The sequence below is a fragment of the Fundulus heteroclitus genome, chromosome 23, assembly GCF_011125445.2.
Source record: "Fundulus heteroclitus isolate FHET01 chromosome 23, MU-UCD_Fhet_4.1, whole genome shotgun sequence".
In the NCBI taxonomy this organism is placed as follows: Eukaryota; Metazoa; Chordata; class Actinopteri; order Cyprinodontiformes; family Fundulidae; genus Fundulus; species Fundulus heteroclitus.
In genome coordinates this window covers 36683662-36755750 of record NC_046383.1, presented here as the reverse complement: position 1 = coordinate 36755750, position 72089 = coordinate 36683662, and the positions used below count along the sequence as shown (strand labels likewise).

Here is a 72089-nt window from a genome sequence, read left to right as displayed (position 1 = left end):
AGGTGTTGTTTGTACCTGTAACGGGGCTCAGAGTCTGGGAACTCGACTTCGGCCCGGGCTTTGTGAGGCTGAAGCCGTTGTGCGGCTTAGCGGCAGGCAGACGATCCGTACAGGGCTTTCCAGGGGCGTAATCCAGGGGGATCCGGGTCCAAATCACAGAGAGGCGGTTATCCAGCGGCAGTACAGATAGCAAGATCCGACAAGGGAGGTCCAGGTCCGATAACAAGCGGGGATCAGGTCTCCAGGCAGACTGGCAGAATCAGTACAGGGGACAGGCAGGCTCGGTAACTAAGGCAGAGTCGGGTCAGGCAACTGACAGGCAGAATAAGGAACGCTGGAATGCTCATACGGGTGGCTTGAGACAATCTGGCACTGGCATCTGATCTGCACAGGGATTATAAGGAGGTGAAAACAGGTGGAACCGATGAGGACTAATTGCGGGCAGGGTGGAAATGAGCAGGTGTGCTGATAGGAGGACAAGATCAGTGCCAGTGCCGAGATCATCACAATATCTTTCTCTGCAGATGTAGCAGCAGGCACTGAGGATGTAATCTTGTACTATTTTTTTCCTCTACTCTATTTGTGTCACCTTCTCTCCCTTTTAGTATTTTGTTTCATCTTTTTCTCGTCCTTTCTTTCCCTTTTACTTTTCCGTTTCTCTGTCCATTGAACTTGAAGTAATCCCAAAATAATATCTAATAAAGAGTTTTGTATATATATACAGTATATATCAAGTGGAGCACGATAGCGAAAGCAGTAATGTTCCACTTGTGAAAAATAAATCTGTTGGGCTCTCTTTGGCATTAAGACTAAGATTAATCGGGTCATTTTAGCATTCATCATAACATTTGCAACCCTGGAGAGATTTGTCAGAAGCCAACACTGATATTTTGTATGATCGCTGTTTTCTGCCCTGTGCCTCAGATCCTGTTTACTATTCCCCTGCGCTCAGTTACTCTGCCTTCATTGACCTCAGCAGTTCCTTATTTTCCACCTTATTGGTCTGTGTGCCATTGGATTTCTCCACTGTTACCCCTGCATTCAGCTGTCCATTTGTCATTGGTTAGTCACTGGATCTTTCCATTGCCATGCCTGTTGCTCCCATGTTACTTTACCTGTTGTTCTGGTCCACTCATGGCTAGCTGTAAGCTTACCCTTTTGTTGTTATTGTTATCCTTCACATCTGTGCTACAGTTTTCTGCCTGCACTTGGGTCCAACTGCTAACCACACATGACAATTAGTATGCAACTATATAGCTGTGTGAAACAGCCCCCGTTCATTAATGCAATGGCCAATCATCTTAATGATCCAGGTTTAGGCAGCCATCACCACCGCTGTTTGGAACAAATGGTTAAAGGAGAATCCGTCTTTTTTTGCGTTCTTATATTTATCATTTAAGTCTAACATGAATAATAATTTGGATATCATGCTTTTCTCTAGGGCACAAATTCAGGAATATTTACAAAGGGGGTAGTACATCTAAAAAAATATGCAATAATGAAGTAAATCTAAATAAAATACAAAATCTCTAACATGACCCCCCCCCCCCCACAAAAAAAAAAAACATCTAAAAATTTTTCCCCCTCATTGATAGATGTTCCTGAAAGGAATTCATACCCCTATACCTTGGCCTTGATTAGTATGCAAATTAAACAATCCTTATCTCTTCTAGTCGCTTGTTTGCAGCTGCTCACCTCTCACTTTCTTCGAACACTGCTTTGACATTTTGCCTTAAAATCAATAGTAAACCTCTTATAATGAGTTTCTACACTTAGAATCAATTTATCTGCTATTTCTAGCTCTGTATGTAGGTCCCAAAGGCCTTGATCAAATATGGCATAAATATATGTCCTGTATTATTGAGATAAACGCAGATGTCACAAAGAACATCTGTTCAAACGTGATAAGCTTAAGTTTGTGGCCTTACAGAAAACATAAAAGAGAGACAAAAGTATATAAATAATGTGTGACTTAAAGGAACTATACCTGAATATATTTTTGTCTGGTTAAGAAAAATGCTTTTTGCACAATTTATTATGAATTCAATTACATTATTCCAGGCTTTTTTTAGTAGCGCAAGCAGCAAACTGGAGACCACCCAGGATGACTTTTTCTGCCAATAGCACAACAAGGTGCGGAGCCGTTGCTAAGCAGCAGCAACTCCTCCAGTGCGTGCATGACAGGGTATGTAAACAGAACAGCATGGCATGCATGTAAGTGTTGACCATTCGTATAGGAAAATATAATTTACCTAAGACATAGCCATTTATGTCAACGAAAAAGAAGAAAAATCTTTTGAAGAAGCCTTCTTTCTCCAGAGGACTGTTCACGAGGTTGAGGCACGTGTTTAGTGTCTTGCATGTCAAAGGTTTCTCATGGGGGAAAAACAGTTGGGTCAGGCTTACAACTCAAATTAAATTGTTTTCACTAAATTTCTGCAGGATTGTGTATAGTTCCTTCGACAAAGCTCAGCATCAGAGCCAAGACACATGACAATGACTTACAGCTCTTTGGCTTTCCCGCATCCCATTATTAGCTTATGCACATAATACTGTGTTTAACAGTGAACATCCCACATATACAGAATATATGAAAGGGATAAACATCAGACCTATTGACAACAGGGTGACTTTAATAGGTTCTATTCTCTTGCCATGTCATTTGGGTGCCCAGGGTGACACAGGATGGATTGGGTTTAGACAGCTAAACTTATGTCCAGTCGTAGAGTCAAGTCCAGTTCTTACTAGAAATTACTACAGGAGTGTGAAGAGCCTCTTGATATAATCTGAAAGTTTGCATTCAAATTAAAAATTACGAATATGTGGACGGAAGTAAACACTGCTGGTGTTTTTGTTGACTAGATAACAAAACATATAGGACACTTTAACACATGTTATATCACAAAGACTGAAGTAATACTAACCAGTTGTTGCCTCTGTAAATATTTTGTTTACACTGCATGTTATTTTGTTTGCTTTCCTGATTCTCAGACCATAGCGCAGATCTCCATCCTTCGTTGTGGCCTGGCTCCTATCTGAATTTTCATTGTAATGGAGTGCTGCAAGGGTTAGCCTACTCAAGAAAACACAGAAAAAGGCAATGCTGAATAAATGTAATAGCTAACCTCTGAAAATGCAGGTTATAGCATGGATCCATCATTACTAAAGTGTCTAAGAATACCAAATTGAATGCTATGTGTAACACATATAATGGCAAAAAGTTCTGTGTAACCTTGTGCGCATGCCCAAGTTGGAAAATGCTGTGTGCTTGGGAGCAAAATGGAGGATAATGCTGTGGAATGCTTCAAGGGAAGATGTCTGGAAATCCACAGATAGCTTTTTGATGTCATTTAACAGCCTTGTAGACAGAAAAATGTCCTCCAGCTTGGTTGCTTGCTTGGAGTCTGTAACATGTCAACAAAAGTATGGTTTACACAAACATAATTTTATGAACTTGAACAAGTTTTAATACAGATGTAGTTACGTGGTGTTAGCCACTCCTTCTGTATTTGCTCAACAAGTGGTGGGTGAGGGCAGGCAGGGAATCTGGCATTGTTGAGATCAGTGTGCTGGTTCTGCACATGGAATGCAACACTTTCCCACTTTGCTGAAATTTCATCTCCGTCGCCACTAGATGTCGATGCAGCACACCAATACAGGTGGTTCACAATAGACTTCCTCCACTTCCCAACTGCCTCAAAGTCCTTGCCTTTACCAAGTGCTTCCACCTTTTTACCAATTCCTGTTAAAACACATGATTTATCATTACACAAGCTGGTGCATTTCATACAACTACACATTATAAAAATATACATAATATGTCTAAAAACTTCATGAATTAATAATATTTGTGTGTGTGTGTGTGTGTGTGTGTGTGTGTGTGTGTGTGTGTGTGTGTGTGTGTGTGTGTGTGTGTGTGTGTGTGTGTGTATAAACTCTTCCCACCTTTTGCTATGTGCCATATGTCAAATCTGTGGCTAGTTTGCGGCAGGTTTTCACGCACCCATTTCACTATCTGCATATGGCGGTCAGTGATAAGCAAGAAAGTGGCCGTGTTTATTGTGACTACATTCATGCAGGACAGTATACGCAGTGACTGTGTCGGTAGTTTTCCAGTGAAGAAAATGGCAGCAGATAACAGCAGATTTAAAACTGGCAGGTTCCCAAGGAATGCTTGGCTCCTCCAGAGCTCTATAGAATGACAGTCACTGCATTTCAGGCTAACCACCAGCGCTGTGCCAACAACTTTATGCCAACTCTCAGGAATAATATACTTGCACTCCGTATGGTGGTCAGCCCTGTCTCTCACATTCTTGGCAATGACATACACAAGACTGGTTACAAAAAAATCACAAAAATGTGTTAACATTGGCAGATGCAATACTTTTGGAAATTCGTTTTCACTTTGCACACAGCACAGATCGCTGAAATGTGTATATTACTGTATAAGCCACATGAGTTGTATTGCATTAAAATTTGGTACCTTCATACTATTAATGCAACATTACAATATTTCAAGCTAATTATGATAATGTTGTATGCTTTGGAACAAAAGTTCTATCCAACAATATACCCACCTTTGTTTCTCTTTGGCATACGACACAGAACTGCCCTTGGCATGCAATGTACAAATGAGGATACGGAAGAGGGTGTTGTTTCTAGGGTTGGTTTGCTTCCGCAATGTGGACAATGTGGACAGTGGTTGGTGACAGCCATGGTGCAAGGCTCAGCCATGGCAGCCACTGTGCTGGGCTCTCCTGTTCTGTTATCCTGGACGGTACTCGGATCTCTGATGCAGACCTCTATGGGACTGGCACATTCAGATGGACTGCCACCACTCTGCAGTTTCCTCATTTTCAAGGCCTTCACATCCTGGAAACACATAGCATGCAGTTTGCACAATGTACAAAAATATTAATTAAATGTTTACTTATTCTACCGGTGTGTGTGTGTGTGTCCACGTGTGTAGCGTGTATGCATACATGTATATGTGTCTGCGTATTGCACAGAAGTGGGGAACTATTTATATAGGTTTATACACGCATGCACATGTTTATAGGCATGTATGGGACTGGAGCATATATATATATATATATATATATATATATATATATATATATATATATATATATATATATATATTTATATATTTATATACACACATATATATATATATTTATATATACACATATATAAATAAAAGTAAACATGCTATAGGCACAAGTATGCACTCACCCTTTGAAAGGTCAATTTTGTTGTTGCCAAGCGTCTTTTAGCAGTTCTGGATTTGGGGGTTTCACGCTCGGAGGGTAGGCCTACAGGCTGTCCACATGGTCCAATATTATGATCCGTGGGAGTCGCACAGGGTGATGGTCTGTTAGACGATTTGGCTGGCTTGATTGTTGGTATTGCGCCAGGCTTCAACTCCAACTTCCTTTTGAAGTCCGTGCTCCATTGTAAGTACCCCTCAAAATCCTCGCTCGTGAAGTGCGAATTGCATAACACACTTTTGTCACTGCCGGCAATCCAGTCCTTTCGCGTTTCTTTTAAGAATTTGTACCATTTCTTTCGTACCTTTCGATCCATCGGCCAAGTATGTAGCGCTACTTTCTGGCCTGCACTAGGCCCATAACCGAAACTACAGCCACCAACTACGCACCTAGAAGGCATTTTATTGTGGACTTAGTTCGGCAATTTTTTTTAAAAGCACTTGCTCAACAAGACGTGGATCAGCAGATTCGGTGTGTGAAAGAAGATACCCGAAAAAAAACCCATATATATCCCTGTTCGCCTTACCATTTTCACAACGTAAACGCCTGTGTGCTTCTATGCAAGTTCGCTTTGCGAACACGTCGGAAATGGCCGATTGTAAACGGAGGCAGCACCCAAATTCGGAATACCATAATTGGTGAAAAAAATGCGCGATATTTCATATTTAAACTTAATTTGAACACTTTTGATACATGAATATTAAAATTTGACCTTGTTCTGGAAGTTATTCAACGGTTTATAGAATTTTTTTTCAGTCCAAGAGTTAAACTTTAAAGCAACGTGACTGGTCTCTCATTGGTTACTTAAATATTCTCCTTAGGACACAGCTCCCCCCGTGGCGAATCAGTGCTTTTTTTCCCCTTCATCCAAATTAATTTATGATAACTCACTCAGAGTCATCCCTGGCAGCATAGAGGTACAGCTGCTATGACAAAAGTAGAGTAAATTATTTTTCCAGGAAATGTAGGTAAGAAATGCCCAAGTCCCTTTGTGAATAACTGTGCATTCGTAGACCATCATACCTTCTCTTTCGCTCCTACAGGATATCTTGTGAAAAAATCTCCCAGTTGGTCTTATTTAATTTCTTCTTATGTCTTTCTCTTCTTCTCATAAACAGATACATAATATATAAACACTAGAAGTGTGATGCGCAGCCTGTAAGCGGAAACTAGCAGGGAACTTGCACGCACATTTGCGTTATTTGAGTATGTCACAATGATTGGCATGTGAGACAACCAATAGATAAGGTGATCCCCCCAGAACTTGAGGGACAGAGGAGGTGTGAGCGGGACCAATCCCTGCCATTTGGCAGGGATTGGTCAGTGTTGTTACAGGCCTGCAGCTCTCACAGAGGTCTATTTTTTTGACTACTCTCAGGATGGAAGGACCATTTCACCCAGTATAACAAAAAGTGTTTTTGAATAGGATTACCAATTATACTTTTAACATACAGAGGCAAATTATAGTGTCAGAGAAAAAAATGCAAATGCATTCATAGGTTTATGAAAAAAAATGAAATTAACCCTAGATAAATTTAAGGATGGACCTCTATGTGCTTAAAAACAACAGCGTTCCAACTACAGGTTCCTTAAGTGCGAGCCACCATGATTGACTAAGACTCGTGGATGGTGTCAAAACACTTTCAGAAAAAAATAACAAAAGTCCAGTTTCCTCCTTTTTAAGCCTGTTTGCTTTTGCCATAATGGATAAATGAGAATTTATACAGTTAGGGTTTTTTTTTTTTTTCAAGATGTGCATCTGTGGGTGACAGCTACGTTTCCGTATGATTGACAAAAACTATACTAACTATAACTAAAATGCCTTCACTCAGTTTCTCAAGGTACAACAAAATGAGACCAAGACTAAGGCATCATTCTGAGAGTGAGCCTGAGACTGGGAAAAAAATCAGTCTCAAGGCCAAGACCATTTTCAAGCCCTCCAGCCCTGCTAATGTGTATAAAAGAACGTTCCCTGCATAACTGAGTCAGATAGAAAAATATTAAACAATTTCAGAAAATAAACTTTAGACGGGTGTTACAGTCATCATGTAGACATTACAGAATACATCCATATGGGCACACTTGATACGGTGTGGAATGTCTGGTGCAGAGTGAGGGATTTGCTTAAAAAGTCCACATACACTGTGATTAAAATGATAGGCTACAACCTTTCTGAGAGCTGTGCAGATACAAATGTCTACAAACCTCAATGAACTGATGCAACACAGGAACAAAGAGTGGGCCAGAATGCCTCAGGAATGATGTGAGACTTATCTAACAACCTGGTGTTAGAAAACTACCGCCATCATTGACCACATCTACACAAATGCTGCTCTCCAGTGCTCTAAGGCAATCTCTGTGCCTGTAGGTTTTAGTGACCATAATATAATAGCTATTAGTAGAAAAACAAAAATTCCAAAACCTAAAGCTAAAATCATTTTAACACGGTCCTATAAGCGATTTAATGAAGATTTATTTGTAAGTGAAATCACTAATGCAAACTGGAATATGGTTTGTAGTGAGCATAACCCTGAAGCGGCACTGGATCTATTTATGTCAATGTTTATGGATGCTGTAAACAAATATGCTCCCTTAAAAAAGTTTGTTGTAAAAAATAGGTCTGTCCCTTGGCTTGACCTTAGTCTTAGGTCGCTAATGGCAGAGAGAGATTCAGCTAAAAAACTCTTTGTACTTTCTGGATGTATTGATGACAGAGAAATACTGTTCTCTACGTAATCAAGTCACAAAATTGAATAAGGTAAAAAAAAAAACTTTAAACGAAGGTTATATGAGGTGAGGCACGATAGTAGAGGAATATGGAATGTTTTAAATGAAATCATGGGTCGGAACACAACCGTGTGCACACCCTTTGTTGAATCAAATGGATTTGTTCTCACAAAGCCAGGTGATATTGCTAATCATTTTAATGACTATTATATTGAGAACGTATCTCAATTAAGGAAGACTATGAACACTTCACACAACATTAGATCATATGAATGTATTAAGAACATTATAATGAAAGGTAAAAGTTGTGAATTTGTATTTAAACAAGTTGATGTCCATAGGGTGGAACATTTGCTCCGTTCTCTTCCTGACAGTAAACTAGCTGGATTAGATAACCTGGATAGTAAATTGCTGAGAATGACTGCTGGTGTCATAGCAGCTCCTGTCTGTCATATTTTTAATAGTTGCTTGGATGTGAGCCTATGTCCAAGGATCTGGAAGGAGGCTAAAGTTATTCCTTTACCTAAGGGTACTAAATCTGCTTTTAATGAGGGGAACTCTAGACCAATAAGTATTTTACCTGTTTTAAGTAAATTTATGGAAAGATTGGTACATGCACAAGTTCAAGATTATTTTGTAACAAACAAACTTTTTACAGACTCTCAACATGCATATAGAGCTGGCCATCATCTTTGGAATAATCTACCTCACTACATCTGCTGCTCTCATAGTAATTTTTATATTTTTTTTAATCTGAGACTCCATTTGATGCCCTGAAGTGTTTTTGTTTTATTGGCTGTTTTATTTTTACGTGTTCTTTTGTACATTCTATAGTAATTTTTAAGAAATGACATTTTTGGAAATGTTTATATTAGTGACTGTGTTTTTTACTGTATGTTTTTAATGTGGAACCAAGAAGACTAGCTGTTTGCCATGGCAACAGCTAATGGGGATCCTTAATAAAAATTACAATTACAAATCATGTGGTGCCAGGAAAAGGATACATCTAGACAACAATAAAACCAAGACAGTCAAACATTTAGGACTATTTGAATCAATCCATATATGGCATTACTTATGATTTTCATACTCTAGCTTTTTAAGGTGTCAAGAACAGGGACAGATGGACCCAGCATTCAGCCAGACAAGCAGAGGTTAGGCAAAAGATAATTTATTAAACTGAAAACAAACAGGCGGGAACAAAAAAGGGCATAAAGCCAAAAACGGGAGGTCTGTGTCCAAAAACCAAAAACAGTCCAGAGCTGACAAATGGCAAACTAAATAATCAAACAGGACAGGCTAACTCCAAAATCCAAAGACAGGCTAGGTCAGGTAAAACAGGCAGGCAGTCAGAACAGGGCAGGAAAAAACAGGTACAGGGATCAAGCTGGCTCAGATAACTAGAGGCAAGTGGGTCGACATCAACAGGCAATCAGAAAAGATCGCTGGATAAGACTCACCAAAGGGCTCCAATTGATCTGGCAGATTGCAGGGCCAGAAGAACTGATAACATAAAACAAAGTACAAAATCAAACCACAATAAAACCCAAACTATTCTATAAACCAAAACTAATACAGAACCAAAACCTACGGCTAAACACAACCATAACAAAACCCAAATCATGACATAAGGTGGTTACTCTGCAACAACTTAAATTAATTCCCATCTCACTCTGCATATTTAATATGCAAGTGCTAGAAAATTGCAGAGTGCAAATGAATTAGGAAAATTGCATATGTTTTTAATATTGAAAAAGTGTAAACAGTTGTGGATATTAATACTGGCCTGCTCCTGCTTATCTCTGAAGGCCCGTCTTACCCCGGTTTAAGATTTGGCAGTAAAGGAGAAACAATGATCAGAGGCAAACATTTAAAATATGCATATTTAATTCATTTGAAATTCCAAGAGACAAAAACTTACATGCTAGTTTGTTGCCCACGTTCTTCTCCCAGGCATTGCAGTTTTTTGTCTAATCTAAGGTTCGCAAAGACATCCTTTTATCACACTAACTAACCCCTCCTGGTTATTATAGGGTGGTGTGGGCCCAGACCGTGAGGCTCCAATCGTGATCTACTCTCAAAACAAAGAGGCTGTTCTTCATTCAGTAAAGCTTGATTTAGTACTAAAACCTGTCCTATCAGGGGTCAAGCCAAATGACCTCAACAGCCATAAACCAGCTCTCAACACATCCTGCAAGCTGCGTGCCACTCCTTGTCCCGAAAGGGGAGACCCAGCCCAGAGGTCAGGAGCACCTTATTACTTCTCCATACCAACACCTGATTAATATAACAACTAGGATATTTTCCTCAACACAGTATGCAGGGCATACATTTTTTAAAGTTATTGATATGCGGTAGAGTGGGCTGACATTTACTCAGTATCCTCACAATCACAGCTCTTATTCTGCCTTTTACCAGTGTTGTAGTACTCGAGTCCGAGACTCGAACTCGAGTCCGAGTCATTAGCTAAATTTAGAGACTCGTGACTTGACTTGGACTTGAGCACTGATGACTCGAACTTGGACTCGGACTCCTACATTCAGATCATTCTGACTCGGAAATTGAGAAAAAGACTCGACTTTTTTTATATATCATTAGGCTATAATTTTAATATGTCATTAGAATATTATTTGGTGTATGATTTTAATATCTAAATGTCGTACCTGGAAAAACGGGCCGAGTTGATAGAAAGGTAAGTCGTTGTTCTTCTCCTGCTCGGCGTTCATGGCGTCATCGGCCGTTTTTTTTTTTTCTGTTTGTAGTCACCGTCCAGGAATCGGTATAAATTTTCCGGCCCGCCGAACAATTTAGTCCGGTCCGGTTGCCAAATGCATTATCATTATCCAACGGCTGTATCTCCTCACTGCATCGACCGATCTGTACCAGATTTATTGTGAGTCATGAGGGAACGCTGCCAAACGCGTTTGTGGGAATCGCCCGGTGGACGGGCGAGGAAAATGCGTGACAGCATCTGCGGTGGCGGGCGGCCGGCGGTGCGGGAACCCGGCCGGCCGGCACCGTGGCGGTGCGCGCACCCCGCCCGCCGGGCGGCACCGCGGCGGTGGCCAATAGGCCGGAGTGCGCTTGGCTGCGAGGGCCGTTCGACGCCGCCTGCGGCTTTAACATCCTTCATATGCGGCCTATCAGCGTACATCGAGTCGCTGTTGCACGTTCCATAACAACAATGTTTAAAAACCACAGTTAGGAGACGTCTTAAAAGCAGTCGTTTTACCGAGTAAAACCAAGGGTAACTACAGCGAAAGAGTTATTAGTGCAATGGAATGTTACTGCTTCATGTCATTCATTACACGTCACAGCATGTTCCTACAACGAACTTGGATCAATAGTGACTCGACTCGGACTTGACTCGGATGAGTAGTGGACTCGACTCGGACTTTTTTTTTTAATGACTTGGACTTGACTCGGACTTGAACACTGGTGACTCGAACCTGGACTCGGACTCGAGGTATAGTGACTTGACTACAACACTGCCTTTTACCCTGGCCATTATGTAAAACAAGAGGATATTCCAGCCAAAAAACATGCTTGGTCATGCTCAGCCTGATAATCTCACAGTGAGTTCATGCCAGAAAATATCAGCTTCGTTTATATTCCTCACTGCTATCTTTTTATTCTCTGTCAAACTTTCTACATTTATAACATTTAAAGGCTAAAGCACCCTCCCCCATTGCCTTTCTCTTCTGCAATCAGGGTATACTACTCTGCAATCCACTGAAAGAAATGTCAGAAAATAGCTTGATTGGCAGAGGAGTGCAACCACTGGTCATGTTCCTCCAAAACAAGCGCATCCAATCTAACAATACTGCAGTATGATGCAGTGTTAATCCTGGGCCTCCATTAGGACAGGAGGTAGCTCTGAATATAGCTTCAGGCAGTCTTGTCAATATCAGTTCAATGTCAAACTATTGTGCATGGAACTGAGTTGTATAAAATGAGATTAGGGGTAATGCTTAGGGATGGGTCATGAAGAGGAGCTTATTACTCTGGAGCTTTGCATTTCATCTGGTTACCAGGCCAGGTGGGCCTTGTCACAATATTGTTTTAAAAGATAACAGAGTGCGCATTTGGAAACCAGCTGGCTGATTCCTCCATTAAAAACAGGGTGGTAATAACACATACTCTCAGGTGGTTTTAGGTGCAATGTTGAGGCTTAACCTATGAATGCACTTGCTCACCAGTGGCAGGCCGTTAGATAATAATCAAGTCATGGAAGAAGTAGCAGTTTAAAACACTATTGGTTTCGACTTTTTCTCCAAGAATGAGAATTTTTTAGTTGTTTTGTGTTTGCTTGTTCATCGTTTTTATATCCACAAAAAAATCAGTGTAGCGTTTCTTTCTTCAGTTCTAGTGCTGCCATCCGCCAGTCTATCAGATATAACTGATGTTGTGGGAAGGTATAGATTTGCTCTTGCAGAATTGATGTGACAGCTTAGCAATTATTGGATTTCACTGCCAGCAGTTTTGTGGTCTTGGACCATGTGAATGCAATTGTTTGCATAAACGTTAAAATCTTTGGGCCGAGATGTCAGTTCTACTATGAAATGAGTGAAACAACTACAGTTTGGAATCAATAGTAGCTGTTTCATAATAGTTCTTGATATGGTGAGTTGGGTTTTATGAAAGTTGGGGGTAAACTCAAAACAGCTCTTTTAAGCAAATGTTAGATGTGCTTTGCTCATCAAAGCACATCAAACATTTGTACTAGTCATCAGACCTGATCTCAACGCAGTTCAAAACACAATTTATTTTAATTCGGCTTTGTTGAGTATGTGCAGTGAAAGTTCCTACGTATGCAAAAAAACATCTTACTATCAGAACATCCATTCATCCATTCGTTGTCCTTTGCTTATCTGAGAATGGGTCACAGGTGCAACAGGTCTCTCTCTTTCTCACTCACACACACACACAGCTTCACCATGAAGCTGTGTGTGTGTGAGTGAGTATTTTTTATCCTAATATTTTTTATCCTAATACCACCTGTATTACCTAATACAGCTGTATATCTCTTTCTATATACTTTGATCACTACCAGGCTTTGGTAGCTATTAACCTGGGCTCACATTGACCACGGTGTGGGTACGGTGCAGGGCGCTGCAAGGAAACCAAATAATTTAAACCAGTGTATACAATCAGATTAGCCACGGTACAGCGTGGGTGCTTTTATCAATGTTTTGTGGCTCAACAGAAGGATTTTGGAAGAAGGAAGTTTGGCCAGACGCCGCAGCGGCCCCTGGATCAAGCACCAGGGAATTGAATGACCCAAACAGGAAGTCAGATGCTACCTTGTAATAGCTTCTTGCGTATTTTAAAATAAAATTATTCTGTAAACGTGTATTTTCTCTTTCTTTGCCTGCCTGCATGCGTTCACTTGCAAATATGAACATTATGTCATAACCGGTGACACGGGGTGACATAGAGCATCTCTAGCACAAATATGAGGTAGTGCTTGCACAGCCAAATATAGCTGTTGGTTGACACTATAACGAGTGTCAATCTTTTTCTTTTCAATTAGCGCATCTTCACCAGCGTAACTTGTGGTTTCACATGGCGCCTGCTGCTTACAACATTTTCATTTGATTACATGCTATGCTAAAAACAACCTTTGGTAGGTAGGCACTAGGTGTCACTACGCCTAGTCACCTCAGAAAGAGGTCCCTCCTTCCAGACTCCAGACTATATATATATATATATATATATAGTGTGCGATTTGCAAAAAAAAAAAAAAAAACAGAGGGGGGGATAATTTCAAAAGTTGTATCAATGAATCAAAGTTTTATTAATAATGGTTAGCTAGCAGGTGCTCTTTCAGGTAGCTAGCTAGATCCAGTAGGTTAGACTTTTGTTTTTTAACTTGCGCCATCTACTGTCGGGACTCAGGAGTGGGTATTAATTAACTTTAACCGCTTTGAGCTGAAAATGTAATAATACTTTTTAAATTCAAACAACAAAATTAATTTACAAATGTGAAGGACACAAGACATGAATTAATAACAATTTTGAAAAATCCATCATATTCAGGGGTTAAAGCAAAAACAATCAATTTGACTGAAAACATTTTCTAGTCAGTCCATATATTCCCGGGCCGTGGACTTCATGCCACTTTAGTAACCTCATTTGCTTATTGTAACAAGTCCACTTTAACCAAATCTGGTAGTTCCATTGACAATTCCTGTATCTCTCCCACCTTCCAGCTTCAGAGCCTTTGCACCATCAAGGACAGCCCTCTGCATAATCTCCTTCACTTTCCACATCCATAACATCACCTGGTTAACTTTCATATTTACAGCATCAAGCAAGTTCTTCCTTCACACTTTTGCCAAACTGGTCCACAGTCCACTCACCTTTCCACTTTACAATTTCAAAACCCTCCATAAACTGCAGCTAATTCAAAAGACAACAGCTTGCATCATTACATCATCTTCTTCACACCTGTACATTAACTCCACTGTCACATTCAATATAAATCAATCCTATATACTGTGTCCCCACCTCTCGCTCATTGACTGATGGAGATGGTCAACAGCCCCTCCACGACCTTCTTTGTTACAGAAAAGCGCAGGTGGAATAATATTTATGATTTTTTTTTTACTTTTTCCAAACCAGACCCGGTCAAACCGGGACATTGTTTCACATTCCGACCCTTCTTCCTCTTAAAAAAAAAGCGCGTCATGCTAAAATAGTCGAGCTACAGCGTTACTCTTTCAGTTTTAAATAAAACATAACAGCAACAGAAACACTTACCGAGGGAAGTTGTTGTCAGCTGTTTTATGCACTGAACTTTCTGACCTGCTGGTTCACATAAATCCAAAGAAAACCTTTGACTACAGCTACTTTCATTCATGCATCTATGTTTAGTTTGAGATTTTCTTTTAAAAGTTAAAATGATTGAACACCGATAAACCTCAGACTGGTAGATTTCCGCTTTGCAAAGACCCGCCCTACTCTCCTTCTGATTGGCTAATGTCCTAGCTCTACCAGATTTCATTGGTTAAGCGCAGCTTCTGTTTAAAATCTTGAATAAAAAGTCTACACGGAACATTTTGCGCTTATTTTCCAAATGACGAAAGTCAGCGTTGACGAGCGTTTCCAAGATGGCGGGTTGAAAACGAATCCTGACCTGATTAGAGACAAAAAAAACTCCACCAAGCCCAATAAAGAAATTCAGTTTGTCTTCAAAATTATATATAATGCGTAGAGTTAGATCAAAAAAGAGATGAGGGGGTGGTGAAGATCACGACCGGGTAGGGATAGCTCGAACAAACGTCGAAAGCAAGGCTAACATGAGGCAGGCCTCGGACCCTACTGAGGAGGACGAGCTAACGACTGCTAAGGCTATCCAGAACCTATGCAACAATATCAAAGATATGCAAAATGACATCATCGCCATGAAAAATGACATCAAGCAAGACCTGAACAGCTTTAAGAGCGAAATGAATAAGAAACTGGAGGAGGTCTGCTTAGACATTCGGAATCAAGCTGCTAGGCTAACGGAAGCGGAACAACGAGTGAACGAACTGGAGACGGTGAATACGGACTTGAGAGATTCTTTATCTTAAGCTCAAAGGTGAACGAACTCTCTCTTTCGCGGAGAAGGAGCCCCTAGTTATAGTAGGGCTGTTCCTCCTACTATGTAAGAAAAAAGGTTGTAGGATGTTGGGGCATAGTGAAGCCCTGAGGTTGGAAGTCATCCTGTTTGTGTTATGTTCTTTAAATCTCTGTTTTCTGGGTTCAAACTGTCGACATCTACAAACTAGTATACAGGTATTATTAAAGGTGATATTAGAGCAGCTTCATGGAATGTTAATGGTCTCAACAACCCTGTTAAGAGGAGCAGATAAAAAGGGAGAAAATTCAGATTATATTTCTTCAAGAAACTCACTTATCCCCGATAGAGCATGAGAAACTACAAAAATTTGGATTTAGGAATGTTTTTTATAGTTTAATCAAGACAGCTCATAAAAGAGGAGTCGCGGTGCTAATACACAATTCTTTACATTTTGAACTTATAAAGCAAATATGCGGTAATGAAGGCAGATACATACTGGTTCAATATAAAATTGAAGAGAGCTTGATCACCGTCCTCTCTGTATATATGCCCCCAATTTATGACCTTCCTTTCTTAAGAAAAGTGCTAGAAGTCATCTCAATAGAATCACAAGGTATTTTAATTTGTGCAGGTGACTTTAACACAGTCCTGAATAAAAATGACACATCTAATAACAAAAGAATAAACACACCACAAAGCAAATTACTAAAGAGGGGAATTGATAATATTGGCTTACTAGACGCTTGGCATGAAATGGACCCAACGGAAATAGACTTCACATATTTCTCCCCGCCCCATGCAGTACTTTCAAGAATAGATCTATTCTTGGTGTTTAAGAATGATCGACATAGATTAAAAAGCTGCGATATCAGTACTAGAAACCTGTCAGACCCTTCTCCAGTTTACTTAACACTCAATCTAGATACAAGACCAAAAAGAAAACATATGGAGGCTAACTAAATACAAACTTGCTAAATAATAAAAATGTCATAAAAGAAATAAAAACAGGGTTAGAACAATAGATTAACTGAGCACAACACTGAAAAGGAACTAAAAACGGCGATTAAAAAAATAAAAAAACAATGAATCACCCGGTACTGATGGTCTCCAAGGCGAATGGTATAAGATATTTGAAGAAGAACTATCTCCTGTATTGTTAAAATCATTAAATTGACTATCAGGAAAATTACAGCACCGTCATCTTGGTCTGAAGCAATAATAACGGTAATACCAAAAGAGGGAAAAAACAAAACACTATGCAGCTCATATAGACCGATCTCGAGTCTTAATCAAGATTATAAGCTATATGCATCTATTCTGTCCAATACGCTGAGCGCTTTTGTCCCGGATCTGATTGAGGTGGATCAAACTGGATTTGTCTCTGGCCGACAAACTCAGGATAATATAAGACGCTCACTTCACATAATTCAGAATATTCAGACAAACAATCACACAGCTGTAATAGCGAGCTTAGACGCAGAAAAGGCTTTTGATTGTGTCAGCTGGGAGTACTTATTTCTAGTTTTGGAACGATTTGGTTTTTCACATATCTCAATCAACATTATTAAAACGTTATACACGTCTCCCACAGCTAGAATTAAGATAAATGGCCGCTTGACAGACACAATAAAACTATAAAGATCCACTTGACAAGGCTGCCCACTTTCCCCAACTCTTTTTGCACTTTATATAGAACCTCTCGCCCAAGCAATTAGAGAGAACAATAATATTCATGGTATAGTAATGAATTCAAGAGAACATAAAATAGCATTATATGCTGACAACGTCCTTCTATATCTTTTGAACCTGGAGCAATCCATCCCAGCCGTCTTGAAGTTACTAGAAACATTTGGCACTTACTCAGGATACAGACTTAATATGGAAAAAACACAGATCATGTGTTTTAACTATTACCCATCGACAGGGCTAAAATATAAAATCCCTATTGACTGGTCTAAGAAAACTATCAAATACTTGGGCATATGGTTGACTTACCTTCTGAATGACTTGTACGAAAAAAAATTTAAACAGTAAATAGGAGAATTAAACAAGACCTCACACAGTGGTTTGAACCTATAATCGACTTTAATTCAAGAATTGAAGTAATTAAGATGTCAATATTACCTAGGTTATTGTACCTATTTATCTCGCTGCTTGTCAGAATCCCTCGTTCCCAGTTTTGTAAGTGGGACAAATTGATATCTTGTTTTATTTGGAAGGGACGGAAACCCAGAATTAAATACAGTACTCTTACAATTAGAAAAGAAAAAGGGGGTTTATCGCTCCCAAATCTTCATGATTATTACCTGGCAGCTCAACTTAAAACAGTAGTACAGTGGTGTGACCATTCTTACGAAGCTAGATGGAAAGAATTAGAAAATAAGTGTGGAAACATTCCAATACAAGCTCTGCTTGCAGCAGCATGCCAAAAAAAATTAGACCCCCTCGTATCATTTACCCTCTCGACCTGGTTTGAAGTGGTTAGGGAATTGAACTTGGGTAACCAAATGCAAATTTTCAGATGGGTCGCTTTCGACTCAGATTTCACCCCTAACCGTTTAGACTCTAGTTTTAAAACCTGGTCACGGAAAGGAATAACTGCATATTGCAGGATACTGGTCAAAAATGGACTACCAAGTTTCCTCACACTACAACAAAAATATTATCTAGAAAAAAGGGACTTTGCAATTCAGACAATATTTCTTTTCAAACATACTGAAGGACTATGTCTCAGAGTCTAACGAGATAATTCAGTTGGTTTCACAAGCTTACTCAAAACCAGGCAAGATCACAATTTCCAAACTTTACCAGGGGTTGTTGAGATCTAGAGGCAGGTCAACAGATTATGTTAAAAAAAAAATGGGAGGAAGAGATGAATATCGAAATTTTACAAGTGGGACAATATGGGACAATATGTGTGTCCTTGCTTCGCTTTATGTTTTGGATATGTTAAAGTGAAACAAAATCAATAAACATAAAGTAAAAAAAAAGGGGGCGCTGCCGCACTACAGACACAGTGAGTATTACCAGCTGTCATATCCCTCCGCCTCATTAGGCACTGGAGCGCATCCTGATATAGGATCCGAGAGAGTAAAGGCAGAGGGAGCAACTCTGCCCGTTTTTCTGCAGTTTACGGTTGCAATAACTGATGATAACTGCTGAAAGTAGATTACGCGATCACCATTTCAAGCAGAGATTGGTTCGGAAGATGAGTTTTTACACGCTGATAACATTGCAGAAACCACACCCATAAACCATATTTTAATGCTTATTAATTAGTTGTGTCTGTATGTGACAAACTAAGGCTGAATCACATTGCCAAATGAAGTACCCTGGAGTTAGAGTGTCAGCACATGAAGCTGTGCTGACACACAGTTTTCTACATGGCCAGTAAGGGAGATACCACTTTCAGTGGCTTTTCTCAACTGACATTTTAAACTCTCAGCATCTCTAGCATCTTGTCCTGCTCATCATCTGGATTTGGTGGCTCAGGCTGACCCCTTACATTTGAGATCAGCTTCAGTCGGCCGGTCTCAGGATCCAGATCCTTTCTAAGAGATAAAATGGGTGCTTTGGAATCTGCCACTTATTTCAATTGATTAAGGGTTTTGGTGATAGCTGGCTGTAAGGCACTGTAGTGAACATCACCTGTCTGTAGAGATTTGCTCATGATAGACAGCACTGGCAGTATTTGACGGAGAAGGTAGACAACACTGAGAAATTTGGGAGTCCGGAACTCTGCAAGAAGACCAGAGGCTTTTGGCAGACTGTCAGCTAATTGGTTTAGTGTTAGAAGAATAGAAACATAATCTTGATGGACAGATTTTATAGAGTTGTCAAATGACAACCATCTGGTTGTACATGCCTTCTTTAGGCGTCTTTCTACCTTGGACCTGGAGCATGGAGAAATGGACCCTGCAGCAGCTGTCCCAAGAGGTTGTCTTTCAGCAAGTTCAATGCCTCTCAACTTCATTTGTATGCTGAGGTACAAAGACAACCTCTTGGGAGAGCCTTCAAAAAAACTTCCAAAGAGATACTAGCCAATCATGTACCTTATTAATGTACTTCAGACTATCATCTGCCAGAGTGTCGGTGCACGCCAAAGCCAGTCTGTGGCACACACAGTGGATGCTAATCAGAGCAGGGTTGACATCTCTCTTAAGTTTGGCTGCCACCCCATTTGTCCAGCCTGTCATGACCGATGCTCCATCTGAAACAAAGGCAGTCATGTTTTCTGGAGAAGTGTTTACTTCTCCCAAATTTTGTATGAGAACTTTAACAATTGTTTCAGAATTTGCTGAATCTGAGTTGGCCAGCAGGTTGTCAGCAAAGAGGAAATTTGTGCACACCTCTCCACCCTTGACATATTGGACGAAGGTTACTATGACTTCAACAGTTGCTATGTCTGTCACCTCATCAGTCAAAATGCCATAGCAGTTAGCTTCAGTGACATCATTAGCAACTTCATCCCTTATCACCTCACCAAGAATGACGAAGATTTCTCTTGCAATACCTTTACTGGTATAAGTGAAGTGTTTCATCTCCTCCACTCCAACCCTCTGCAGTAAACCTCAATGAGTGTAGTTTGATGTTAGGGAGTTTCTCATTTGTTAGCCAATAGGCAGCAAAAAAAGGCATTGGAGATGGTGGACACTTTAGTAGTCTGCTTTTCTTGGTAAATTTTCTCAAACATGGACACTCTGCTGGTAAGTTCTGCCTGTATGGATGCTTTGTGTTTGTCACTTTCTGCATGCTGTTGAACAGCCCGTTTGCAGAACCTGACAGCTGGTTGCTGATTGTACACAACTGCCTTGTTCTGGTTGAAAGTATTACGTTTTTTACACAGCAGGCAAAACATACCAACATTTTCTTCATATAAGAGCCACCGCATCCCTGTTACCTTACAATATGTCACCTGTGAATCAAGGACCCAATTGTGAGAAAAATATTCCATGCGCTTATTAGGTTTGTCTATTCTCATAGTGTCATTTGGTGTCACCTTGACACAATCTGCACTTTGGTCTCTGCATTTGAGAACTGTTGCTCGACCAGTTTCTTCACTTTGTCAGCATCAACGTTTGGGCTTGAATTATCAGGAATCTTGCTGTTACTGCATGTGGTGGTGCTGGACTTTTCTTCCAGGGCCCCTGAAAAATATTAATATGAAAATTAGATATTTTAAGATGAGGTGAATGAAGTTGCAAATTTGCTGACAGGGGTACACTATATAACAATTATACAAAGACTGAAGCAGACGACAGGAGGTTAGCTAGCTCACTATGTTATGGTAAATAAAATTTAATTAAGCTACATGTTTCTACTATTAGCAGTACAAACTATTAGGTTAAAGCTGAAAAGTGAATTTGTGCAATTGCATACTGTGGGACATACATCATGCAGAGAAAAAGCTCTGAAAAACTAGCAGTGAGTGAGTGCTGGTTGAAGAACGTGCAGGACCAGGTATGTTGAAAACTCAGAAGAGTACCACCACCAAAAAGTGAATAATTTTATTATATTTTATACCTAATCAATTTTTAACATAGCTCTTTCAAAAATGTATTCTGTGGAGAGAAACCAAAATGTAAACATTATAAATACTTCAAGAAAACAAAAACACCAGAGAGGGTTCCAAGAAACACATTCACACTCTACCTCCAATTTCTATTCCAGATGTGGTGGACTGGGACCTTGGAGAGTCTGGCACCATCAGCGTTGGGGTGGCTTCCAAATCCAATCTATCATCACATGAAGGTGTGGTGGAGGATATGGGTTCTGGAGAAAATTCATTTTCTTCATCAGTTGCAAGTGAGGCAGACTGGGACTCTTGAGACTCTCCTGGAAAAATATGAAAAATATTTTTATTAAATTTTAGTCATATTTATTAGGCCTAACACCAATCATTTGTCAATGTTAGTTAAATTACTCTGGGCAGGACAGTGTAGCCATAAGCCTTAGCCTATAGTAGGCCAGGCCTATGAAAATATAAATATATTATTTATTAGGCTATCATTAATAAAAAAAAATAAATTGAATCCTAATTATTGGAAAAATCAAGCTCGAAATCAACACGATCAATACATATAGGTCTAGTCATCGTATTATTATTATTATTCACAGTTCTGTTCTAAAAACGATCGTAACATTTCTTTACGAACAAAGTCAAATTTTTATGATAAAAATACAGGGTTTGAGTTTGAAATTGAATTTGTATGTTGAATTTATTTCAGTCATATCGCTGTCGAAATCTCTTATCTCACAGTTTCATTTCACTTGCACTCATCACACACACGATATCATATCATCGGCGAGGATTCTAGAGACGAACACATTGTCGTATACAAACCTGGCAAAGTCGCCCGTGACTTTTTCGGTTGGAACAAGGAACCCAATCACTCGTTAATGTTGCTCTCAGTGGAGACAGATGCTAAGGTGATTTTTGGGATGTATAATTGGGGAAATGTAGGCGGCGGCAAGAGCTGCTATAGATGGCGATTTGCCGCCGTTGACCGGCTACTTATGACTGCCCTGTGTATATGAACGTTGATATAAATGCAAAAAAAGAAATTATTGTTGTTGTTATGAAAGCTCAGGATTAGGTGTGTGCGTGAGAGAGTGAAAAAATTAAGAAAAATGGTTACTTTATTAAAAATGTAAAATTAGTATTACTTTATATGTAAATGCTTAATACCATGCTAATGCATTCCAATTCTGAGAAGTGCTTGAAAACAAAAATATTTTTTGTACAAGCATGTTTTTTACTAGTGTCATTTATTGCAAAATTGCATATTAAAATACCCAAATAAGGCTTTTACACTTTCAGAAATAAAAAGATCATATATGGGATTAATTTGCGATTAATCTCAAGTTAACTATTGAAATTACATAATTGTGAAATTGAAAATGTTAACTAAAGTTCCAAGAAAAGCAAGTCAATTGGGGCTCAACTATATGTAATTTACATTTTATTTTACAAATTTATGTAAAATGAGCCTATTTTCCATGCTTTGTTATAGCTATTGTTGATTTTAAATTTATATTAATGCAAGTGTGAATAATCAGGAAGAGGAAGAGAATTACATTTACATTACAGAAAATACATCTTTAGATGCATCTCACTGGTGGGTGGTGCTATTTTTAGAACAGGTTCACGGGCACCACATGTGGTCCTTCGGGGGCTACTCGGTGTCCGTAGGCACCATGTTGGTGACCCCTGTTGTAGAGTTGTAGTATGGCTATAAGATAATGATTTACAATTGTTTAAATAAATAGTAATACTATTGATATTGTTGGTGAACATAATTGGTCCAAACTCAGTTAGTTTGGAAACACCCTTAAAAAAAGGGGGGAAAACAACAAGGCTGAACCTTTTTGGATGTTAAAACAATGCAATCTTTAAGAGTTGTATTTTTTTATTTTATTTTTTTTTTTAAACCAGAAGTAGCTTTCTTGGTCGAGACCTTATGAGAGCATTGGACGAAGAAGTATATAGTCAATAGAGTCAAAAGGTATTTTTAGATCTACAAAGAGAGCAGCACAGTTTAATTTGTTGTCCATTTTTAATTTACAAGTGATTCAAGTATGTTTGCTAAATAGACCAGCCTGAGAAATTCAAGGTTTTTCAAGGACATTTTGGGAGAATTCTTAAAAAACAGCTGCTGTACTGTAAAGGTACAGCATTGACCCCTTATGGTTTTGGTGTTTTTATAATACTGTATGTACTGCTATGGCTTATGATCATGGTCTAGAACAGTGGTTGCCAACCTTTTCTTCAACGGCCCCCTTTCTAAAATCCAAGGCAACCCCCCACCCCCATCATTTGCTCTATAACCCCTGCAATAACTATGAACTAATCATGCATTAATTTTCTGTGAATCTTATACTAATGGCCACCTCGGGCTTGCACGTTTCTGGCTAGGGCTGTGATGTCAGGTGTGGTGTTTGTTACGGCCATCTGAAAGTCATGATGTCTGTTGTGGGCTTTTTTTTCCTTTTTGACACAGACAGGTAAGTGGTGCTAAATGGGAGAATAACCCTCATCAGTGCATGTTTTGCTAGTCTGGGTGCAAGAATCATTCCTTTGACAATCCCAAACTTTTTGTATCCATTTTCTTGGAAATATTTTTTATTACAGAATCAGCATGAAGGTCACAAAGCTCATCTTCACAGCCAGTGTGTGCCACGTCTTTGATAGTGGAAATGAAAGGGGCTTCTCTTGATAAATGCTCGTTTATGTGCTGGATAAACTCTGTGACTAAAGACACGGCAGCATAAACTGCTGTAGCTTCCCTTTCAACATGTTTTCAACCCTTTAGTCTAATTTCCACACAAAGAACGGGCTATGATAAAATTTACAATGGTAACAGCCTTTGTGAGGGTGGTACTGAGGTCTTTTGGGGAAAAAAACCTTCTCACCAAAGCATGACGATGGAGCATGCAGTGACAGATGAAACATCCAGGGGCTTTTTATATCAAGCGGCTGTTATATTTTTGTTTTGTTTTTTCCCATCATTGCTGCAGCTCCATCTGTGCAACATTCAACTAGGTTTTCATAGGTCTGGTTATTGTATACAAAATAAAAGTCCACGTGATAAATATATCATGACCTGTTGATGTTGCTAAATTTGTGGACATGAGAATGTCTTGTTTCAAGTCATCACCATCAATGTACTGCACATAAACAATGAGCACAGACTCGTCTGACTCGTCTGGTTGTTTCATCCAGCTGAATGGCAAAGCGAGCATTCCTGATCTTTTCGTGCAGCTGGTCCTGACAGTTTTCAGCCATTTTATCTATTCTGTCCTTCATGGTGTTGTTAAACAGTGGGACACTTTTCTCTTATCCATTACTTGCGCACCACACATCAGTTCCAAAATTTTCAGGCAGACGGGGTTGATAAGCTGTTATCCGATACTGTGCAGCTTTTTCTCCTTGGCAATTAAATGTGGACACTCAAAAGATGTTTCTGTGGCTCTGTGTAAATCGCTACCTGCTCTTTCAAATGCTTTTCTTATGGCAGTGGATCTTTTTGAAAGTGCCAATGACTTTTTTTTTTCTCAAAGTATTCCCAACCTTTACCCAAAAGTTTCACAGTGTTTAGTCTCTTGGAGTCGGTTAAGTTTGTTTGGCTTCATTGATGTCATTTGCTCAGGCTGAGAAATGTCCTGTGCTTTGATAAATCCAAAGTCAAGGTAACTGTCCAAGTATTGTCTTTTCTTTGATGAGGGAAATCTTTACTTTTATGTTTCTCAGCTATGTTTTCTTCATACAAATTCTTACTGATACGATGCGACTTAGTTCAGCATCTCAGAAGCTCACATCACAGCCACATGACGTGATTCTCTTGACTGTGTATGCATTCAGCTGCACAGCATCATGGCGTGACCCTGTGCAGCAGGCAGCATACCAACAGAACTATGCTTTGTAGCTTTTGGTAACCTGTATTTTTTTAAAAAGTTATAAAGTCATTATTATCATTGAAATTAACTTGTTTTGGACAATTATTTAATTACTGATAGTCTGCATTCTTTGCATAATGTCTTCTAAAATTAATTGTGGTTTCAATTTATAATTACTTTTGCCTTGGTAGTCTTTAACGTTTTCAAAAGCTTAAAAAAATACTTTGCAGCTAAAGTTTAACTGAAGGTTCTCCTGTTTACCATTTGATGAATAAGTAATATGGGAGTGTATGTGTACATTTCCAATAAATATTAAACATTCAGACATCTGCCAAGTGTGGCCAAGAATTTTAGGCAAACGTCATCAGCTTGACGTTCAACTACCAATGACATTCGGCATTTCATATCTATGTTTGGCGAATCTACAACTGGTGACGTTTGCTGAACTTTTGCGGCCACGTTCGACAGACATTGTCTGAACAAACATATAAAGAACATGGGACATTTGCTGCAAGTTTGGTCTGCTCATTCAGTGTTACTGTGGGCCCCATGGCAGTGTCCCTGACCACGGCTTTTTATCAGCTATTTAGGAGAAGTGTCCAGGTGTTGCAATATCAGTGTTGTCCCACCTTTTTTCTTGTTAATGGTGACAGGAGTGTGTTTATGAATAATGCTGTAGAACTTTTTGTATTCTTCTCTTGACAAATAACTTTGTACAATGATATCCTTCTGATCATTTCAAAGTTCTTTACAAACTTTAGCAAAAAGATGCATATGTGGAAAAGTAAAAAAAAAAAAAGAAAATCTAGCTGAAACAGCTAAACCTTATTTTAAATCAGTCATGTTTAATACTATTAAGAGTAGCCATTACCTAAGAAGAACAAAAGCTGAAATTATGTCAAAAGATGCTTCACAAACGTGTTGGGTTAAAATGTATCATCCTTATACAACCAAGTTGTGAAGCTTTTTTTTTTCACTTCGCTCCTTGTAGTTTTGTTACTTTTTCTGTGTAACTGTACAGGACAAATGTCAGATGTGGAACCAGTTTTAGAATCATTCATTGTGATTATTTTTTGCATCATAAAAAAGATGGCTTTTTAACATGACCGTGTACACTTTTGATCACCACTTTAAGATGGCGTGAAAAACAAACATTGCTATTGACTGCTTACTTTAATCTTTACTAATCAAAGCTGAACATTTGCTACTTATCCTAAATCAGTGGTCATCGTCATGGTGCCCACATGTACCAGGTAGCCCCCAAGGACCACATGTGATGCCCTCAAGCCCATTCTAAAAACATCACAACCCTCCAGTGATGTCATGTTCACAGTTACAGCTGGGATTATTTTCCTGTTACTGACTGCTGTAGTCATTCTCAGCATTCTGGATGGTTCCAGCCCGGTCTCCTGATTGCAAGCACCTGTTACTGCCCTGATTACTGGCACCTGTGATTGGCAATATTTAAACCTGCCTTCTCCTGAGTGCTGGTGCCAAATTCTCGAAAAACCCTGTATGAGTAGACCTTGCAGCGTTCCTAGCCTACCTGACTGTGTTTTGACTCCTGATTGTTTTTGGATTTCTGCTTGTTGCCTCGCCCTCATCGGATCCTCCTGTTGGTTCTCAGTTTCTTGACATTGACCTAAGCTTGTTTCCAGTGTGCGATTTGCAAAAAAACCAGAGGGGGGGATCATTTGAAGTGTTTTTTAAATGAACATAACAAGGTTATGTGGCCTACATGCTGTCTGGCTGGAGACAGCATGTAACCTGTCCTGGGAGGGAGGGTGGAGAAATCGGCTGCTGCTGCTTCTTGTCTTGTGACGCTGCCTGTAAATCTTCATCATCCACCAAAGTTTGTCCTGTAACATTACCATGGCTGTTTGTCCCGTCATCTACTCTTGACCTTTTCTGTTGATTTTTCTGGCCAAAATATGACAAAATACTTTGTTGACTTTTATGCTGCCACACGTTCTCATTCATTACTTGGTTAGCTAGCAGCTGCTCTTTCAGGTAACTAGCTAGATCCAGTGGGTTAGACTATTGTTTTTAAACTTGCACCATCTACTGTCTGGACTCGGGAGTGGGTATTAGTTTACTTCAATCGCTTTGAGCAGAAAAAGTAATAATACTCGTTAAAAACAGACAAAAAATTAAATTAACAAATGTGAAGGACACAGACATGTATTTATATTAGGGCTTCATATTATATTTAAACGATTAAAATTTTTAATTTGAATCGATAATCACATAATGTCAATAGTAAACACAAGATTAATTGCAAATGAATCGCGTGTTTTATCCTTTTATTTCTGAAAGTGTAATAGCCTGTTTGTGCATTTTAATATGCAATTTTGCATTAAATGACACTAATAAAATACATGCTTGTACAAAAAATATTTTTATTTTGTTATTTTTCAAGCACTTTTGAGAATTGGAATGAAAACATCCTAGTGCCAAATGTTAAACTCTGGACTATAATGGCTAAATGACTAATCATGACGCCCTGATGTTTACACAATGTGTAAATAAATTTGTAAATAAATACCTATTTTCATGCCGATATATTTTTTGCCTCTTAAACAAAGATAGACATGGTATTGGGCATATACATATAAATTAATAAAAATTATACTTTTCAATAAAGTCATAAGTTTTGTTAATTTTCTTTCTCTCTCTCTCTCTCTCTCTCTCTCTCTCTCTCTCTCTCTCTCTCTCTCTCTCTCTCTCTCTCTCTCTCTCTCTCTCTCTCTCTCTCTCTCTCTCTCTCTCTCTCTCTCTCTCTCTCTCTCTCTCTCTCACATCTAATTCTGAGCTTTCACACCAACAACAATAATTTCTTTGAATATTTTTGCTTGCTGTTTATATCCATAATCATAGTTTAAGCCTGGAAAAAGGTTTTAAATCTCCAGGTGATTCCAGTCTTACACTTTGCTTGCAACTGGGCAGGAGCTTAGTACCCTGAATGAGACTGTTTAGGAACTGTTTAGTAACTCCAGGTCCTTCGTTTGGCGACGTAATTCAGCCTTAGTTTGTCAAATACAGAGAAAACAAATTAATAAGCATTAAAGTACGGTTTATGGGTTGGGTTTCTGCAATGTTATCAGCGTGTTAAAAACTCATCTTCAGAACCAATCTCTGCTCAAAATGGTGATCTGCACCAAGAAATCTACTTTCAGCAGTTATCACCGGTTATTGCATCGTAAACTGCAGAAAATATGTGCAGAGTTGCTCTGTCTGCCTTTACTACCGTCGGGTCCTATGGCGGAGGGATATTTCAGCTGGATACAAAGTGTCTAGTGCAGGCAGGTCTCTTAATAACCGCTGTTTCGTCACTTATTTTAGAGCCCAAATAAGCGATTTCACTTTCAGAAACGTGCCCAAAAAAAAAACGCAACCCGTGACTCATGAAATTTACAAGCGCCTTTAGGAAAAAAAAGCCCAAAGTCGCATGAAATAAACAGCCTGTGCAACAGTGAGCGCGTTCTGTTTTGCTACAGTCTCTAGCGCTCTTGAAACTATGGAAAGAATGGATTTTGGGACCTGGATTGGACTTTGGACTGAGCCTGCTGGATTTCCCCATTTATGCCTCTACCTGTCCCTGACCATCTGTGTATGACCTTAGACTGACTTAGTATTCTCCCGCATCGCCTGTCCCTTTCAGGAGAAAGGACTTCTCATTGGATTACGCTGGTTACAGATCCAATTAAGGTTAGTGGCAACTCTGAAGCTTCTACACTTCTCCTGGGCAAGCTTTTAGCCACTAACCTGTCTCTCTGCCCTGCAGAGCTGCCAGTCCCATTCCCTGAAGCTACCCACTTTGGCTACACCTTCCTTTTTTAATAAACTTATTAAAATGTTCACCTGGTGTTGTGTGAAATACCGGGTCCAACTCGGGACCCAAGTTGGTGACCCTTGTCCTGAATCCATTATTTAGCAACTACAATCCTACTAAATGTACACTCAGGATGCTGGTAAACTATATCAAACCAGAAAATCACCTTTGATTCCTAACAAGGTAAAATATTCTGACTTCCATTAGATTTTTCACAGGGGCATCCATCCTCTTCCGCTTACCTGGGGTTGGGTTGTGGGGGTAGCAGCTTCAGTAGGGAGGCCCAGGCTTTTATTTCCCTAGCCACTTGAGCTAGCTCCTCCAGGGGAATCCCAAGGCGTTCCCAGGCCAGACAAAAAACAAAGGAGGGCAGTCGGGGATTAAATAGAGGATTTCCACTGTATAAGCATGTCATGGTTCCTCATTCTCTGTAGTTTTCTTTTTCACTTTCTCCAGCATGTTACCCTTGTTAAGGGAAACCTGTCTCTATTACCAGGTAATGAGAAAGTCCACAGCTCTCCTCAAACATCTCCCACTTCTATGTCCTTCTATCACTCTTCATCTATACCCAGTGGAAGGAATCCGATGAACTCTGCCCTGATCACACTGCACCAACTTCACCTCTCTACACCCTCACCCCTCCTTTTTCTGTCTTTGCCCAACGCACCTCAGGTTTTTAAGATCTCAGGGCTCAGAGGGTGATTTCATCCTTCACTGGGCCATGAAAGCTCTTTATAAGTACATCACCACTGCCAGCGCGTTAATCGCCTGAGCCATATTGATTGGGCTGTTCTGTTGAGGAAACCAGCATATGGAGGAGTGAGAAGCAGGGAGGTGTTTGTAATTTATCGCTCAAAATCGTGCTGTGCTTCTGATTCATCTGTTGGCTGATGCAGGAGCTCATCTGACCTGTCTTACATGTATTGTCTGTATTTGTCATTTTAATAAGCTAATATTTGTAAACAGATGTCAGACTTTGATACATGTAAACAACCAACACATATAATAACCCAAACATACTCTGGTACATTCTGACATAGACCGAGTTTAAACAGTACAGTTTATTTTATGTTTTTGCATTTGTGAACCCAAACTTGTCTATTTTACTTTATTTAATTATTTTATTTATTTATTTTAACCCAGCCAAAAGAGAGAATGGAAAAAAGATTAGAATTGTTCAAGCTTGTATAGCACTTTAACTAGTCTGATGACCTCCAAAGCACTTCACACTACAGTTTAGTCTTCCACCCATTCACACACACATTCACACCCTGACGGTGGTGAGCTATGTTTGAAGCCACAGCTGCCCCTGGTATATTGTTTAGAACAAACTTTAGATTAGACTAGCTTGTTATTTGTCGTCTTTTTTCCTTGCTGTTAATTTTAAATTTGTCTATGTATTTGCCACTGTCACACCTGAATTTCCTGATTGACAAACAATAAAGGAAATTCTTCTTCTTTACACCCCTAAATGACAGTCTCTGACATACTAGTCTTTGAGTGCATTATGATATGCTTTCCAGTGAGGCTTGTCTGTCAGCATAAAATAACCTTTACAAAGGTGTTTATAATATGTTTCATGGATATATGAAAAGTTTGTATAGTTTGTAATCATGTTCAAAAACGCTTTTTGTTATACTGGTTGAAATGGTCCTTCCATCCTGACCATATAATGTATTCAGAAAGAGGAGGTTAAAAAAACAATATATTATGTATATGGAAAGAGGGGGTTAAAATTTTGATCTCTGAAAGCTGCAGGCCTGTAAATACTTTGGTACTGCCCTCACCCACCCGTGTCCCTCAGGTTCCAGTGGGTATCTCCTTATATATTGGTTGTTCCACATGCCAATCATTCTGACGCACTCACAACAATGCGTAAACTGACATGTTCCTTGTAAGTTTACGCTTGCTAGCTGCATATGCACACTTCTAGTGTTTATGTATCTGGTTAGCTTCAGTGTTAGCCATGTTTAAAGTATGCAGTGAGAGCACTGGAGGTACAATGAACGGCTGAGAGTCACAAGAAGCAAACCACATACAAGTTTAAGAGAATAAGAGAAAGGTCTCAGTAGAAAGAAATAAGACCAGAGTGGATTTGGGAGATTTTTTTTTTTTCACACGATCTCCCTGAGGAGCAGTAGAGCAGATAAGACGGTCTAGCACATGTGCAGTTATTCAAAAAGGGATTTGGGGAAAATTCCAGAAAAATTGCAGACTCAACCTTAAAGTCCACATGTATGTATTAAAATACTTTTATTGGTCTGATTTAATATTTAAATTTTAAATGTGCTTTCATTACCTGTAACTTGAAAATCATCAAATGTAACAAGCTTGAAAGCATCACTCTGTGTAATTAATCTATATATAATGGGTTTCATTTTGTGATGGACTTACTGAAATAAATTTAACTTTTCAACAATATCATTTATTGGATATGACTGTAAATACTGGTTGCCAAATTTAAAGTCATTACCTTTTATCCAAGATCAAAATTGTTAGTGCAGGGCAAGATGCACTGAGTACAGAGATAGATGCACTCATGTTGCATGCTCGCTTTACCCAAATGCAGTAAAGATGGTATTAAGAAAGAAATGCAGTTTGCTCTAGTTAGATGGATAACCTATGTTAATTGCGAGGTCACACAATAAAGCTAAAAAAAATTGTCTTTGTTGCAAAGCCATTGAACAGTTCAAATGGACATTTCTAAATAAAAGAGAAATTACAACTGAAACACAGCATTTTAATTTCATGTGAATAATACAGAACATCAAACAAAACACTTGCTGGACATAAAAAGGTCAAAAAGAGCACAATGTTCTGAATTTCATTTAGACTAATTTCTACCATTTGTATTTATTGTGAATGTCTTGCAGTAGTAAGTAGTACTTTGTCCTCCAGAGTTCCAATAAAAATGTCTTACATGTCTGTCTATTTAGTTTTCATGTTTTGAAGCTCAACTGTTTGGAAACCCTCCACTTATTTCTCAGCTGTTCCTCAAGGTATCCAAACCCGGTGCTGGTCTCCAGAATTCTGTTGGCAGTAATATACTCCTCAAACAGCTCTTTCATGGAATTGTTGGCCCACCTATCATTTGCTACATGTCACCACAGAAGATCCTCCCGGATACACAGTAAAGGACAAGAGTAGCAGCTAGATAAGTTGCCAGTTGTTCTCTGAAAAGCTAACTCATTTTACCCTTTGCTGATAATTGTGTTTAAGAAACGCTATAAACTCTTGCTTGGTATTTTATGCGTAAAATAAAGAGCGATTTGCTGAAGTTTTCAATTTGTCAAGAATCCATAAACCCCATCATGTTTTCTTTAAGATAATATTCTTAGAGAAGATGTCTTAGCTGCTAATGTGATTTCAATTATCTCTAGTTTTCTATATACCTCTTCAAAGAAGGTCAGGGTATTGCCACCTTTTCTTCAGCTTCAGTATAAGCTATTTCATTATTGCTTGGAACAGGTTTCACTGTGTAAAACCTACCACCCATTGGTCAAAGGGGTGGTGGTGCTTCATTTCCGGTTCTTTACCCAGAAAGCGATTACACTTTTAATAACAAACTTCTTTTGAAGGAACGACTCAAGGAACGACGAGGTCAGTCAGATATGGAGGGGCCATATTATGAAGAGACTTGTAGGTGAAGAGACAATGCTTGTACTGGATACAATATTGGACAGGGAGCCAATGAAGCTGTTGGAGGACAGGGGTGATGTGATCCCTGGACTGGGTATGGGTAAGTAGGCAGACAGCAGAGTTCTGATGTATTGTAATGTTTGGAGATGACTGAAGAAGACCATAGAGGAGGCGATTGCAGTAGTCGAGTCTGAAGTGATGCTGAAGTTTTGAACAGAAGGGAGGAGGGAATTTGGACTGGTGATGAGGAGTTCTGTTTTAATCTAAACAAGCCAGAGAAATGGTTACAGATCAGCGCAGAGGCTGTTGACCGTTATCAACATGGGAGAAAGATATGATGAAGAGCGAGATCCAAAAGATGGTTACATTAACTTTTGACAGATCAGCAGGGATACACACCTCACATGTTGTCAGTTGAAAATCTGTCACCACTTTGTTGTTATCTGTTAGATTGTTTATTAGCATAGTGTCCAACTGTCTAAGTGTGAATGCATGCTCCTGAGATAACTGACCGTTCCCTTTATCAATCTGTTTATCCATATCTATGTATGCCACAGATGTGACGTACATACTGTAGATAAGTCTGTATGAATCATCTGATATTTTTCCAATAATTGCTTTCAACAGCTCAAACAGCCTTTAGCTTCATGTATTATCTAACATCAAGAACTCAACATCATTATCACAAAAAACACAAGAATGGGTTAATTATTCTCAACTTTTGGATGAGTTGAGGTCGAAAAAAATTAACACCCTAACAACAGTTTATAGTAAAAATAAAAAGGCTTTCCACTAAACCCACAGAGCCTTTCTAGAGCTTTACAAGTAGCCCAACAAAATACTCTTGCTTGCCACTACTACAGAATCAGTTTCATGTTGTTGAGTGTGAGTTCATTAGCAGACACCCAAGCTTTGACATGCCATAGACCATTGATAGGAGTGTGGGGGAAGATTCATGAATTATTTGGTGTTAATGTTGATTTGCATATTATTGGAGCATGAAGGATTTTGAAAAAAATTATTATACAAAATAATTTAACCATTTGTGAAGGTATAAATGATGAGAGGTGGTCCAAAGACAGAGTGTTGAGGATTTTTTTTGGTTGAGCTACAAACTGTTTATCAGCTACTAGCTTGTAAAACCACGAGAGAAGTGTAACTATGACAGCATGTGAACATAAAAAAAGGCAGATCTGGTCTGCTATGGATTCAAACTTAACTGGTCAATAAATAATCTTTTTTTTTGTATTTACTGTATGTTTATGGTGTTGGTTGTGCAGTAAAAGGGCTTTTTTTATTTGCCAAATTCCAATTTTCAAAGTAGCACAATTGTTGCAATTTTACTTGTGTTCCCCTAAAAAATGAATAGCAAACTTGTTTTAAATTAGTTTTACAGTAACATCATGAAAACCAGTAAAAGTTTTTAGTTATCTCAAAATTGTTTTATTTTATTTCTTTAATTTATTTTATATATTCAGAGCTCATGGAATGGGTTGCTTCGGTCAACAGTTATTCCACCATAAACTCACAGGGTGTTCTACATACAGCATGAAAAAACAGAAAAGTAATAATTTGAACTTATAGGCTGTACCATACAGAATGTTTGTGGAAGTTAGACAATGGATGAAAAAATGTCTGTGGATACTTGTCGACAAACTGCGACTTTGTCATGCACTCTTCACCTAAAAGTCCAGTATTGTTAATCTTTTAAATCAATTTTAAAGAAACTGTCCAAAAATCCATATTTCATGGGCTGGCAGCACAGAAAGCAGAACACGGAGGTTCAGCTTTATTTTACCATGATGGCATTAAAAAATGACCATTCTACTAGAAGGGAACTGAGGCTGTAAGAAACTTTAAAAATAAGAAAGACCTCTACACTTGACATAACTTAATCTGTCATCACTATGTTTTGTCACAGCCATATGAAAGAGTTTGTCGTGAGCTTCCAGCTCATACAGTAAAACTCTAGACCAGCGGTTCCCAACCTGGGACCCCCCCCCCCCTCCTGAACAGGCCTACTGGCTTTGTGAAACGCTGCAAAGCAGTTGCATTCACTCTGCAAGCAGAGGAACACATTGTATTTAATGCACCGCACACATGATTTTCCAGGGCAGTGCTGCCCTCTGCAGTGCATCATATTTTTCAGGTCAGCCATTTCTGGGAGATGAGCAGCAGAACATGTGGGATCAGAGTGACCTGAGATCCTTTCTTTGACTGTGCTGCAGAATATGCATGATCGCCCTCTGCACCTGCAACACGAGCATCTTTGTTCAGGACTTCATGCTTGTTGAGGAATACCTGAGCTACCTACAAGCAAAACTCAAGAAACTTCTTGGGGCGTTATTTTCCCCGTTATCTTGGCGAAAGAGCAGCCAGCTGTTAACAAGAGTAAGATCAGTTAAATGCATCATCATGCGAATTGTCCACTTCTTGGTGCGACACACTTTCATGTAGCTCCTCAGTTTGAAGAACCAATCACGTGACATTGTATCACTGATGGCAGGAAGTCGCAAAGCATTTGACTAGAACATTGTTGTTTGAGGAGAATGTACACAAGACATCAAAATCGATGCGCCAAAAAAGTGAAAGCCCTCATCAACAGAAATATTGAGAGATCTCAGGTCAGTGCAGTCGGCAAGTAGTTTCATCAGCTTCATCAGTTTCATCAGCTCCCAGTCTATGTATTGCTTTACACAATCCTGTTGCTGCCAATCTGCTCGCTCATCTTTCAGGTCATCATGAGTACCCTGAAACTGAGCTAAGTTAGGGGTAAAAGCAGCAGACTTCCAGCGATAACCACGTTCAGCATTTTGAGGTTCTTCCCTGGGTTGTCTTTGTTTACACCTGCTTCTATGTACTTCTGAATGTGGTAGTACACTCCTATTCCTGCTGTCACTATCATCACTGCTGTAGTGATTAGCTTCTGTTGCATCAGATCGTGAATAATCATCAGATCCTCTTCCGGTAAATCAGGTGGAGAATAGTCATCTTCAGAATCATCCAATGGTTGTTCTAAATGTAAGAGGTTCATATCAGTAATAGGTTCGTCCACAAATGGATAATTCGCCACCATCTGATAAATCGTCAACCTCAGAGTTGTCTACAGTTGCCATGTTGACAATGTAAGTTTCCCTCTGTTGATAAAATCAACCCCAAATTCAGATCAAAATCTATACCACAGTTGGGTGGCTGATGTAGCTTGCAAGATACTCATTTGGCTGAAAAATTTACTACTAGCAAGAACTACTTATATTTGTGAATTGTTATAATTATTTACAGATTCATCAAATCAAAATGTGACTAGATACTTCTTACAATAACCATATATATTTGTAAACTCTTCAAAATATTCCTAGGTTTATCCAACCGCATGCCACAATCAATAAAGAAAAATAGTCCTGATATCCTCAAACATGTACTTTATCTTTACCAACATTGTGCTTTGCTTCAGTTGTAAACAAATTTCATATTTGTATGCTTTATTAAGCCAAAGACATAATTGTGCATAGAAACACTGGTTTCAGGCATGAAATATAATTTTGGCCATTTTTCTTATGAGAGTTGTTGTAGAAGCTTTTTATTGGGATCCCCGCCATATTGTTTTCATTCAATGTCTTCCCTGGATGACGTCACAGCTAACAGAACACCAGACCAGGTGTACCTACTATGAAGAAAAAAAAAGAGAGAACAAAAAGTTAAAAGCTGAAATGACGACAAGCAATGCAAATTGAAAAACAATACAACTCAGTAGAGTGAGAAAAATAGACCCTGATGTCCTCCAGCAGCCTAAGCCTATAGTGGCATAACTATAAAGATAGGTCAGAGTAACATGAGCCACTCTAGTTATAAGTTTTGTCAAAAGGGAAAGTTTTAACATTAGTCTTAAAAGTAGACAGGGTGTCTGCCTCACGGACCAAAACTGGGAGTTGGTTCCACAGGAGAGGAGCCTGATAGCTAAAGGATCTGTCTCCCATTCTACTTTTAGAGACTCTAGGAACCACCAGCAGACCTGCAGTCTGAGAGCGAAGTGCTCTGTTAGGAACATACGGGGTAATCAGAGCTCTGATATATGATGGAGTTTGATTATTAAGGGCTTTATACGTTAGAAGAAGAATTTTAAATTCTATTCTTGATTTAACAGGAAGCCAATGAAGGGAAGCTAAAATCGGAGAAATATGATCCCTCTTGTTGATTTTCATCAGAACTCTTGCCGCAGCATTTTGAATCATCTGAAGACTTCGAACTGCATTTTGTGGACTTCCTGATAGTAAAGAATTACAATAGTCCAGCCTTGAAGTAACAAATGCATGGACTAGTTTTTCAGCATCACCCCTGGACAGAATGTTTCTAATTTTGGCGATATTCCGGAGGTGAAAAAAGGAAACTCTGGAAACCTGTTTAATATGGAATTTAAATGACATGTCTTGGTCAAAAATAACACCAAGATTTTTTTTACTTTATTACCAGAGGCCAATTTAATGCCATCCAGATTAGGTGATTGATTAAGAAGTTTATTTTTGGAGGACTCTAGTCCAAAGATTACAACTTCTGTCTTGTCAGAATTTAAGTGCAGGAAATTTAAAGTCATCCAGCTTTTAATGTCATCAAGACATGCCTGCAGTTGAAGTAATTGATTTGATTCATCAGGATTTTATGGATAAATATAGCTGAGTGTCATCACCATAACAGTGGAAATTAATCCCATATCGTCTGATAATTTTGTGTTGTCAGCATTTAGGAGAACTAATAAATCTGGCCAGATTCCTAGAAAGAAGAGCTGCACTATCCAAAGTGGCATGGATGCCGTCTCCCCGGATCAGACAAGGTTTTCCCCAGAAAGTTTGCCAGTTATCAATGTAGCCCACGCAGTTTTCAGGACACCACCCAGACAACACATACCAAATGATGTTCTGAATTAGTTAAACTAATTTAATCTCATTCCACATTCTTTAAGATGATCTTTGGCTCTTTTCCCTAGATCTGCAGTGAACCAGGATTTACTAAATCGTTCTGATGATCACCCATTTTATTTTGTCCTTTTGTTTCTTTTCTGTGTACATAGTTCCTTAGCTTCTTTTTTATCTTAATGTTGCTTAGTAGTTTTAGTTAAGTTTTACTAGCCTAGTAGAGATGATTTGTTGATTGAAAGATAATGTTAATTCAGATAAACAGCATTTTATAGCAATGTTCTCTGGGTTATCATTTTATTTGTGTTAATAAATTCTTGAACTTGAAGAGAAGTTGTCACTCATTTATTCTATATGTGTGCAAAGTTTGCTGTTAAAAGAACGCCAGTGCTCGACTCATTCCTTTCCACTATTGTTCCAATATCAGCCCTTGAGCCCTTGGGCTGATATTCACCGGACAATACCTAACAGACAGAGAGTAAGTTATTAAACATTAAATAACTTAAAACAGTGTGTAACAGCACAATATACTTTTATCTACTACTAAACATGGCGCAAGACTGGTGGGATTTATATTACCTTGTTTTGACGCTCCCCTAAAAAGAGCTGTGACATAACAGTGAGGAAAACGTAACAGAAAAATCTAAACGGCTTGAAAAATATGACCCAAAAAGAATCTAAAGATATCTAAACAATACTTTGGAAGATGGAATTTGACTTTTCAGTACTTCCAGAGGAATCAAGCACAAAACAAAAAAATATATTTAAGGGCTGAAAAGGTGGATTTTGCGTGTTATATCTCCTCTAAGACTTCTCTAAGAATTTCACTAAATTGTTCAATAATTGGCAGCTAGTCAATGTTTGATTTTTGTTCTTTAAACTTAAGTGTTACAGAGATTTCAACTATAATAACTCACTTTTTTTTTTTTTTTTTTTTTTACATTTAGTTGTTTCTCAGCAACCTACCTGAGACCAAAGACCTGGAACAATACTTCTGTGAAAATCTTTGAAAATGTGCATTGAGTGCAATGAGGAGAAAGAGCTAAGATTTATGGCTAAGATTAGCTCTAAATAGGGCCAGTTTCACACACAGACAATCAGGCCCTGATGCACTAATACACACAAGTTCACACACAGCACACACATCAATCACTGTGGCATCCATGGAGTGCTCATTCAAGTGAATAATGTCCACCAACACCTTGAGGATGAATGAGAACAACCATGTGTGTTTCTGCTTGCACCGCTAAGCTGCCAACTTTTCCACCATTTCCGCACTTGAACTATCCAAGTATCAGTAAAGATTCTAGTTTGTTTCTTGTCCTCCACACAGTCACCTCCTATCCTTGTATTCAGTACCTTTTAGGTGCTAAAGTATAGCACCAAGGACTTTAAGGGTGAAAAGAAAATTAAGATTGGACCATTAGTATATGTATTTTTATTTAATGTTTGTGTATTATTTTGTTTCCAGGAGAAGTTTCTGTCATGGTGCACACAGATGCATGTGAGTTTAACTGGTAAGGACTAAAGAGTTGGACTGTTTAACCACTATTCTGCCTCTCTGCTTGCTTTGACATTTTCTCTCCTGGTCCCTAGTTGCTTGTATTCTTTTGCTCTTCCTATCTCTTAGCCAAATACACAAAATAATTGGACTAAAACTATTTTAAATCAGTGACTCTTAAAGATTTCTTTCTCCAGTGGACTACTTTTTAAAGATTTCTCATTGTCATTTGAACTTCATCCTAGAAAAGAATCAAAAAATCAGAAATATTGAAAGAGGATTTATTTAATATGTTAAAATGGATGTGATGGATGGATTTTCCAAAAAAAGGTAAAAAACAAACAAAGCAACTGGACTTGTTTTCCGTAGTTGAAGACGTTTCGCTTCCTCTCCAGGAAGCTTTCTCAATTCATAAAGTCTGGAGTAATGTGGAGTAACAAGCTTTATACAATTGGCAAACAAAGGCCTTGTAATGGCTTAGATAACATGCAAGTTCAACAGAAACAGGACCACCCCTTAGTAATGGGCGGTCGTTAAAGTCATTAAGCCAGCAGATTGGACCGAAACTGGTCCACTCCTCTGTAACGAGAAGTCGTTAGGGTCGTTATTGGCTTGGCTTAAAGGAACAATGTTTTGATCACCCGAATGAGGGTGAGAGTTAAGGTGATGGTTGGCCGGAATTAATCCTATAGCTGTGTTGTAAGTTTTTGAGAGTTGAAACCTAAGGCCTCCTCCTCTGTTCAAAGTTGGTTTTTCTCTCTTAACGGATGGATGGAATAAAGTTAAAGGTCTTAATGTCCAGGTGTTTCTTAGTGGACCTTTTGTGCAGGTTGTTGTGAAGATTCTTTTCGAGACTGCTGATTATCACAATGGGCTAAAAGTGGCATGTGCTACAAAATCTGTGAACTTTATCAAAAACTTCATTTTTTTCTGGTAAAAAAGAGATATTTTCAAGAAAGATGGATTTAGTCTCAATGACTGTGGCAGACTAACAGTACTGGTATTCTTGGATCTCAGTGCAGCATTCAACATCGTTGATCACTATTGTACTGGAGCCCCTCCAAAAACCTGTGTCAGCCTTGTCTGGACTGAATCCTACTTGAAGGAAGGGGACTTGAGGGTGTCAGTAGGTAACTTTAAATCATAGTCCACAAAAACCACTTCCAGGATTTCCCAAGAGTCCATCATGGGGTCCCTTATATATATATATATATATATATATATATATATATATATATATATATATATATATATATATATATATATATATATATATATAGACATTCTGAGCTTTAAAAGAGAGGATTTCCCTGTATTGTGTGAACATGGCAAAACAAGGCTAATCTGTTGCCCTGTATGTTACTCTTAATGTCAGGCAATGCTTCTAAAGTCACCATAGTTACTCAAGTTAAGCAGCCACAAGGTTAGAAGTAGCCGATCTCCTTGGTAACATTCTCAGAGAATTATCTCGTCAAAGGGTGTGATAATTGGTCTTTTCTCCTGCTTCTCTGTTTGGTTGTTATCAAGTACGTGAAGGTAAAACAAAATTATGTTCACTCCGTCTAAGCTGTGGGCAGGTTTGTGGTCTGCCTACTCAGACTGCACAGAGTTTGTTTATCATTATATGAAAATTGAATGCAAATGACTGGAAAACGGGGCACAGAGATAACATTTTATATCTGCCTTGGTTTCTTGAAATTTAGCATTTCTCACTCAAGTCCCATTTAGCAAATTTCAGAAAGAAACATTTAAGATGCTGGCACTTTATTATTTTACACTTCACTTTCTTATGCAATAAGATAGCAGCAGCTGCCAGGAAGGGCCTTTCACCTCTCAGTTCCTTGCATGCAGTGCTGACTTGGCAGTGAAAAGATGGTTGTGAAGCATATAATCCAGGCTTCTTAGCTCCTCAAGCTATCATTTCACCAGTCATATCCACAGAGAGAAATTCTTCTCAGGCATATTCCAGCAACAAGCATGATTCAGGACCCATATTGAATTAGAAGGGATCATGTGCTTTTTTTCTTATGTGCTGCATTTAAAATAGTTTATTTGGCTTAACAGAGCTTTTGTTCTGGTTGGGTTACTGCATATCACACCCCATTGGAATTTGTGTCTAATATGCTGAACAGAAGACCTTTGTGTACATGTAAATCAGATTTTGGGTTATACAAACATTACTTGGGGGCAAAGTTATTCTAGATGCAGAAGTAATCTGCAGTAATCATTAAAGCGAGCTGAAGATCATTGGGAAAACCTAAAGAAACATAGACATGGTGAACTTTAACACAAAAGCCTGTTATGTTTCACTGTGACACAGCTGTTAGCATCGTTGCCTCAAAGAAATAAACCCTGGGTTAGAATCCAGGTCACAGTGTGAAAACATGCATTTTACTTTAATCGGTCTCTCTGAATTTCCCTCACTGGTTTGTGCATTACTTGTCATGTTTGGTTGTGGTGGACTAACCATCTGCCCAGAATGTACCTAACCTCTCACCCAGTGACTGTGATAATTTTAAGTCACTGCATCAAGGACAATACAGCAGAACAAAATAGACCTACCCAAGGCCCTGTTATGTCATTCCTCACAGAAAGTGACTTTCCAAGTGTGTAGTGCTAGTGTGACCGCTTCCTGCCAAAAATAAGCTGCATCCATTTCTCTTTTGGGTGGCTGGTTAAAAATGGCTTTGCATACACAAAAAATGTAATTTTATCTTCGCCTTAAGATGACTGTACTTAAATTGTTATGCAAGTTTGGGGAACATCCAAGATGGCGGACAGAGCAGACATATAGTTAACTACTCTCTAAAGTCTGGTGTAATAAACTCACAAAATACTTTTTGTTTTTTTTTATAAAATACTTAGCATTAATAAAAACTCATCAAATATACACAATACTGTTGGTGGGGGGAATAAATGAAGTACAAAAATTAAACAGAAGCAGGACAAAGCTGAGACTCAACTTGGAAACATCTTGGAAAACAAAGCCAGTGAACTCGAGTAAGACTCAACAGAGGAAATGGACAGGCAAGTGCATAACCAGACATTACAAGTCAGCACTTTCTAAGACAAACTCAAAGGAGAGATAAAGGAAGAAATTAGTGCACTCCGGCAGGAACTCGAAAGCAAGCTCACTGAACATGTAAACGAGCAACAGACACAGAAGACACTTTTCAGTAACATGTTTCAAAGTGCTGTACGAACTGTTGATCACAAAGCTGCAGCAGCCCGAAGTTACGAAACTCTACATTCAATGTGCAAATCAAGCTCTCGCACAAAAGCCAAACCCGAATACAACACCCAGATCTATTATTGTCAAGTTTCTTAAAGAAATTATTCTTCAGAGTGTGTTGGAAAGCAAAGATTCAACTAGGAAACAAATGTTTTTCAACCATGATTATCTTGCTGAAATTGTCCATTAAACGGGCAATGAAGGAGAAAGGAATATGTTTCCAGACACTGGTAACACCGGCCTGACAGAGTCAAAACATATGAGAGCGCAAGAGAGGTTGGATGGGATCTGAGAAAGAGGGGATACACTATCAACACGGCAACACAAGGCAGAACACCTGTAACCGAAGGAGGAGAGGACCACCAGAGTGGCGACAGAAGACAAGATCTGAGGCAGCACAGCGGGCCAGACTGAGGTTTCAGGAGTTTCTCAGGAGCACATAAAAATATTTGAGAAGAACAGTATTATAACGGCTTTATGGTAAAACTTACACTTCTGCAAATATCATGTTCTACCCGATGAGGAGCAGTCTAATATCCTCTTCCTTCCCCCCCCCCCCCCTCATTAGCTGGACATATCTAGACATTATAGCATTCCAGTTTTGGAACTAATAGTGTGTCTAGGACATGGGTTAAAGCAAAAATAATTAGTTTGACTAAAAAAAATGTCTAGCCATTCCATATATTCCCAGGCTGTGGACATCACACCACATTAGTTACCTTACTTGCTTATTGTGCAAAGTCAACTTTAACCAAATCTGGTACTTTTAAAATATCCATTGAAAATTCCTGTATCTCTGGCGCCTTTCAGCTTTAGAGCCTTTGCATCATCCTGGACAGCCTCTCCATCACTTTCCACATCCACATCATCACCTGGTTAACTTTCATATATGCAGCATTAAGTTCTTCCTTCGCACTTTTGCCAAACTGGTCCACAGTCCTCTCACCTCTCCACTTTACAATTTCAGCTCCCTTCCCTCCTTGTCCCCCAGAAAACCCTCTATAAACGGCAGCTAGCCCAAAAGACAGAAGTTTGCATCATTACATCATCTACTTCATACATGAACATTAACTCCACTGGCTCCATGTCACATTTACTATAAACCAATCATATGATCATACAAGGCCAACCACAGCCTTGGAAATGCAGGACACATAACCAACACTGATGACGTCATATATTTTAATTTGACACAGATCGCACATTACAATAATCAGTCTCTGCTTTGCCCGTTATTGTTCACCAATTAATCATCACAGTTTATAAAAAGGCATGATTTAACTTTTTTTAAGTTTAATAAAACGGTTATAATTTAGCCCAGTGACTGGAGACCTATCCTGTGTCTGCGCCTGGAGATAGTCACTCCCCCAAACCCTGCGTTATGTCAGGCCGCGTTTCCTCATCAGATACGGCTTGACGTAACACCTGTACGGAAAAGTAGTGATAGAAAATCGATGGATGGATAGGATGTAAAATTTTTAAAAAGTTTAATAAAATTTCTCAAAGTTTAATATGTTTAAACATATCTTTAATAAGTTAAATATTGTTGAAGTAAATCTTGGCTGCTGTATCTTGTCTGTCTGGCAGGTGTTTTTGGCTTGGAGTAAAATGAGTCCATAAATGCACAGACAAGAGGCTTTTTCAGCGGTTTTCAGGCTCCTCAAATGTAATTTTTTCATGTGCATGTTGCACAGGGGAAGCCGGAAGTGAGCTACTTGCAGGGAGAGGCTCCTTGGCCAGATGCAGCTGTTTAGGAAGAACAGTGCCTTGCAGCAGCATGTCCCTGTCCTTCCTCTTATCCCTCCTAAGCAGCCTACAAGACAAAAATTCATTATTTTATATATCCTCCCCCTCTAAGATAATTACATGCATGCAGATAATGGTTTTCTTGAGGTTAAATCTTGATGTACCATCAAGATTAAACTGTATGAGAAAGGTAATTGAAATAACACATACCATGAAGAGACTGTGGTGTTGTTAACCGGCACCAGAACCAGGTTTGTCTGGTCCAGGACAACCCTGCTGTCCTTCAGCAACTGCTTGTCCAGGAGCAGAGCCTGGACAAAGCTTCTTAGGGTTGAGGCCCCCTCCACATCTACTGCCTCCTTGGCCCGGCCCATGTTCCATCTTGATATCCCCTCCAGCATGTACATTTGCGTATGTAAAGCATTGCACCGCCAGCCTAAGAAACAAAGCACTTTGTTTAGTCAACCATTATTGTAAGGTGAACACATATGAATGTCCGACAGTTGAACTTTTTATTTTTATTTTATATTTACAACACATTCTCTGTCATAACAGAGAATAACTTTAAAAAAAGATATTCAGTACAATATGTCTTGATTCAAAAATACCTGGAATAAAAGCACACTGGTGTCGGTGAAAACTCTCCAGGGAGGAAGACCCCCTACCACACCTAAGGATGTCCAGCTCTTTGATGCCCTTCTGGACTGTCCCCACCTTCGTGTACAGTGCAACACCTACAGGGTCTTGTAGACACCCCAGATGCTTCTGCTGCACTTCCCATCATGTGGCTCATGCTGTCATGCTTAACCAAAAGCAGCCCTGTGGTGTCTGTCAGCTCCCACACTGATTTCAGCAGCCCTGAAATCATGCTCCGCATCTCTTCCACTTCACGCCGTAGACCTCCATGGGTGAAAGAGCTTTGCCAATAAAGACACACCTGTGAAAATTGTATTTTTTGAAAAACTGTGTGTGGTTACACCATTAATAAGTAAGAGAGACAGAGACAGAGACAGAGAGAGCAATTTTCACATACCTGACTGGCTGCAGCAGTCTCTGTCAACATAGATGACTTCAGGTTCAGCTTGGCCCGCATTCTTGTACCGGGTGACGATGCCTTGGCACAACTCCTCCAACCCTGCACCTTCACCTGTCGTCAGCACGGAGTTCAACACCTGGCCAAACTCGTTGCCGATGTTTGACATTCATGTAGCACTGTCCTCGATCCCACCAGCCAGCTTCTTGGTGATCTGTAAAACAAAAACAAACACAAGCACTAAGAAGTAAACTAATTTCCTGTTTTGTTGTAATTATACATGTTCTTTTTTATATTCTTTTTACAGTTGAAACACTGACCTTCTTCGTCGAGTCCATTTTCAGAATTCTACCATAGGTAGAAGTGATGACTCCCTTCATCTCCTCGATGTGGCTGAGGATGTCATTTGAGTGGACTGTCTCAAACCACTGAGCAAGTGGAAGGGGCCTGAAGGGTGGTGGTGGTGGAAGAACAGCTGCAGAGGGGATGAAGGTAGCCATCTTCATATGGCGCTCACAGTCCGAGAGTTAGCGGATGGTCTGCCGTGCCCACTCCTCGGTGTGCGCTTCCTCTATTGCAGACTGGAGGTAGGAGGAACTGTTGCCACTTGTCCTTGGCTTCAGGAAAGTCATACATTTTCTGTCCAGAGACAGCTGTGTAGTGAGGACAGCTGGGAACAAGATCCTGTGTGCCACATCAACCTGGGAGAGCATATCCTGGCTCCATGGGCAGATCGGCTGAGAGCACTTGCTGCAACGTGGATAGTCCCCTCCCACTAGGTAGTAGCGGCTATCCACATCAATCACCTCCCTGACCTTTCTGTAGATCCCAGAGCTGTTGATTTTCCGGGAACATTGTGGGCATTTTAAAAGAATCCCCCACATCCTCATTGGTGCCCAGATGAACAGCCTCTGCCGGTAGTACCACCCAGGCTCAGGAGGAGATGGTTTGGGCTCCAGTGGGGGGTGAAACCAGTAGGCTTGGAATCTTTGTTTTAGCTGGCCTGTTCGTTCATAAAGGCATTTGGCAATCCACACCTGATCTGCTTCCTGAATTACTCTCCGAAACTGCTCGGGAAGAAAACCTTTCTGCGGTTGGTATTGGCTTAGAGGCTGATGGGGTTGCAGTGTGGTGTGGTGTGGAAGAGCTTGCTGAAGGAGAGAGCAGAGGTGGCAGAGGTAGTTCTTTTGTGGTGGTAGTGCTTGCGTGGTACTGGGTTAGAGGCTTTTGTGGTGATGGCATAAATACTGCTGCGTAGTGAACCTGTTGGATATGGTTCAAAAGACCAACGGTACCCTGCACCTTGGCCCCACAGGTTTCACACCTCTCCTCTACATGGTGGTCAGACAGGTGCTCTGAAAATGCATCCCCCTTCACAAGCTGGTTGCACTTGTAGCACTGCACTCCCTGTTCTGCCACTGATGATCTTGCCTTTATGTCTCCTCTCCCTGCTTCTGTGGTGTTTCGGACTGACCCTGAATCCATGTCTCCTCTCCTTGTCTCCATGCCTCCTCTCTCTGCGTCTGTGCTGACTCGCACTTGCCCTGCCTCTGTCTCAACTCCTGCTGCCTCACTGGACCCAGCACCTGATGACAGATCTGCTGGCTGGGGGTGGGAGTTGTACATGCAACATGAAAAAATAATCCTACACTACTAGCTTTCTCTAGAATTGTAGAGATATATATCATACAATTAATAAATCCATATGCTACAGTTACTCATCATGACTTAAAATACAATGATGAATAAGAATAACGTTCATTTGGACGTGCACAAAAAAAAATAACAGGCTTTGCTTTACTGCAAAACCACCAAAGCCCACCAGAGGAAAAAAAAAACAAACAAACAAAGCAGCAAACAAGCAATTAAAAAAATAGTTTCACCAACCTTGTGGAACCCACACAAGCACTGAAGGCTTCTCCCAAACAGATCCTTAACATTTTGCATACGATTTTCAAAGGGGCAAGCATGAATTTGTTCCAAGGCCTTTTTCCACTTTTTGGCCCCTGGCCGTTTGCCAGTTGAAACTTTGAACTGGCCCTGGGCATATTTCGCACAGATGTCCCTCCAGTAACTGTCTGGCTTCTCCGTTTTAGTCATCTGCAAACATTGAATGTAAAACAGGTTAACGCGGAGCTAAGTTATGTGTGTATATCGACAGACAGACAGACAGACAGACAAAATAAACAAATCATTAAGTTATTATTGGTCTGATGGTGTCATATGATGTAGTACGTAAGAAAGTTTAAAAAAAGTTAAATATCATGCTGACGGGACGGGAAATTAAATAATTTATTGTTTTGTTTTTGTGTGTATACAGACAGACAGCAAAGTTTTATACGGTAAATAAACAAATCATTAAGTTATTACGTCTGATTGTGTCATATTACGTAGCACTTAAGAAAGTTAAACATCATTCTGACGGGACGGGAAATTAAATCGTTTATTGTTTTGTTTTTGTGTGTATACAGACAGTCAACAAAGTTTTATACTGTAAATAAACAAATCATTAAGGTATTATTGGTCTGATTGTTTTATTAAATAGTTTATTGTTTTGTTTTTGTGTGTATACAGACAGACAACAAAGTTTTATACGGTAAATAAACAAATCATTAAGTTATTACGTCTGATTGTGTCATATTACGTAGCACTTAAGAAAGTTGGATATGTCAAATAATTCCCAAATTGCTCTTAATGTTAAGGTTGTTGTAGAATTGATGTTGAAAGGTATGACTTACATGTTGGGAGTGTGCTTGAAACACAAGGGTGGGCTCATTTGGATCATCTACGTCTGGGCTTCTCCACAAACATCAGTAAATGGAGTTAGGACAAAGTTGGAGGCAAAGAGTGTTCTATAGGCCAGCAACTTGGATATGTCATTAGGGGTGTTGTACCGACAAGTACAAACACTCACTGCTGTCTTTGGGAGCTTTGACCTCCGAAAAACAGGGAAAAGAAAGAAGAAATGTCATATTTTTTTCTACGCTGTCACTCAGACCCCAGGAGCAAAGTTAAAATTTTAAGGTATGAACCACTACTGTTTGCATGCTTATAAGCAAAAAGCAAGTTTTTTCCATATCTGAACAAAAATCTCATATGTAGAAAAATTATGTGATTTATTTTTTTAATCTTAAGTCAGTAAAGAGAATCAAATTTCACATCTCTGTCACTTTGACTCATCATAGCCATGAATGCCAAATAGTTAAAGTTTTGTCTTGTCTGACCATCAAACTTTCTCATAAACTCGTGAAATGAGTCAAAATCATCACCACACACACTACCCAAACCTGGCAGTAGAATGGAATTATTGCAGAAGACAGTTTATTCTGCTGCAGTTAATTCAAATACAGGAAATCAGAAGGATTTTCTGCTCTGTAAAAGAGCATCAGCCTTGGGTTTGTCTGAGTCTGCAAATGGGTTAGCCTAGCAGAAAAAGATGGTGATTATCATCACTGAGCATCACCGTGAGTCTCCGCACAGCTCATTTGGTTGGAAAATATTAAGAGTCTATACTGTGTTAAACTGAGCAGACAGAGCAGTGTAAACACAGATAAGAGGGCTTACAGTACACACAAAGAGGTAAATTGTGAAGCAAACTGTATTGTTTATAATACAAATGAAGTACACTTCATCTAAAAATGATGCTGTAAGTGTGCCTAAGATGAGTAATGCAAGCAGTGGACATACAGTAACTGACTGATCGGTCATTGATTGTGCATGTGACATGTTTAATTGATGCATTTGTTTAAGCACTTATAGACAATATATTTTTCCTGTGAAAAAAGATAATACTTCTGATTTGTGTCTAATGTTCATATTTTCTATAGTTCAGTTCGGCTCTAAATAAAATCCATTGTACTTACCTTGACGGAGCTTTGTTAGAGAAAAAAAGAGAAAAAAACAGCCTCATTAATACCAAGAGTTACAGCAAACAGGTCAGTGAGAAAGCGGTGGAGAACTTTAAAGCAGGGTTAGGTTAGAAAACAATCCATCATTTGAAAATTGAAAAAGGAACCTACCAACACATGGCCGTCTACCGAAACTGATAGGCTGGGTATAGAGGTTCATTAAGCAGAGAAGCAGGAAAGGAGATATGGTTAATTTGGAGGAGCTGTAGAGATTAATAAATGATTTAGGAGAACCTGCTGATACAACAATTACTCCCCGAGCACCTTAAAGCTACATTTGGTAATCCTGTTCAGAAAGACTTTTTGTTATACTGGTTAAAAACGTCCTTCCATCCTGAAAGTAGTTAATACATTATGTTTTCACAGAAATTAGACTAAAAAATTGTTGTGTGGGAGCTGCAGGCCTGTAAAAACTCTAACAAATCTCTGCCGTTCGGTCCAAAGGGTAGGGATTTGTCAGAGTTTTGTTTCTGCTTTCACCCATAGACATTATATAGTCACCCCTCTCTGCCACTCAAGCTCCAGGGGAATCACCTTATCTATTGGTGGTCCCAAATGCTAATCATTCTGATGCGCTCACATAATGCCAGTGTGCGTGTTCGTTCCTTTCTAGTTTCCACTTGCTGGCTGTACATGAGCATTTCTAGTGTTTATGTATCTGGTTAGCTTAGCCACTAGGTTAGCAGTTAGCTTAGTAGTTAGACATTCATTGCAGCGCCGCTGCTCTAACCGTAGAGTTTGAACATCGCTGACAGTCGAAAGAAATGAACCACGTTCATGTTTATGAGAAGAAGAGGAAGACCTCAGTAGAAAGTAATAAGCCCAGGGTGTATTTTGGATATTTTTTTTCCAGTGATCCCCCAAAGAGCAAGGTAAGTCAGTCTTGCACATGCCCAGTTATTCAAAAAGTGACTTGGGGAAACTTCCAGAAAGATCGGCGACCCTAGCTCTAATAAAATTAAGAAAATAAAGCTGACTGATCTCACACATCTTGATTATTTAGATTTTCCATTGCAGAGTATAAATTAATTATTAACTAGAAAAAGCTGTTCCTACGCAACAGCGAGTGAGAATGCTAATCTGCAGAATGATTTGAGAAGAAGATGCAGAAAACATTGAAATAAGATTTGAAGATTAGAAAAAATTTAAAAATTTGAAGAATTTGAAAAAGTTTGAAGAATTGAAACAAATAGAAGAATTTGAAAGAATTTAAAGAATTTGAAAAAGTTTGAAGAATTGAAACAAATAGAAGAATTTGAAAAAATTCGAAGAATTTGGAAATTTTTTGAAGAAATTTGTAAAATTTGAAATTTTTGAAAAAATATAAGAATTTGAAAAATTTGAAAAAATTTGAATAATTTGAAAAATCTGAAAAATTTGAAGGAATTCAAAAAATTCAAAAAATTTGAAAAAATTTGAAGAAATTAAAAGAATTTGAAGAAATTTGAAACATTTGAAGAAATTTGAATCATTTGAAGAAATTTGAAAATTTGAAAATTTTGAAGAAATTTGAAGAATTTAAAAATTTTGAAGAATTTGAAAAATTTGAAGGAATTTGAAGAATTTGAAGAAATTTGAAGAATTTGAAAAATTTGAAGAATTTGAAAATTTTGAAGAAATTTGGAGAATTTGAAAAAAATTGAAGGAATTTGAAAAATTTGAAAAATTTAAAAAATTTGAAGAATTTGAAGATTAAGAATAACTACGCACGACCAATTGGGTCGTGTCTGGGCATCATCCCAGGTCCTGTTGGAAGCAAAGGCCCAATAGGAAAGCATGTGACATCCAAAATGGGACAGAAAAGTGACATATCGCTGAAAGTCACTTGAAAATTTTTAAATGTTAATCACAGCCACTGCAGGGGATGTTGAAAGTTGCCATTCTATCCGAATGGAGCTTCTCTCTCTGGCCCCCAGAGTTCCGTCGTCATGGTAACTCACTGACACAGCTGCAGCGGGCCGTCTACCGAAGTGCAGAGACTTTGTGTCAGAGGCTGCTATTGGATTATAATGGAGAACTTTGCCTCAAGCAACGCTCCTTATCTCTTGTTCCGTAAATGGTAGAGATGTAATTTTTTCAGCGTTTAATTCTTAACGGATAGGGGAAGAAGACATGCTATCGGTTTTTGCTGGAAAAAGTTTAATAAAGGCGTAAAAATTTATGATACAAAGGGAATTTTTAGCGATTTTCAGAAATCCTCTAAAAAGGTTCCCGAACAAATCGCTCTAGCTGAAAAAGTATAAGAGATATCAAAATAATTCTTTCACTCTGAGTATCAGCAGGCTTTTGAGGACTATGGAGTTCGTTTTTAGGTTTGTACAAAAATCGGTGTAGGCACAGCGACGATGTAAAAAGTGGATGATGTGGAAGAATGAAACTCCAAAGCGTTTTAAGGATTTTGCACATTCGCTACTCCCGAACAAATTGTTCCTGTGGCAAAACCGTAACAGCTATCAACAAAATTCTTTTTTGATGAGTGCCAGAAGGGTCGGGACATTCATGTGTGAAAGTCTCATGCCTCTACATGAAACGGTTTAGGAGTAGCGACGATGTAGAAAAGTGCCTCATTTGGGGAGATTGAAGTCTGAACCTGTTTTAGCATTTTCCCAAAACGCTACTCCCGAACAAATTGTTCCTGCGGCAAAACCGTAACATTTATCAACAAAATTTCTCTTTTGTGAGCGCCAGAAGGGTCGGGACATGAATGTGTGAAAGTCTCATGCCTCTACATGAAACGGTTTAGGAGTAGCGACGATGCGAAAACATGTGATGTTTTGGATTTCCAGGTGTCATTTTTGAAAACCGCTCCATAGGAAATGAATGGGGAAGGTTTCGGGTTAGTGTCGCTCTGAGGTGATTTGCGAAAAATCTATAAATCCCACACCAATGATGGTTACATTTTCCGAATCCAGACAAAAATTCCTACGTTTTGATGTATAATTTATGTGGATAGGGTGAAACTTGAGCGAGTGAGAAGAAGTTGTTCGGAGAAGAAGAATTTGTTGAATTTCTAGAGTGCGCACTCTACCAACTGCCACATGACAACCATAGCAACGCATGTTATTTGCTGAATTTCTTGAAAAGCCAAAATTATTTTAAAGACGTACTATACGAAAATGGTGAAAGATATGAAAAAGCTGAAACATACTATAATAGCCAAAAGATATCACTACGTTTTAAAAGTTGAATGGCGTTTATAGGTGAAAGTAGGCTAAAGCAGTAAGATGACAAAAAGTTGAAATATTTGAAGAATTTGAAGGATTTTTCATTCATTTCAATGAGAGCGAAAAACTCACAAAAAGTGAAATATTTTAATTATTATAAAAGTTATAATGACGAAAAGACATAGCAGTAATGTCGTGAAAGAGCTGTACGTTTTGATACAAAAATCGTTGAAATCGGTTGAAGTTTGAAAGAGTAGTTAGACGCACAAAAACGTACGGAATAATAATAATAAAGAAAAACAGGAAAACAATAAGTGAGAATGCTGTATAGCATTCTCACTGAATAATGAATGCAATGGTTCTGAGACAAAGTGAGAGTTTTGGAGTACTATTTCTTTTTTCCTTAATGGACATTTTCACAACCTGCATATGTGTTCCCACAAGGGACACAAAGTATAAAAAGAAAACCATGAAACGATGGTGAGCCTAGAACACAGACCCCAACCAAAACTGGCTGGGAACGAGCTTGTTAATCAGGATGCTGACAAATAAGACAAATTACAGGCTGTGTGAACTGTGTAAACCAATCCATCATCGTGACACACGCAGAAACACATAGCAAACACACGAGCCAGTCTGGACCCATCAGTTCCATTGCCAAGCTCTGTGGGACAAGAATCGTTCAACATGAAATAGGACCTGCAATGTAGTGACTGCAATATGTCAGCTATGGCACATAAATGAAACATCTACATTTGTCAGATTATGATTATGAAAACATGATCAGCTTGGACCTTAAATTTGCAGTCAGGCCTTCAGCTGCAAATCAGTGAAAATGGATAAACCTGTAAATCTCCAGTCATAAACTGTTGATTCAGGAATAACCTGAAAAAGTTGATTTTTAATTGAGTGTGCAAGCTTTTTTTTCAAACAGACCTTGGAAAACAACAAAAAGATGTTCCAATCATGGGTGGGGGGGGGGGGGGGGGGGGGGTTGAAAAGGGGTTGTTGGTTGTAATGTTTGAGGATCAGATAAGATAAAATCTCCTCATTAGCTGAGATTGAAAGTTAAAATACTTTGGATATTTTACATTGCTAGATTCAATTCAATTCAATTTAATTTTATTTATGTAGTGCCAATTCATGAAACATGTCATCTCAAGGCACTTTACAAAGTCAAGTTCAATCATATTATACAGATTGGGTCAGAATATACAGATTGGTCAAAAATTTCCTATATAAGGAAACCAGTTGATTGCATCAAAGTCCCGACAAGCAGCATTCACTCCTGGGGAAGCGTAGAGCCACAGGGAGAGTCGTCTGCATTGTACATGGCTTTGCTGCAATCCCTCATTCTGAGCAAGCATGAAGCGACAGTGGGAAGAAAAAAATCCCTATTAACGGGAAGGAAAACCTCCGGCAGAACCGGGCTCATTATGAACGGTCATCTGCCTCGACCGACTGGGGGTTAGAGAAGACAGAGCAGAGACACAACAAGAGAGACAAAAAGCACAGAAGCACACATTGATCCAGTCCTCTGTTCTACATTAGATGGTAATAGCGGGTGAGCCGTCTTCTCTGGATGATGTCACAGTTAACAGAACGTCAGACCAGGTGTACTTACTATGAAGACAAAAGAGAGAGAACAGAAAGTTAAAGCAGAAATGACAACACGTAATGCATAATTGAAGAACAGTAGAACTCTATAGAGTGAGAAAATTAGATCCTGATGTCCTCCAGTAGCCTAAGCCTATAGCAGTAAAACTATAAAAGGTAGCTCAGAGTAACATGAGCCACTCTAGTTATAAGCTTTGTCAAAAAGGAAAGTTTTAAGATTAGTCTTAAAAGAAGACAGGGTGTCTGCCTCACGGACCAAAACCGGGAGTTGGTTCCACAGGAGAGGAGCCTCATTGCTAAAGGATCTGCCTCCCATTCTACTTTTAGAGACTCTAGGAACCACCAGCAGACCTGCAGTCTGAGAGCGAAGTGCTCTGTTAGGAACATACGGGGTAATCAGAGCTCTGATATATGATGGAGCTTGATTATTAAGGGCTTTATACGTTAGAAGGAGAATTTTAAATTCTATTTTTGATTTAACAGGAAGCCAATGAAGGGAAGCTAAAATTGGAGAAATCCCTCTTGTTGATTTTCATCAGAACTCTTGCCGCAGCATTTTGGATCAGCTGAAGACTTTGAACTCCATTTTGTGGACTTCCTGATAGTCAAGAATTACAATAGTCCAGCCTTGAAGTAACAAATGCATGGACCGGTTTTTCAGCATCACCCCTGGACAGAATGTTTCTAATTTTGGCGATATTCCGGAGGTGAAAAAAGGAAACTCTGGAAACCTGTTTAATATGGGATTTAAATGACATGTGTTGGTCGAAAATAACACCAGGATATTTTACTTTATTACCAGAGGCCAAGTTAATGCCACCCAGATTAAGTGATTGGTTAAGAAGTTTATTTTTTGAGGACTCTGGCCCAAAGATTACAACTTTGGTCTTGTCACTATTTAGATGCAGGAAATTTAAAGTCATCCAGCTTTTGATGTCATGAAGACATGACTGCAGTCGAAGTAATTGATTGGATTCATCAGGATTTATGGATAAATATAGCTGAGTGTCATCAGCATAACAGTGGAAATTAATCCCATGCTGTCTGATAATTTTGCCAATCGGAAGCGTATATAAAGTAAAAAGAATTGGTCCAAGGACTGAAACCTGTGGTACTCCACAGGTGACCCTAGAGTTTGAGGAAGATTTATTATTAACATGAACAAACTGGAATCTGTCCGACAGATAAGATTTAAACCAGCCTAATGCTTTCCCCTTAATCCCTACAGTATGTTCAAGTCTTTGTAGGAGAATATTGTGATCAACTGTATCAACTGCAGCACTGAGATCTAACAGGACAAGTACAGACACAAGTCCATTATCTGAGGCCATGAGAATATCATAAGTGACCTTCACCAGAGCTGTTTCAGTGCTATGATGAGCTCTGAAGCCTGACTGAAACTCCTCAAGTAGGTCATTACTTTGTAAATGTTCACAGAGTTGATTAGCAACTACTTTCTCAAGAATTTTAGATAAGAAAAGAAGAGTAGATATAGGTCTGTAGTTTACTAACTCATCTTGATCAAGATAAGGTTTCTTAAGTAAAGGTTTAATAACAGCTACTTTAAAAACCTGTGGTACATATCCATTTACTAAGGATAGACTAATCATGTCCAAAATAGGGCCACTGATCAAAGGGAATATGTCCTTAAACAACTCCATTGGGATTGGGTCTAACATACAGGTAGAAGGTTTAGATGAAGCTAAAATTTTAGATAGTTTAGAAAGCTCTACTGCTTCTAAACAGTTCAGACACTGTGCAGGTTCTAAAGATTCCTTCAATGCTGCCTCACTTACTGAGGATGAGGTAATCATGTTTGGGAGGATGCCAATTATTTTATTTTTAATTGCATCAATTTTATTTATGAAGAATCCCATAAAATCGTTACTACTAAGAGCTAAGGGAATGGATGGATCAACAGAGCTGTGGCTCTGGGTAAGTTTGGCAACTGTACTAAAGAGAAATCTAGGATTATTTTTATTCTCTTCAATTAATGATGAAAAATATGCTGCTCTAACTCTGCGAAGGGTCTTGTTATACAACAATAGACTGTCCCTCCAGATTAAGTAGGATTCCTCTTGGTGTGTAGAGCGCCATTTTCTCTCCAATTTCCTAACATTGTGCTTCAAGGAACACAGCTCTGAATTAAACCAGGGAGCCAGCTTCCTGTGAATAATCACCTTCTTTTTCAAGGGAGCTACATTGTCTAATGCAGAACGCAATGAGGAAGTCACACTGTTAGCAAACGTATCGATTTGTGAATGGAAAGAAACAGCATTGCTGCAATCTACAGGGCATTTCTGCAATACTGAGGATATTAAAAAGGGGACAGACTCTTTAAGTTTTGATACAGCATTATCCGATAAAGATCTACTATAATGGAACCCTCTTTTGGGGGTGGAGAACTCAGTTAGATTAAACTCAAATGTTATTAAAAAAATGATCATTTTGAAGTAAATACTACGTCTCATGTGTGTCATGTTATTTGTGTGTATTCTTAGCCGGTGTCTGCCTCGAAAGTAATTTCACCATGGTAAAACATGGTGACAATAAAAGATTCTGGATTCAAAGACTCTTCCTGTCATCCCGCTAAACCATTGCCTGCCTGACCACCCTTCTCCACTTGCCACCAGCGACTGCCTACCGAGAAGCATTTTCTTAACCACCACTCAGACTGTCAACTGCAGCTCTCTATGCACCGACTCACTACGAAACCATTGAAAAACCAGCACTTCAGTAACCAGAGCCCTTCCATTTTTCCAGGTTTCCACATCTCCCATACCATACTGGTATGGGAGATGTGGAAGCCTGCACAGTTTAGCAGAGGAAGGACTTAGTACGGGTGGTGAGAACAGCACAGGGGATTGTGGGATGCCGTCTGCAGGATCTTGACTCAATTTATGCAGAACGAGTCCGAAGAAGGTCCAGACGCATCTCCATTGATCCCACCCACCCAGGGTATGTGCTGTTTGCCCCTCTCCCATCAGGTAAACGCTTCAGAAGCCTCAAAGCCAAAACAGATAAACTTAGAATCAGCTTCTTCCCAAGAACTGTGAGGGTAATGATGGGAGATTGCAGTCCAACGCTTTAAATTCACCCCACTGTTACAATTAACCTCGCTGTTATTGCCAGTCTGGCACAGTCTGGTGCTCTGCCACCGAGCAGAGTTGTTTGAGCTAATTCTGTGTTTTTCCTCCATTTTAGTTGGGATCTGGCACAAGGAAGTGTCGGGACAGGTGTGTTCTTTTTTGGAGGAGCCTTTATGCTGGAGCACAAATACTCCACATAAATCTCTGTCAGGAGAGGCTGATCAGACCACGATTAAATGTCTTATCATTTCTGGATTAATATATTTTCAAAGTTACCGTTTTTCACTGCCGTCATTAATTTCTCTCAATATTCTAAGCCGTCCGTCCGTTTTCTTCCACTTATCCGGGGTCGGGTCGCGGGGGTAGCAGCTTCAGTAGGGAGGCCCAGACGTCCCTCTCCCCAGCCACTTGGGCCAGCTCCTCCGGGGGAATCCCAAGGCGTTCCCAGGCCAGCCGGGAGACATAGCCCCTCCAGCGTGTCCTGGGTCTTCCCCTGGTCCTCCTCCCGGTGGGACGTGCCCGGAAAACCTCACCAGGCAGGCGTCCGGGAGGCATCCTAACCAGATGCCCGAGCCACCTCAACTGGCTCCTCTCGACGTGAAGGAGCAGCGGCTCTACTCTGAGTCCTCGCCGGATGACTGAGCTCCTCACCCTATCTCTAAGGGAGAGCCCAGACACACTACGGAGAAAACTCATTTCGGCTGCTTGTATCCGGGATCTCGTTCTTTCGGTCACGACCCAAAGCTCGTGACTATAGATAAGGGTAGGAACGTAGATCGACCGGTAAATCGAGAGCTTTGCCTTTTGGCTCAGCTCTTTCTTCACCACAATGTAACAGTACAGCGCACGCTTCACAGCAGACGCCGCACCAATCCGCCTCTCGATCTCACGCTCCATCTTCCCCCCATTCGTGAACAAGACCCCAAGATACTTGAACTCCTCCACTAGGGGCAGTACATGCCGCAACCCGGAGGAGGCACTCTACCCTTTTCCGGTTCAAGACCATGGTCTCGGATTTGGAGGCACTGATTTTCATCCCCACCGCTTCGCACTCAGCTGCGAACCGCTCCAGTGAGACCTGTAGATCATGCCCTGATTAAGCCAATAGGACCACGTCATCCGCGAATAGCAGAGACGGAATCCTAAGGCCACTAAAACGGATCCCCTCAACACCTTGGCTGCACCTAGAAATTCTGTCCATAAAAGTTATGAACAGAATCGGTGACAAAGGGCAACCTTGGCGGAGTCCAACTCTCACCGGAAACGAGTCCGGCTTCCTGCCGGCAACGCAGACCAGACTCTGACACCGGTCATACATACTTATTAAAGGGCACGGTACTCCATACTCCCGGAGTACCCCCCACAGGATCCCTCGGGGGAAACGGTCGAATGCCTTTTCCAGATCCACAAAACACAAGTAGACTGGTAGGGCAAACTCCAGAACCCCTGAATAGACCTTACCAGGGAGGCTTAAGAGTGTGATTCGACTGTAGTTGGAATACACCCTCCGGTCCTGCTTTTTAAATAGGGGGACCACCACCCCAGTCTGCCAATCCAGGGGAACTGCCCCCGATGTCCAGACAATGCTGCAGAGCCGCGTTAACCAACACAGCCCCACAACATCCAGAGCCTTAAGGTACTCAGAGCAAATCTCATCCACCCCCGGGGCCTTGCCACCGAGGAGCTTTCTAACAGCCTCAGCAACCTCAGCACCAGAGATGGGAGAACCCGACCCACAGTCCTCAGGCTCTGCTTCCACAATGGATGACGTGTTGGTGGGATTAAGGAGTTCTTCGAAGTATTCCGCCCACCGAGGCACGACGTCCCGAGTCGAGGTCAGCAACACACCACCCCAATATAAACAGTGTTGGTACTGCACTGCTTCCCCCTCCTGAGACGCCGGATAGTGGACCAGAATCGCTTCGAAGCCGTACGGAAGTCTTTCTCCATGGCCTCTCCGAACTCTTCCCACGCCCGAGTTTTTGCCTTGGCGACCAGCCGAGCCGCCTGCCGCTTTGACTGCCGGTACACATCAGCTGCTATTCAGATGCAGCTGTATGTCACACTGTCAGAAATGTTACTGTTGCACTAGTTGAGTTTAAAGGTGTTCCATACTCAGAGACCCACAAGATTAATAAAATAAATACATAGAATCAAAGCTATAATTTACTCTGTATCAAATTTTGGGAGTTCCAGCTGTAAATTTCTATTCATATATTGTAATTTCCAGTTATATACCCCCCACACCCTCACGTCACATTTCTTTACTTAAATAACACCAACTTTACTTGAACTGAAAATATAAATATAGCCTATATGATTAATATACAGTGCATAATGCAAAAAGATAAATAACTCACACATCCCATCATTAATTACAAATGTTGATTATAGCCATGCTGATTGTTAATGTTTTATCTGATTAAGGTTGCACAAAAGAATAACTTATAACTTAACCTTATCAGATTAAACAGTATTTTCATACTTTATCTTGATTTGCTGCCTTGTCCTCTTTATGCCTGTCGGGTTGTACCTAGATACGAAATCAATGCCTTCCCCCTTTTTCAGTGTTAAACGAGTGTAGTGTGAGAATACAGCCTCAATTATCTGTCAAATAAACTCATATCACTCATTGACTTCTTCAGCAATTCTCTGCCACTAACTCACGTTTTCAGCAGCATCAGTGTTGTTTATTTTTGTCTGTCAGTGGCATCTCTGGCATGATAAGTTAAGCAGGGTACAAAAACTCAACAGCTATTAGCAGCAACCAACTTCTTTGTGATACACACAACCTGACTTTGATCAATGTTAAATTAAACAGATAAATTAGCATAAAACAAAATACTAGAAAATCCATTTTATGTAAGATAAATGCCATTTATTTTTATACATAAAATTATAAGTCAAGACTCATTTATTGAACAGAAAAGATTCACATCAATTCTTCAATCAGCCAGAAAGGACAACCAACACTAGATTAATATTTGCTTTTAGTTTTCCTTTTGCAATGTTTTGTGTTGTTTAAATTTTCCTAAATTTTATTCCAACTGTTTTTTTTACTTGCTTTTATTTTGTTTTTATTTTCCAATGTTTTAATCATGTAAATCACTGTGCAATGTCCTTGTACTGATATATGCTATACAAATAAATTTTCCTTGCCTTGATGGTCAAACACTATCTGGCAGAACGTAAAAGTAACGTGTGCAATTAAAGTATTTTGATTGGACGATCCAAGCTAGGGGCAGGCCCCAATATCAAGGTACCTCAAGAGGATTTAGCCAACGGAGCTTGGATTCAAAACCCCAGTGTTATTCATCATTGGGCTGGTGATACATAACTACACGAAAAAGACCTTTCAATAAAATAAAAAATGAAAATCCCATTGTCAGGGTGCTGTCTGACCGCTCTGGTTCTTTCTCACTGGTTCTTTCAGTCTTTCTCACAGGTGGTGTTGGTGATTGTGGTGAATGTGCCCCACACCTGCGGCTCATCGGGAGCAGAATCACCACCCACACATCAGAGTAGACAGTAGTACCTTGACCATAACCTCCCCAGTCCTACACTCACCGACTAAGGGTAAGCCGCGCATTATCCACAATGCGCTGTCCTCGTCATCGTCTCATGGTCTCCTTCCTTTACAGTCAACCCCGCCCAGACGTTCAGGACTCGATCCCGGCGTCTAGTCATAGCTCCGTGTATTTGCTCTGTTCCTTTAATAAAGACTCTAAAACTGAGTGCTGGTCTCCCTAATACTTTCTGCATGTGGGCTAAAGCGCTAAAAACATGACACCCATAACACATCTTTTTTTGTGGCAATAAGAATTTTGTCTTGATGCCAAAAAGAGCCCAACAGATTTTACTTCCACAAGCGGAGCCGTACCGCTTTTGCCATAGTGCTCCGCTTGATTTATACATGCAAGTAGCTTTATTTTAATTTATGCAGTGAATATTTCATGTTATATGTACACTAAAACAAGAAGGTAGAAGAGAAAAAAAGGAGAAAAGGTGAAAGAAAGAGGAGAGAAAACGGAGACAATGATACAACATCCTCTGACTGTTTCTTCACCTGCAAAGAGAGATAAGATAAGATAGGCTTTATTGATCTCACATTGGAGAAATTCACTTGCCACATCGGCTCATAAGAGAAGGTGCAAAAGTAGGAAAGGTGCATCAGTTATATACAGTGAATCTTTATATATGGTGAATCTTCATACTTTGTATATACAGTGGATCAAAGAAAAGAGAAAATAAGAATAAAAATACAAAAACAAATAAGAATAAAATACAAAAAGAAATAGGAATGGGCATATGATGTCATATTTACATTTACAGTTATATATATATATATATATATATATATATATATATATATATATATACATATATATACATGTGTATTGACATATATATAGGTGGTGATAGCAGCAGAAGTCACTTCTTTAGGATTATTGCACGGGTTATAGCACAGTGTATTAAATAGGTTATTGCACATTAGTTATTACAGTTATGGTTACAGTTATAGTGCAGCATTGTAAAATCTGATAGCAGCAGGGATGAATGACCTGCGGTAACGCTCCTTTTTACAGACAGGATGTCTAAGTCTGTCACTAAAGGAGCTGCTCAGCTCCTCTACAGTCTGGTGCAGGGGGTGGAAGATGTTGTCCATGATGGATGTGAGCTTGGACAACACCCTCCTCTCAGCCACTTCCTCCACAGAGTCCAGAGTGCAGCCCAGGACAGAAGTGGACTTCTTGACCAGCTTATTGAGCCTCTTTCTGTCCCGCTCAGCACTGCCAGGGGCCCAGCAGACGACAGCGTAGAGGAGGGCTGAGGCCACCACAGAGTCATAGAAGGTCTTAAGCAGAGGCCGGCTCACTCCAAAGGACCTCAGCCTCCTGGCCCTTCTACAGAGCTTCGGTGTTATGAGTCCAGTCCAGCTTATTGTTGACGTGAACACCCAGGAATTTGAAACTCTCCACAGTTTCTATGTCCTATCCCTGGATGTTCACAGGTGAGTGAGGTGGGGGTCTTCTCCTGAAGTCGATCACCATCTCCTTGGTCTTACTGGTGTTTAAACACAGATGGTTCTCCTCACACCAGTCCACAAAGTCCATGATGACCGACCGGTACTCCACCTCGTTCCCCTCAGACACACAGCCCACAATGGCCGAGTCATCAGAGAACTTCTGAAGGTGGCAGCTGTCTGTGTTGTAGGTGAAGTCTGAGGTGTAGAGGGTGAAAAGAAATGGAGACAGAACGGTGCCCTGGGGGGTCCCGGTGCTGCAGAGTGCCACCTCTGACTGACAGCTGTAAAAAGAAAAGCACAATCAAGTAACGCCTACATACCATCACTGAAGTGTATACAGTATTGATTAATATGACATGTATAAAGTGACAACTGAAGATAACAATAAGGGTTTTCTGTATGGAAGTGAGTCTGTAAGTACCTGGATCCAAGCACTTGTAGGTGTTTGTGAGAGTGTGCTTGTGAATATAAGGGTTATCTATGAGAACATTTTTACATTTTTAGTGGTTGTGAAGAGCCAAAGACCTGCCCCCCAGGGCAACGAGGCAGACGCCAGGGGAATCAAAACCCCAGATGCCCAAAGGGACTTTCAGAGTAAAGGTGCCCATGATGGGCCAACAGAAGAAATTTGCCTCCCCCACCCAAGGGAAGAGGAGAGACGGCACCAAGGAAACCTCCCAACAGCCACAATGCCGAACCCCCCGGGAGCCACAGGGACAAGCCCATGGACTCCACCGGCAGCCAGCTACACTGGAGAGGATTAGGCCATGGGCCCCAGGGACCTGAGGACCCTAAGCCTGCCTCCACCTGCTCAAATATCGTGTTGTTGCTTGTCGTTCTAAGGGGTGTTTAAAACTGGGGGTGCCAAAGTGAGTGTCCGGCACAGTCCACCTCCCCTCCGGAAGGTAGCTGGTGCCAGCACGTGCACCCCCCCCCCCCCCCCCCCCCCAGCAACCTACTCAGAACCCTCAATGTCTAAGTGTGAGAATACTTTACTAATCCCTTGAGGGAATTTACAATTCCACTACAACCATCCATCACATAAATCACAACATTTCAGGGGAATGGAAGGCCTTGCTGCCATGGACCCCGCCTGACGCGGTTACCATAGCACGCTGCCTTTAACCCTGTGGAAAGATAGGAGCAACATTTGGGGAGTGAGAGCAAAAAAAACAACAAATTTTACACTTTATCCTATTCCAGGATACAGTTTGAGATATCAAAAAACCTTGCACGAGAAAAGCACATATGACAACATTTATGCAGGGGGTTAACCTTGGAGATTAGTCGCATGAAGTTGTATGATGTTGTGGCCGTCAGTTATGTGTGTGTGTTGGGGTGAAAGTTGTTTTATTTCAATGAACGCTCTCCAGAGGGCCATTGTCCTTGATATGATGGACAGTTATCAACCGGGGCCACAGTTCAGAACGCATCCAAAGATGTCCATGGGGGGAGGAGGGAGCGGGGGAGTAGCTTTGAGCACTCTCGCCATAACATCCAGGGGAGTTTATTGATAGGGAATGCATAATCCAAATACACAATTTGTTATGAGAACAAGCTGCACCAACTTTTCAGTCAGCTTTAAGTCCTTTCATCGCTGGCTCCACGTGGCAAATCCAATATTCCAAATTTGTTGGGCTTTTTTCCACATTTCACATCCAGATTTTATCCCATCTCCCCTTTGAGTTCAATCACCGAAGCCAGTCTGCGTTCCAGCACATTCAGCTTGTGGCTCTGCTCCTCCAACTTAGGGATCTGCTCGTTCACCGCCTTAGTGATCGCGTCATATGCAGCCGGTAGCCTGATCAAGGCCATAATTGCTACAGACATCTGCTAAATTTGCCGATACATGAAAAATCCACGAATCCAATTAGCAGAAATCCAAGTATCATGAATCCAAACATGTATATAGTGTACGCTGTGAAGGATTTTGTATTATATTAGTTGTAAATTTGGGTTTCTAGTCATTTTGAAAGTTCTTAGACATATCTGAGCCCAGATGTGTTCTTCAATGCTGACCAATAAATCCTCTTCGCATTTCATAATAGGAGGAGAAATTGATCATCTAGTTTAGACAGTGTTCTGTATAATTTAGATAGTAATTTGGGAGGGCTTCGATCCAGGAACTCTAATATATTTATTGGGATTTGTAAACCACCTTTAACAAACCTGTGATGGTGCAGTTTTTGGCCTCCCTGTCTCCTCATGAACTTTTCAGCACTTTCCATCTCTCATGCAGCTAGGTTCTTACTCCACCTCCTCATCAGTTCCACCTGCCGTTCCTAATCAAGCCCTGACTCAGTTCACCTGCCATCCTCCCTACTTAAGCTCCCTTCAGTCAGCTCTTCCCTGCCGGATCGTCTTCACCCAAACCTCGTCAGCCAGTCAGAACTTCCCACATCTGCCAGTCAGAGCTTCCCACATCTGCCTGACAGCGTTTCCTTCGTCTACGCCTGCCTGTCCATCTCTAAGTACTCTCTCTGCTGTGCTGCTGGTTCTGCTGCTACTCCAGAGCTCCAAGTACTCTCTCTGCTGCACTGCCGGCTTTATCACCAACCCCAAGAGCTCCAAGAAGTCTATCTGCTGTGCTGTCAGCTCTGCCTCTACCCCAGCACTCTCCCACCTGCTCTGGAGGCGTCCTGGTTCCTAAGCGCAGCACCCACTGTCCTCCAGCTCTCTCCAGTCCCCCAGCTCTGGCCTTCATCCCCCACCTGCTCCATTCCGGTAACAGACTCTGGTTCTCTTCCTCCACAACCTAACTCTTTCAATAAACCTCCAGAAACTAAGTTAAGTGTGTGGTTGTGTTCGGGATCATCAGAACATTTATTGACAAAGCCTAAATTTATTTTTAATTATAGATTTAAATTGTTAATATTCCAAGAATTTATTTTCAATAATACCATATTGTATATTTAAGCTATCAAATGTGGTAAACACAGTTCCTTCAAATACATGCTCCAGGTATTCAATACCTTTATTCTTCCAGTATGGAAAGTTATCAAATCTTTTTGTAGGATGTCAGGAATATTGGTATATAAGATGGGTATATGCCTGCATGGGATAAGTGATGACTCCGTCAATTTAAGAATATCCCACCATAAGCCATCTTATATCTTAAATAAAAGTCTGCAAAACATTTCATCTGTGTTTTCTACCATCACATTCCTCTCCCCGATGATCAACAGGGTAACATGTTCCACAGATTACCAGATTATTATGACAAGGTGTATGACAATTACTTTAACTGCCATAAATGGTCAAATGCATTCGGTGGAGGCATTGGCATGGTTAGGGGACCTTGCACATACGAGAATTAGGACAGTCTCATCCAAGGATGATGACTGGCCAAGATGTTGCTTTAGACTCTGAGCAATGTATTTTCATATAATCTATAGGGTAAAATCGATACACCTCCTTGAAAGTGCTGAAAGGCCGCTCTCCAGCCCCCAGAGCGGAGGGCGCTTACCGCTAACACCCATGCAATGCAGGGTCTGTTGGCTTCCTAAAATGCTATTTGCAGTATTTTATTTGTATTTAATTTATTTATTTTATTCCACTTATTTAATTATTCTCTTTTTTCAACTGCCGAAATACATAGTTGTTTTATTATCCAACACGCCACAGTTACTCCAGACGGGGAGGGCGGGCAGGCAACAATGACCCCGATTGTCTTATTTATTTTACTTACAGGCAGTTTAACGGTTCGGCTCCGTAAGGATACATCTCTTCATTTCGCAGACACTTGGACCGGTATTACTTCTTACGCTTCACGGTTATTCTAGCCATTCTTTTTTGACTAGGTAAAACAAGTGTCTATCTGGTCCTCACTAAAACATGTCCCTCACACAACGCTGCACCTCTTTTAAGTTCTCTTACCGGTTTCCGGTTTCCCTTTTTTTTCTTTTCAGTTTCCTCCACTTTATCCATACGGTGTCTTTGATCGGAAAGGCAGCTTTTAAGCTATCATTATGAGATTGCTAGGGAGCCATCTAAACTCAATTTCCAACTTGGCTGGTAGCTTTAAGGACATCATAAGTAGTCCATGGACTCTAAACCAAAGCCACTGTGTGCCTGTTTTTCGGAGAGTAGCTTTTCTACTGTGTGAAGACAAAAAGAAAAAAAGAAAAATATATGATTTCCTCTTCATATAGCAGTGGAATTTGAAACTTGCTCTCCTAGACCCCTGTCTTCTTTTGAGAGCGAGCCAGGCTCTTCAGGACCTTACAACCTCAAGTGATCAAGCGCAAACTTAGACCTGTAAAAAATCAATCATTCCTCTGCCTTTAAAATCTACAAAACTCTGCTCACATAGGATCTGACATCACAGAAATATCACCTTATTTTCTTCGCAGCTGCTGCTGTGTTGTCATCTCCTCTGTGGCTCAAAATTGAAAACACCACTTCAGTCAGGGCGGAATCACCATTTGTTACTAAGTTGATCATGCTGCAGTCACCCCAGATTATTTTTACTGAATAATGTGGTGTTTCTGCTGTAGGTTTCTGTAGGAGTAAAAAGACTCATGAAACCATAATTATAATTACCATATTTAATCTCAAAGGCAGAGAAAGGCTTCAGTTCAGTATTGTTCTTTTACACAACAACGCTGTCGTAATTTCCGGACTTCGTAGAGAGAGAGAGAGAGACAGTAAGATAGAAACAGATAGAGAGAGAGAGAGAGAAAGAAAGAGAAAGAGAGAGAGTGAGGCTCTTACAGAGACATCTGTTTTTCCTCCCCACAGGCCTTATATGGGATCAGATGTTTTTTCGCCCATTCAGGGGTGTGTACAGCATGATAAGTCTTTCGTTGATCACATTGGTGGAGAAGAGTTATAATGCATACGTGTCCCAGTCATTCCATCCAATCTAAGTATGTCAGCTTCTGGTTTCCAGAGTCCGTTTATCTGTGATCTCTATGGTAACCAATAGTGCAGTCCAGTTTCTGGGGTGACATAATCTCTTACAAGGCAAACCCATTCTCCAAAACTCACAAAAATAGGCGTCAGGTTCAGAGAGCCAACCACAAGCCGACACCAACACTACCACCCCGCAAACCACACACCCACCCTCTGGACCGTCCAGGGGAAAATAAGGAGAGGGGAAAAAAAGAATAAAAAAACAAGCTTTTTGCCAGCCCGCCCGAACCATGCAAATCCCTGTTCCTCAGATATATCCATTAATGCCAAAACCAGCTTTGTTTATTTTTGTCAGCTGTTGCAGGAAAGCAGACCCAAGACAGCACGGCGCGGTTTCCTTTCCTCACCAGGCCAAGCTGAGACGAGGGGCTGATCGGGAATCGCCTGCTGCAGGGCTGAGTTTCGCATGGCGGGGACTCGACCACATGTAAGACCTCGGAGCGGCCTGCTCCGACCGTGTTTCGGCTGGCCGCAGAACCGCATGCCCGCTGATTTTCCTGGACTACTGCTTTCCCTTGGATGCCCAAATTGAAACAAACTCACAGAAGCTCCAACAGGTTTGGCAGGGAAATACTAGGGAAAGTTAAATGGGTTATTTAGAAGGTTACTAAATGCATTTTCACGGTGTCTTTGAAACATGCGGGGCTTACAGGGTAGCTCCTGCTAGCATTCTTTGTAATTTGACAGTGTTTTTATGGTTATAACAAATTTTATCTCCACAAGGGTTTTATAAATTGATGGGATATTGATGTTTGTGTTATCCGGTCCACTCATTACATCTAAAATAAAGCCGAAGCTTTTGAAAATTAGAGCCGAATATCCGCTAGCCTAATGCTATTAGCTTCCAGTTAACTTCCGCTCTTCCCGGATGCACGACTACGATTCGTTTCAAACTGAAGGTTTTCTTCGTTCGCTCCACCATCGTTCCATAGTGTTATGAGTGTTGTTTCTGCATTAATATGGAATATTAATGTTGATTTAAAGGTGTTTCATTTAACCCCTAGCCTCCTGGAGGTATAATTGCATTAATAAAATCAAGCATTCTAGAGGTTTACTAAGGAAATAATTCTTTAAAATGTTATTTCATCATTTTGCTTAACTCAGGATATGCATTGTGAATTGGTTAAAGGAGAAGTCCGATCAACAAGGAAAAATCAGGGGATCATTAGCTATACCTAAAACTAATACATTTGTGGTTATTTAATGAATTTAGCGTTAATAAATACGGAAAAAAAGGGATAAATTGTCGTCTGGATCACTGTGTATGGGCAGTAATGCCCGCCTGACATCACATCCTGTGACGTAACATCGCGGAGAGCCGACGGCAGTTCGCCGCGCTTTACAAGCAAACTCAATTGGAGCTGTTGTGCACAGCTGCAAACAGAAACAATTTTTTCGGATTTCCAGAGGACTTCAACATTGAAATTCGCAAGAGCTATTGTTGAAGCAACAATGCCCATGTGCATGGCTGTTGGATGTAAGAATACATCGGGTAAAAAACAGTTTTTTCACCTTTCCGATTTATTTCTATTTTACGTTCCTGTTTTTGTGTTCATTGAACATGAAATAGTCCTCTAATAAAATCTAATAAAGCTTTTTGCATATATAAATCAAGCGGAGTACCATGGCGAAAGCAGTAATGCTCCACTTGTGATAGTAAAATCTGTTGGGCTCTCTTTGGCATTAAGACAGTAATTCTTAATGCCACATGTATAAAAATGATAATAACAATAATGATAATAAGAATAAGAATAATGATAATGATAAGAAGAAGAAGAAGTAGTAGAAGAAGAAGAAAAGGTAGAAGAAAAAGTATCTACAGATAATAACCAATTCTAAAGAGGTGCAACACTCCAACAGAACTGTAGGATCCACAGGAGCTTAAAACTAAATAATAATGAAAACAAAGTGGCAATAATAGGAAATGAAATTTACAGGTTTCAGCATCCCTATACCTAAAACTGAAATAGTCAGAGTCCTAGGGATTCTGACAGTGTTATGATTCTGCTGACTGAGAAGATGCAATAGTGCAATCAGTTCTATTCCATTCACCTGTTCTACTGCCTGTAATAACTGACGTTTTTCAGTCAGCGGGTGCCAGATTATTTCAAAGCCACTGTGTGAGTAGATTTCCATAGTTCATTGCCTGTCTTGCATGCTAATCAAGACCTGGTTTTCTGGATTTCCCTGCCTTTTCTTGCCCTTGTCTGACACCTTATCAGCTTCTTATTTATGGACTAAGACAAAGTAGATGCTCAACGACTCATGTCTCTTGCCTAGCCCTTGAATTTGTGTTTGATTCTGCTTTCATGTGTATGACCCTTGACTGTCTACCGGCACCCTCTCAAGACACAGCTATAATCCCAAGTGATGAGATTAAAGTTGCCTGATGGGATATCATCACTCTCTTGTTTGTCACTTTCTAAATCCTAATGGGGGTCAAGAGACCTCAGACCAGATCCATTAACTCAACCTGAATCCTTAGAAACAATGGGAAGTGGCTGCTGAGGATTCCGTGAATAATGAAAAGCTCAGAAATAGAGCCTCTAACCTTCATTTTCTGGTGAGAAACAGGGAAGCACAACTTTATTTTTTATTTTTATACTTTAAGACTGAATCGTTTACTAAATAAATATAGCCATTGAAGCAAAAAGTAACCTGTTGTTTTAACTTTGTTTTTATACAATACTGCAAACCAAACTTTTAAGTTAATTTTGTCAAATGAATCAAAATGATTTCTGTATTTTTTCTGTTACATTGCAAAATGTATCGGTATTATACTCAGTGCTCAGAAATGTCATGATATCATATTTGAGCCATATTGCCCACCCCTAGCATTAATTTAGATATTTGCTGTAGGTGAACTCATGGTAGATATTTTCTATTTTATTATTCGGTAGATTTATATTTATTTTTATTCATTTACTTACCTTGCAGCCAAGGGGGAAATAACCATGGAAAAACACAAGTCCAAAATATGTATGAATGTGATGCCTGCCTATCTATCTATCTATCTATCTATCTATCTATCTATCTATCTATCTATCTATCTATCTATCTATCTATCTATCTATCTATCTATTTTAATTTAGTTAATTTAGTTTTTTTTCTTTATCAGAAATTACTGTTTTTCTTTGACATTTGGCTGTCTCATTTTAGCTGAATGGAAGGCCCATTTTACCTCAAAAATTCTCATCTCTAAATGTGGGACAGCTGATGTTCCAAAAGCTTAAGGACCTAAACAGTTACATTTTATGGGATAAAGCCAACACAAAAATATTAAACAGCCCAAATCAACCACAAAACTGACAATTCAGTGTCACACAAAATTTTATTAGTTTTCCAACTGATCCACAAAAGAGCTGCAGATTTGTGTCTGTCACTGTTATGAAATAGTTCCCCAGTTTTAAAAAAAATCTGTTTTATTTGAAGCTAACCAAAGAGATGCTCCAGAAGGAATCAGCTGACATCCAGCCCAGATTTAAGTGACAACAGTGAGGATTCCTACATCCCAGAATCATCAGAGGAAAGTTCAGACCAGTCGTCTGAAGGAGATTGTCAGCCCCCAACGGCCAAGAGAAGACGTTTGGGAGAAGATTTTGGCAAACTACAAAAAAGTCAAGCAGGTATTGAATCAGAAAAAACCTGTGGATTATCTATAACTAAGAAAAAGACTAATCGCAGGAAGGAAGACCTGCACTTAAAGGACATTTATAGGAAGAGACTAGAACTTTGGGAGATGAGTGAAACAGAGGATGTGGCAGAATCAAGACTTAAGACAAAACCAAAGAGGAGTGATAAGAGAGGATCATGTTCTGAAGAACAAAATGAGTCTGCATCAGCCAAAAAAGACAGAAACAGAAAAACATATACAAGAATGAAGAAGGTTAGTTGTGACGAATTCAGAGTCTTTGTGCAGCTTCCCAGTCTCAACATGAAAGTAGCAGAACTTCTAAATGACATTACTCAAGATGAAGTTGCCCATGCAGTAAAAATGGATCCATACATACTGAAGGTTGGAGAAATGATGTTCAACAGGCAAAGAGAAACTGCATCACAACATGAGAATGTTTGTTAGATGAGAGGACTTGGAAGACTTGTGATTGCAGGAAAGGAGGTCACCCCTCTGACAAAGATGGAAGAGTACATCCATCCTCAAAACTTTCACTTTGTCATCTGTGCTGTTAAACAAGTAACCGACTTTGATGAAAACAGCAACAAATTTCAGAGACCCACCTTAGCCACAAAATTAGGGCAGAGCATCCAGACAGTTGCTGATATCATGTGTGGTGTATCTGAATACAGTGCATTAAGGGTTAATGCTTTACGCAACTTACGTTACAGAAAGTACAGTACACCAATAGGATTGTGTGTGTGGGATCACGGGGGGTTGGACGTTCTACGTCTAGGGGACGTGTTGAATAAAGTGATGAATAACGTCAAGACACAGTTGGTCCGCGCTGATTGATTCTCCTAAAACAGGAGATACGACATGGTGTCTGAAGTGCTGTGTTTATGATGGGAATGTAAAATTGAAAGAGAACCCAGCCCACGGCGACAGTGACGGAGGGAGTGCCGTTGGTGGATGTTATGACCGAACAACTGGAGGAAAACGTTGACGTGCAGCAAAGGGAAGTGAGCATGGTGCCTAGCGCACCCACTGCTACATTTAACATCCAGCCACCGGAGCCCTTCGATTTCAGTAAACTGCTCGAATGGACAAAATGGATCCGAAGGTTTGAGAGATTTCGGCAAGCGAGCAACTTAGCCACGAACTAAGAGGAGAACCAGATTAACACTCTGATATATTGTATGGGGGAAGAAGCCGACGATGTATTGAGAGAGCTAAAGCTGAGTGATGCTGACAAGAAAGAGTATGACAAGGTAAAAAACGGATTCGGGGATGTTTTTGTTGTGAAAGAGAACATTGTGTTTGAACGCACATGCTTCAATATGCGAAAACAAGAGCCAAATTAGACTGTTGAAGCATTTGTCACCGCCCTGCATGCTCTAGCAGAGCACTGTAAATACGGGGACTTGCATGATGAACTCATACGAGATAGGTTTGTAGTGGGGCTTGCAGACACCAGACTTTCTGAATGACTGCAGATGGAGGGAAATCTGACTTTGCGAAAAGCCATAGATATGGCAAGACAGTCGGAAGAAGTAAAAAAGCAGCAGAGCACACTTAGGAGTGACGCTAGCAGTGTGATGCAGATGGAGGGTAGCTCCATAGACAGACTGATAAAGAAGGGACAGAAATATTCAAAACAAAAAAATAGTGGTGCACGTGTACGCCAACACACGCAAGGCAGAGACAATGACATGCAGCGCAGCGCCCAGTGTTTCAAATGTGGAGGTCCTTTTCACGCCAGAGCGGAATGCCCCGCCAATGTCGCAAAATGCCGAGGCTGCGGAAAAAAAGGCCACTACCAGCGCGTCTGTACAAACAAGGCTGTAGTAGCGTGCATTGAGGAAGAAGACAGGAAAAGTTTCTTCCTGGGTTCTGTGACATGCA

At 40.0% G+C, this 72089-nt stretch overlaps 3 long non-coding RNA genes across 3 annotated transcripts; all 3 read right to left on the bottom strand.

The window, feature by feature from the left end:
- Positions 1 to 43724: 43724 nt before the first annotated feature.
- Positions 43725 to 44593, bottom strand: LOC118557470. Its single transcript, XR_004927886.1, has 3 exons — positions 44429 to 44593; positions 44031 to 44256; positions 43725 to 43887 (listed from the first exon to the last, which is right to left on the bottom strand). It is a non-coding gene; the product is annotated as an uncharacterized LOC118557470 (long non-coding RNA).
- Positions 44594 to 44712: 119 nt separating this feature from the next.
- Positions 44713 to 45931, bottom strand: LOC118557469. The gene is made up of 3 exons (XR_004927885.1): positions 45174 to 45931; positions 44854 to 45067; positions 44713 to 44757 (listed from the first exon to the last, which is right to left on the bottom strand). It is a non-coding gene; the product is annotated as an uncharacterized LOC118557469 (long non-coding RNA).
- A 346-nt stretch (positions 45932 to 46277) lies between these two features.
- LOC118557298 lies at positions 46278 to 47676 on the bottom strand. Its single transcript, XR_004927781.1, has 3 exons — positions 47592 to 47676; positions 46741 to 46953; positions 46278 to 46458 (listed from the first exon to the last, which is right to left on the bottom strand). It is a non-coding gene; the product is annotated as an uncharacterized LOC118557298 (long non-coding RNA).
- Between the last annotated feature and the right edge of the window lie 24413 nt (positions 47677 to 72089).